Source organism: Bos indicus x Bos taurus, chromosome 22 (genome assembly GCF_003369695.1).
Source record: "Bos indicus x Bos taurus breed Angus x Brahman F1 hybrid chromosome 22, Bos_hybrid_MaternalHap_v2.0, whole genome shotgun sequence".
Classification (NCBI taxonomy): domain Eukaryota; kingdom Metazoa; phylum Chordata; class Mammalia; order Artiodactyla; family Bovidae; genus Bos; species Bos indicus x Bos taurus.
This window is the reverse complement of record NC_040097.1, coordinates 43,702,247-43,754,606: the sequence shown is the minus strand read 5'-3', so window position 1 is coordinate 43,754,606 and position 52,360 is coordinate 43,702,247. Positions and strand designations below refer to the sequence as shown.

The window sequence follows — 52,360 nt, the reverse complement described above, 5'->3', positions numbered from 1 at the left end:
GAAAATTATTACTAAGCAATTGCCAGGGGATTTTTAGGAGAAGAAACTTGGTCCTTGTGTGCTCATATTCTACCCTCCCCCAGGACGTGTCCCATCTGCTGTGAAATTCTTCACCCCCTTGGAATTGTCAGGCTAGAAGGAGGGGAATACATAAGTGAGTACGAATTGGCTTTTCTGGAGATGGCCTATGATGTGGGATATTTAACCCATCTGTGTTTTCATCCGCACCTGATCAAGCCCACCAAGGCATAACGGACTTTAAAAGTTAAGGGAGAAACAGTCTTGGACCACGTGGTGTTCTGGTATGGCCGTGCTGACCAGCAGGTGAAGACACGCCGATCCCCCTTCTCCCTCTGGGATCTAGCAGGTAAGGCTCTTCTCACCCCAATTAGGAAGGAGGCAGAATGGCAATTTAAATGTTTCATTGAGTGGAAATATCAGAAGTACATAGGGTACTGAGAACTTCATAGAATGAAAAGGAAAAGTAGAAGGTCTGAGAAGGTAAGCAAGATGGGGGGAAGTGAATCTAAGGCAACTGTATTGGAGTGCATGATTAAAATTTTAAAGAAGGGATTTGGAGGAGACTATGGGGTGAAGATGACACCTAACTGCCTCCACATACTCTGTGAGGTCGAATGGCCCCCTGTGGGAGTAGGATGGCCACCAGAGAACACCATGAACTTACAAATAGTGGAAGCAGTCTCTACAGTAGTCACAGGAGACCCAGGACACCCGGATCAAAATCCATATATTGACTCATGGCTAGGGTTAGCTCAAGACCCTCCTTTTACTTGGACAAGGTTCTGTATTCCAGAAGGAAAAGGGAAAAATATTAATGGCACAAAAATTGACTGATGATAAAAAAGGAAATTCTATAGGATTTGGACGGGGATGACCTGACTCCTCCCCCATACTGGATAATGAGGCACCTGCCTCCCAGTGCTCCATCAGGACCAGAGGCCACCTTAATGCCGAACCCAGGGCCAGGGGAAGTCCTGAAGCAGCCGCTGCTCCTCCGCCAGCTCTCCCGGAGTTCGTAGAGCCGCCGTTTCGGCAGGCTCCGATCCCAGCGATGGAGACCTCTGGTCAATGCCCCCAGAATTCCATCTCAGCCGGACCTCCTAGATTGTATCCACCTCTGTCAGTGAGTATTGATGGAGAGGGGGAAGAAAACACAGGAATTAGACAGAGGCTGCGCTCTGCCAAGGAACAGGCGGAAAGAACCCCACTACAGATGCCTCTCAGAGAGCCTCCGGTTCAGGATGCACGTGGGCACTACCATCAGCCCCCTGTAGCCTATTATTATTTTCCTCTACAGATATATTAAACTGGCGGAGACACAGGATCCTAACTGAGGTCAGAAAATGGTTAAAAGAAATGGCACCTGAGGGTACCACAAACCCACAGCGGTGGGCAGAACTCGCCACCCCCGATGAGAGGCTCAACTGGGACTGTAACACAGAGGAGGGGAGCGGCCACCTGGAGAGATATTGGGCAGCTATTTTACAAGGCCTCAAGAGGGGGCCCCGAAAACCTATGAGTATGGCAAAACTCTCCAAAGTGATTCAAAGGGAAAGCGAATCACCCTCTGAGTTCTACGAAAGACTGTGGGAGGCCTGTAGACTTTATACGCCAATAGATCCAGAGGCTGCTGGGTCTCAGATGGTGATAAATGCAGACTTTGTGTCTCAAGACTATCTCGAAAATGTCAGATGGGGGGACACCAAGTGACTCATGAATTTTTATACTCCCTGAATGCCCAGTACCTTTGTTGGGAAGAGACTTGCTAAATTGGGGGCACAAGTGACCTTTCCCCGCCAAAAAAGACCCACTCTTCGAGTGGGATCAACCACCTATTTACTCTTCCTCTGGGTAACCCCTCAAGATGAATGGAGGTTGCTCGATCCCCCAGAAGAGAAACCGAACAGGCTACACAGTCGAGAAAGGGAGCTAACTCAACAATTCCCTGATGTCTTGGAGGCAGACAACCACCCCCAGCACCCCCAGGCTTGCAAAACAAGTCCCACTAGTAATAGAACTCAAACCCAGTACAATTACATCAGCACCCTCCTTGGGCCTGCCAGACCTATATAAACTATTTACTCTTTACCTGACTGAAAAGGACAAGGTGGCTATGGGAGCGTTGTCCCAGACTATGGGGCCATGGGACAGACCCGTGGCTTGTCTCCCAAAATGGCTGGACAATATTGCCACTGGGTGGCTGGGATGCTTATGGGCAGTTGCGGCAGTTGCCTTACTGGTCCGGGAGGCAACCAAGCTGACTCTGGGCCAAGATTTGATCATAAAAGTCCCACATGAGGTCAACACTCTCCTGCGAGGGGACCCCCATAAATGGCTGTCAACATCCAGGACTACTCAATACCAGGGACTGTTATATGAAAAAGCCCATGTTACTATTGAGCCTTGTCAGGCCCTGAATCTGGCCACCCTCCTTTCTGTGGGAGAAGGTGGGCCCTCCCATGATTGCAAGGAAATATGCCAGCAGACCTGACTTGAGAGACCAGCCAATCCCGGACCCAGATTAGGTCCTGCACACCAGTGGCACCAGCCTGGTGAAACAAGGACAATGACTGTCGGGATATGCAGTAGTCATGGAAGAAACCATCGCTGAGGCTAGCTCTCTGCCATCACACTGGTCCGCTCGATGGGCTGAACTATGCTCTAATCCAGACCCTCAAGCTGTCAAAAGGTAAGAAGACAAACATTTACACAGATTCTAGGTATGCTTTTGCCACAATACATGTACACAGGGCTCTGTATAAGGAGAGAGGCCTTTTGACAGCTAGTGAAAAAGAGATTAAATAAGGAAGAAATTAAGGCCCTATTAGATGCTGCCTGGGAACCAGAAAGGGTTGCAGTCATACACTCCCAAGGACATCAAAAAGAGGATACCCCCTGGTCTCGGGGAAACAGACTGGCTGATAAGACAGCTAAACAAGCAGCTGAGGGCTTGGGGTGACAAGTGAAGCCCCTATTAAAGCTCTCATATTGGTGAAGCTGCCTGAGCTAACGCTGGACTCTCCAAAATACACTGAACCCCAAAACCAAAGTCAAAGCAGAAGGGGCTATCAAGACTGAAAAGGGATGGTGGGAATTGCCAAGTGGCAAATTATTGATACTGGAGGAGCTGGCACCCATTCTGCTAAGCTAAATACACCAAGCAACCCACCTAGGCCATGATAAACTGGAAGAGCTAATTCGAAAATACTTCTTGGTTCCCCGCCTCTCTTCCCTATGCAGGACAGAATCTCAGAACTGCACTGCCTGCTCACAGGTCAATGCTGCCTCTGGCACAAACAGAAATCTTTGGGGATTCAGCTAAAAGGCACACTGCCCTTTGAACACCTGGAAGTGGACTTCACTGAAATGAAACCTCACCAACACTACTGTTACCTGCTGGTCATGGTATATACATTCTCAGGATGGGTAGAAGCTTTTCCTACCTGGACTGAAAGAGCATCAAAAGTAGCCCGGTGCCTGCTTAGGAAAATAGTTCCCAGATTTCGATTTCCTACCAGCATTGGATCAGACAATGGCCTTACTTTTGTAGCTGATTTAGTACAAGTAAGCAAAACTTTAAACATCACATGGAAACTGCACACTGCATATAGGCCCAGAGTTCTGGGATGGTGGAATGAACCAACCAGACACTTAAAGAGACTCTCCAAATGGATCATAGAGACTGACTGCTCCTGGGTGGACTTGCTTCTGACGGCTCTGCTCAGACTCAGGATGACCCCACAGTCCCAAGGCTGTTCTCCTTAGGAAACTGTGTATGGGAGGCCCCCTCCCATAATAAAACAGGTGTCAACAAATTTGCCTCAGGTAAGGAGGGATGGGATTTCACAGCAGACGGAACTGGGTAAGGTAATAAATCAGGTAACTAAGTTTGTACAAGAAAGAGTGCCGTTCCCCCTTGGGGAACAGATTCATAAGTTTAAGCTTGGTGACTAAGTATGGGTCAAAGATTGAAAACATGATTTGCTAGCCCCTTGGTGGAAGGGCCCTTATATTATTCTAACTACCCCTACAGCACTTAAAGTTGCAGATATTGCCCCTTGGATCCATCATACCAGGGTGAAGAGAGCATAACATGCAGACCCAGAAAACGCTGAGTGGACTGCACAGAGGGACCCCACTGACCCTCAAGAGACTAAGACCATCCTTAAGAAGAAGGAAAAGAAAATCCCAGATGAGCCCCTTCAGGATGAAGCCACATGATCAACCCCTGCTGCTTGACCTCATTGACATGCCAACTTCCACAATACCTCCGACTGTTGTGTATGTGGGGCTATGCCTCGGTCTATGATGGGTGGACTTCCCTGGTGGCTGTCACCGCTCCGCCAAGGAGACTTTAAACCACTCGGCTCTTTTCTGGGACACAATCATAATCTCTCCCTGCTCTCTTGATGTAAGCCAGACCTACAGTCAATAGACTTGGGTCATGGGGTTACATATTATGTAAACACCAGTTTCATAAAAGTAATTTGAATTAATTTAATTCAAATTAAAATGGTTTTGGACATGCTTACAGCTGCTCAAGGAAGGACCTGTGCTATAATTAAGGTTGAATGTTGTGTATATATTCCTGATTTATCTGACAATGTATCAGCTGCTTTAGATGTCGTGAAAAAACCAGGTAAAAACAATGTCAAATAAAAACATTCCTTTCTGGACTTTGGTACTATCCTTGGGTGAAGGGTGATTGGCAGAAAATTAATTTACCATTATTATAGTTGCCTTGATAGTTCTGTTCTGTGGACCTTGCATTTTACAATGTATTATGAACTTTGTAACCCGAAAGTTGGTGTCGTTCTCCCAGATTGGTGGTTGGAGAGCCAGGGTGCAATATATCCCTATGAGTGATGCTCATACTATGAATTAAGAGCATCAAGAGTGGGGAATGAAGGAGGAAACAGACAGAACAGGCTCCATCTTCAAAGCAGGACTCCATCTTGGGCCGGACTGTGGACTTTGAGCTATATGCCCAGTATCTATGGAAATGACACACCAACTGGAAAACCAGACCCCACCCCCCCCGCCCCCGTGATGGAAGAGCCCCAGGGCTCGTATCTAGACTCTCCATCGCCTAAAAGAATACACTAATTATCTGTGTAACCAAATAAACCATAAATTCTATTATGCTTATTGGGGTATGACCACAGGCCTATTGATAATTGTCCACTGTTAACTACCTAGGCTTAAGGCATACGAATCATGGGTTTAAGGCATATGAATCACGGGTTAACTTTGATTGTATCTTTCTTTTCCTTTGATCAGACTAGTTTCAGAGAATTTGGGGAGGTGGGTTTGAACATGTACACTTAGGGTATAGAAAGTTTTCACAAAAACTGGTCGGGGTCCTTGGCTAAGAGGAGACTCTGCCTTGGGCTCGCTGGTGTAATAAACTGCACTTCACTATCTGCATCGTCCTTCTGAGTGAGTTTGCTTCCTGGAACATGAGGCTACAACAGGAGCATTCGAGACAGTGTGGAAGGATTTGACAAACTTTCAAGGATATTTTCCCAGTGTCCCAGTTGACTGCAAAAGAGACATCAAATTCTGGACCAATGCCTTGATGATAGACCTCTAACAGGGTGCAAAGGAGGATGTCCCCTGTTTTAGATTTCTGGCCTTGGAACTGTTGCAGTTATAAGGTCACCAACTTGGAAGACTATTGTTAAGGGTCTTGTAGTCTGTTTGGAATAGAAAGACAATTAAGATTGAGAACTAGTAGACTATGAGTACCCAGGTAAAGGAGGCTAGAGCAGAGTAGTAGGGGTCATGTCAGTCTTACAATCTTAGTGTTAATTTCTGCTTTACATTGATTCAGTTACAAATAATGGAACTACTTCATATATACTATTGAGTTTTCTTTTTTATATTCTTTTCCATTATGGTTTATCACAGAATATTGAAATAGTTCCCTGTGCTATACAGGAGCATCTTGCTATTCATCCATTTTATACATAATAGTTTGGACATGAGTTTGGGTGAACTCCGGGAGTTGGTGATGGACAGGGATCCTGGCGTGCTGCAATTCATGGGGTTGCAAAGAGTCGGACATGACTGAGCGACTGAACTGAATTGAACTGATGTGTATTTAGGATATACAAAGCTCCAGATGGTCAGGTTAGAAGCAGTGTGGGAATGTTTCTCTGGCGTTTGCTAGTCTTTGAGAATTTCCCAGGAGCAATCACTTCTGTTTCTTATATCCTTCCTGTGTCAAGATCTAAGGCTGTAACTTAGTCACTGTTCTCCTATGTGAGGAATGGAATTGCTGGGTCATACAGTACCACAATGTTTAACATTTTGAGAAACTTCCAAATTGTTTTCCATTTTGTATTACTACCCATGTATGAGGATTCTAATTTTTCCATCCTCATCAACACTTATTATCTCTCTTTTTAATTTTAGCCACCCTCTTTTTAATTTTAATCACAGCCACCCTGGTGGTTGTGAAGAGGTATCTCAGTGTGATTCAACTGATTTTTGACAAAGGTGCAAAGGCTATTCAAAGGAGAAAAGATAGTCTTTTCAATAAACAGTGCCAGAACAATAGGATCAGTTCACTTCAGTCGCTCAGTCATGTCTGACTCTTTGTGACCCCATGAACTGCAGCATGCCAGGCCTCCCTGTCCATCACCAACTCCCGTAGTCCACCCAAACTCATGTCCATTGAGTTGGTGATGCCATCCAACCATCTCATCCTCTGTCGTCCCCTTCTCCTCCTGCCCCAATCCCTCCCAGCATAAGGGTCTTTTCAAATGAGTCAGCTCTTTGCATCAGGTGGTCAAAGTATTGGAGTTTCAGCTTCAACATCAGTCCTAGCAATGAACACCCAGGACTGATCTCCTTTAGAATGGACTGGTTGGATCTCCTTGCAGTCCAAGGGACTCTCAAGAATCTTCTCCAACACCACAGTTCAAAAGCATCAATTCTTTGGTGCTCAGCTTTCTTTATAGTCCAACTCTCACATCCATATACGACCACTGGAAAAACTATAGCCGTGACTAGACAGACCTTTGTTGACAAACTAATGTCTCTGCTTTTTAATATGCTGTCTAGGTTGGTCATCACTTTCCTTCCAAGGAGTAAGCATCTTTTAATTTTGTCTTTTAACAACAGGATAACCATATGCAAAAGATGACAGTCTAATCAAACTGTCATCATATACAAAAATTAACTCGAGGGCCTCCCCAGTGGTCTAGTGGTTAAGAATCTGCTTGCCAATGCAGGGCACATGGATTTGATCCCTGGTCCAGGAAAATTCCATATGCCGTGGAGCAACTAAGCCTGTGAGACACAACTACTGAGCCAGCCCTCTAGAGACAGCAAGCCACAGCTACTGAGCTCATATGCCACAATTACTGACGTGTGCACACCTAAAGCCCATACTCTACAACAAGAGAAGCCATGGCAATGAGAAGCCTGAGCACCAAGGTGAAGAGTAGCCCCTGCTCTCTGCAACTAGAGAAAGCCTGTGCACAGTAATGAGGACCCAGTGCAGCCAAAAATAAATAATAAAAAAAAACAACTCAAAATGGATTACAGACTTGCATGTAAAGAATAAAACCATAAAGCTTCTGAAAGGAAATATAGAGGAAAAATTTTATTAACTAGATCAAGGAAAAATTTCTAAGATACTATATAAAAATGATCCATAAAATAAAAAATGATAATTTGGCCTTCATCAAAATTTTGAACTTTTGCTCTTACAAAAGACACTGTTAAGAGAATGAAAAGATGAGTCACAGATTAGGAGGAAATATTCACAAAACATATCTAATGAAGGATTTGTATCCATAATATATAAAGAACTCTTAATACTTTAAATGAGATAGCTAACAGTTCAATAAAAAACAGGAAAAGGATATTTGAACAGACAGTTCACCAGTGATGCAAGTAAGAACATGAAGAGATGTTCAACATCATTAGTCATTTGCTGTTGTTCAGTCGCTAAGTCTTGTCTGACTCTTTGCAACCCCATGGACTGCAGTACGCCAGGTTTCCCTGTCTTTCACTATCTCCCAGAGTTTGCTCAAAATCATGTCCCTTTTATTGGTGATGCTATCCAACCATCTCATGTTCTGTCACCCTCTTCTCTTCCTGCCCTCAATCTTTCCCAACATCAGGGTCTTTTCCAATGAGTCAGCTCTTCACATCAGGTGGCCAAAGAATTGGAGCTTCAGCATCAGTCCTTCCAATGAATATTCAGGACTGATTTCCTTTAGGATTCACGGGTTTGATCTCCTTGCTGCCTAAAGGACTCTCAAGAATTTTCTCCAGCACCAAAATTAGAAAGCATCAATTCTTTGGTGCTTGACCTTCTTTATGGTCCAACTCTCACATCCGAACATGACCACTGGAAAAACCATAGCTTTGACTATACGTGAAGAGATGTTCAATATCATTAGTTATTTGCGGTTGTTCAGTCGCTAAGTCTTGTCTGACTCTTTGCAACCCCCTGGACTGCAGTACGCCAGGTTTCCCTGTCTTTCACTATCTCCCAGAGTTTCACTATCTCCCAAAGCTTTGACCTTTGTTGGGCAAGTGATGTCTCTGCTTTTGAATATGCTGTCTAGGTTTCTCATAACTTTCTTTCCAAGGAGAAAAGTGTCTTTTAATTACACGGCTGCAGTCAGAGTCTGCAGTGATACTGGATCCTGAGAAAAGAAAATCTGTCATTTTCCACATTATTCCCTTCTATTTGCCATGAAGTGATGGGACCAGATGCCATGATCTTCGCTTGTTGAATGTTGAGTTTTTTTTTGTTTGTTTGTTTGTTTTTTTTAATTAAAAAAAATATCATTTATTTGGCTGTGTCAAGTCTTAGTTCAGCACACAGGATCTTTAATTGTGACATGTGGGATCTAGTTACCTGACTAGGGATCAAACCCAGGCCCCCTGCATTGGGAGCTCAGAATCTCAGCCACTGGCCCACCAGAGAAGTTCCTGAACTTGAATTTTCAATGCACATTGTTTTAAATCACATCCTGGGTGATCACATATAAAGCAATGGGAAATCACATATAAAAATGGACTAATTAAACATTATGGGCTAATCATTTAGAGAGCAGACCCCTGTAAGAGAAAATGCCACAAACTGCTACATGTATTCACAGGAGCTTATCTCAGTCTTGGAAGTATTGAGGAACAAGAAATGCAGGGTCATTACAGCCTCTCATGATGCAACTAGGGAAGTAAGTTTCCTGCATCTGTGGCTGCCATATTACATCTGCAATGGGTAGAGGTAGGAAACGTTCACTGTTAGAAGAACAAGATGTTTCCCACAGAAATCATGCAATTAGGAGAATCCTTGGACATGAAGAGGGTCACAGGATATGAGAAAATCACTGAGGGATCTTCGGAAGCCTGAAGAAGTAGCCTGATGGACCTCAAAGAGCCACAGGAACATGCAGGGAATTGTGTGAACTTGAAAACCAAAGAGGACCCAGGAAAAGGGCCTTGTCCACACTGCTGAGCAGAGTCCACACTGCTGCCCAGCAGGTAACTAACATCAAACATGTGTCTGACTGGGGCTGTTCCACACAGGCAGAGCCAGAAGTGAGAAAGCAGTGCTGGAGCTCAGGCCACCAGGCTGCCCTGCAGCTCTGTCTCCTGATGGTACAGAAGAGCTGAGAATCATGGTTTCCTCACTCCAGCGCCAGACTTCATGCATCTTCCTCTTCTCAAAAACTTTAACTCAGAATCACTAACAGAAGGACTGTGGATATAGTTTCCCACCTTACCCAAGATGACAACACAGTCCAGTAGAATCATCTAGACAGCAGCTTTCATCTCCACGTCAACAAGTCCTTCTTCTTAACTCAGTGTTTTGTGTCCAATTTCTAACCAAGGTCAAGGACAATGAGCAGAGGCCAAATTACAAACATTACCAGGCAAGACAGAAGGTCCTTTAAGACCTTCCACAATTACTAATTACTGTGAAGAATACAGATATGGTATCCATTGTCTACAAAGAAACATAGAAGACACATCTTTCAGTATAAAGGTTCTGCTGCTGCCGCTGCTAAGTCGCTTCAGTCGTGTCCGACTCTGTGTGACCCCATAGACGGCAGCCCACCAGGCTCCCCCGTCCCTGGGATTCTCCAGGCAAGAACACTGAAGTGGGCTGCCATTTCCTTCTCCAGTGCATGAAAGTGAAAAGTGAAAGTGAATTTGCTCAGTCGTGTCTGACTCCTAGCAACCCAATGGACTGCAGCCCACCAGGCTCCTCCATCCATGGGATTTTCCAGGCAAGAGTATTGGAGTGGGGTGCCATTGCCTTCTCCCGAATGTTGAGTTTTAAGCCAGCATTTTCACTCTCCTCTTCCACCCTCATCTAGAGTCTTTGGTTCTTCTTTGCTTCCTGCCATTGATATCATCTGCATATCTGAGGTTGTTGATATTTCTCCTGGCAATCTTGATTCCAGCTAGTGATTCATCCAACCCAGCATTTCACATGTTGTACTCTGCATATAAGTTAAATAAGCAGGGTGATAATATACAGCCTTGATGTATTCCTTTCCCAATTTGAACCAGTCCACTGTTGTATGTGTGGTTCTAACTGTTACTTCTTGACTTGCATATAGGTTTCTCAGGAGACAGGTAAGGTGATCTGGTATTCCCAACTTTTTAAGAATTTTCCAGTTTGTTGTGATCCACACAGTCAAAGGCTTTCATGTAGTCAATGAAGCAGAAATAGATATTTTTCTGGAATTCCCTTGCTTTCTCTCTTATCCAATGAATGTTGGCAATTTGATCTCCAGTTCTTCTGCCTTTTCTAAATCCAGTTTGAACATCTGGAAGTTCTTGGTTCATATACTGCTGAAGCCTGACTTGAAGGATTTTGAATATGACCTTGCTAGCATGTAAAACGAGTGCAATTGTACAGGAGTTTGAACATTCTTTGTATTGCCCTTCTTTGGATTTGAAATGAAAACTGACATTTTCCAGTCCTGTGGTGGCCACTGCTGACTCTTCCATATCTGCTGGCATATTGAGTGCCCCACTGATGACACAGCATTCTCACTTCTAGGTATTTACATTAGGAAGTAAGAACTTATATTCTTACAAAAGCCTATATATGAATGTTTAGAGTAGCCTTATTTATAATTATCAAAATGTGGAAACAATCCAAGTGGCCCTCAGTTGGTGAACAGATAAACTATGGTTCATCTGTACAACGGATCCCTACTCAGTAACTAAAAGAAACAAATTACTGATCCATCCAAGAACACAGTTGAATTGCAAATGCATTATGTCAACTTAAAGAATTAAGGCTGAAAAGGGTACATACTGCATAATTCCATTTATGTGACATTGTTGAAAAAGCAAAACCCACAGTGAAAGAAAACAAACAACGGAGGGAGTTTGGGATTGCAATATGCACACTATTTTATTTAAAATAGATAAGCAACAAGGACCCATCGTAAAGCACAGGGAACTCTTCTCAATATTCCATAATAATCTAAACGGGAAAATAATTTTTAAAAGAATAGATATATGTATATGTATAACTGAGTTACTTTGCTGTACTCCTGAAACTAACACAACATTGTACATCAACTATAGCCCAATATAAAATAAAATTAAAAAAAAAACAAAACAAGAAAAAAAAGTGGTTACGTAAGGTTCAAGGTATGGTGAGGAGCCAATATCAGAGGAAGTTTTGGGGAGTGGGTGAACTGTGGATATACAACTTTATGTGTCTGTCATTACGGAAATGAGTGAATTTTATCATTTCTGAATATACCTCTGAGACTTCCCTATTGGTCCAACGATTAAGACTCCACCCTTCCACTGTAGAGGGCATGGATTTGATTCTTGATCCTGGAACTAAGATACCACATACTGCATGGCAAGGCTAATAATAATAAAATAATTAAAAATTTAAAAATTTATCAATAAAACTGACTTTTAAAAATTACACTTAAGGGAGCTTTAACCTCTTGAGAAACCTGTATGTAGGTCAGGAAGCAACAGTTACAACTGGACATGGAACAACAGACTGGTTCCAAATAGGAAAAGGAGTCCATCAAGGCTGTATATTGTCACCCTGCTTATTTAACTTATATGCAGAGTACATCATGAGAAATGCTGGGCTGGAAGAAGCACAAGCTGGAATCAAGATTGCTGGGAGAAATATCAATAATCTCAGATATGCAGATGACACCACCCTTACAGCAGAAAGTAAAGAAGAACTAAAGAGCCTCTTGATGAAAGTAAAAGAGGAGAGTGAAAAAGTTGACTTAAAGCTCAACATTCAGAAAACTAAGATCATGGCATCTGGTCCCATCACTACATGGCAAATAGATGGGAAAACAGTGGAAACAGTGGCTGACTTTATTTTTTGGGACTCCAAAATCACTGCAGATGGTGACTGCAGCCATGAAATTAAAAGATGCTTACTCCTCTGAAGGAAAGTTATGACCAACCTAGACAGCAGAGACATTACTTTGCCAACAAAGGTCTGTCTAATCAAGGCTATGGTTTTTCCAATAGTCATGTATGAATGTGAGAGTTGGACTATAAAGAAAGCTGAGCATCGAAGAATTAATGCTTGTGAACTGTGGTGTTGGAGAAGACTCTTGAGAGTCCCTTGGACTGCAAGGAGATCCAACCAGTCCATCCTAAGGGACATCAGTCCTGAATATTCACTGGAAGGACTGATGCTGAAGCTGAAACTCCAATACTTTGGTCACCTGATGAGAAGAACTGACTCATTTGAAAAGACCCTGATGCTGGGAAAGATTGAAGGCGGGAGGAGAAGGGAATGACAGAGGATGAGATGGTTGGATGGCATCACTGACTCAATGGACATGAGTTTGGGTCAACTCCGGGAGTTGGTGATCGACATGGAGGCCTGGTGTGCTGCAGTTCATGGGGTCGCAGAGTCAGACACAACTGAGCGACTGAATGGAACTGAAGATGGGACTAAAAATATACAGACAACAACAACAAAGATGGAAGAATACGATTCTAAGCTAAAATATTCTAATATCCATTTTGGCACAGAAGGAGTATAAAAATCTTAATTTACTTTAGATATCATGTTAAGTATTTCTGTTTACAAATAAAGGACAGAAATAAAATACAAGAATCTCTTGCTTAACATTAGTAATCTGTGTCAGAAATCAGACGTTCTATGTGGAAGCACAGAGCAGAAGGGAGTGTGGTTCCCATTATTTTAACTGGGAAAAATTATAATGCATGATGTGTCTCCACCAAACCCAAACAATTTCCTAAAACATAAATAAAATATAGTGAAACACCTGTACATAAGCAACAGTCTATTGTATTAAGATTTTATATGATTAAAACCGCTATTTCCTTCAAACAGCATAGTACTACCATAAGGATAGACATACAGATGAATAGAATTGACTAAAGACTAGAAAGTCTAGAATTAAAGCCTCACATACAGGCTAACTGATTTTCAACAAGGGTGCCAAAACCACTCAATGGGGGAAAGGACAGTCTTTTCAATAAATGATGCTGGGACAACTGAATAAGTTACATGCGAAACAAGGAAGTTTGACCCTTACCTTACGCCATACACAAAAACTAATTCAAATAGATCAAAGATCTAAACATATGAGCTAAAACTATAAAACCGTTAGGAAAAACACAGTGAAAAAGCTTCACATCATTGTATTTGTTAATGATTTCTTGGATATAACACAAAAGCACAGGCAATAAAAGAAAAAAAAAATGATAAATCAGACTTCATTGAAATTTAAAACATTTGTGTATCAAAGGATACTATCCAGAGAGTGCAAAGACAAACCACTGAATGGGAGAAAATATTTACAAATCATATATCTGATAAGAGATTCATATTCGGAGAACATAAAGAACTCCTACAACTCAACAACAAACAATCATCCCAGTCCAAAAATGAGGAAAGAATGTGAATAGATATTTCTCCAGAGAAGATGTATGAACCATCAATAAGCACATGAAAAGATGTTTAACATCTCTAGTCATTAGAGAAATGCAAATTAAAACCACAATGAGATACCACTTCATACCAAGTAGGATGAAAATTATAATAAAACAAAACAAAACAGAAAATAACAAGTGTTGGCAAGGATGTGGAGAAATCAGAACACTTGGCATTGCTGCTTGGAATGTAAAATGGTGCAGCTGCTGTGGAAACAGTTTGGTGGGTTCTCAAGAAGATAAACATAGGATTACCATATGATCTAGCAATTTCACTAATAGGTATACAGCCAAAAGAATTGAAAGCAGAGACTCAAATGGATATTTAAAAACCAGTGTTCACAGCAGCATTATTCCCAATAGTCCAAAGGTGGAAACAATACAAATGCCCATCAACTGATAAATGGATAATATAGTAACCTTAGAAATAGAATACAATGAAACAGTAACCTTAGAAAAGAATACAACTTCGACATGGATGAACCTTGGAAACCTTATGCTAAGAGAAATAAGTCAGATACAAAAGGACAAATATTGTATGATTTCACTTAGATAAGATATTTGCTGCTGCTGCTGCATCACTTTAGTCGTGTCCGACTCTGTGTGACCCCATAGACGGCAGCCCACCAGGCTCCCCCGTCCCTGGGATTCTCCAGGCAAGAACACTGGAGTGGGTTGCCATTTCCTTCTCCAATGCATGAAAGTGAAAAGTGAAAGTGAAGTCGCTCAGTCGTGTCCGACTCTTAGCGACCCCATGGACTGCGGCCTACCAGGCCCCTCCGATCATGGGATTTTCCAGGCAAGGTACTTAGAATAGGCCAATTAACAGACAGAAAGTAGAACAGAGGTTACCAGGGGCTGGGGGACACAGAGGAAATAAGGAGTTATTGTTTAATAGATACAGAGTTTGAGATGATTAAAAAGTTCTAGAAATGGAAGCATTGATGGTTGCACAATGTACTTGATGCCACTGAGTGAACACTTAAAAATCATTGAAAGAATAAGCTTTGTTATGTATATTTTACTACACACAAAAAGCAAAATGAAAAACTCTGCTTCCTAACCACCAAACGCTACTGCTGGTAGCAAACAGCTTCAACAATCTCGTGTGCAATAACTTGATACACTGATTTCTCTCTCCGCACCAAAGATATCTTGAGATACACATTCTTTTTGTGGGTGTGGAGGCACAATTTACAAAGAACACTTAATTCTGATATTGTATCAATAGTGGTTTGAATATAGCTTAAGCTATTTCCTACACTGAGTTTTGTTTAAAACAGTGTGATGAATTTTAGGGATGTAAATTTAAAATTTTCTTATCTAAATATTGGCCAGAAAATATTGTGTTGAGAGATAAGAAATCTCTGTGATGTTCTGGTATTGAAAACCAAGAGGATTCTCTTGAGAAACGTCTCACAAAAGTAAGAATTACAGATCTTCCAAACCAGAAGAAGCAAAACCAAGAAAAAAGAAAATGAAACCATTAAAATAAAAATGGTTGAAAAAACCTTGAAAAAAAAATAGAAGGCTTGGAAGGAGAAAAAAATACATAGAAAAAGCATAGTAAAGATAAAACACAAAATTAGATGGTAGAAATAAGTTCAAATTGATCAATAATCATGATAAATGTAAACAGATCAATGTTTACCTATTATGAGGCAGAGGCTTTCATATTGGATTTTTTTATGAAGCTTTTCGATTTTTACAAAAGACACTCCAAAAACATGATGACAGAAAGACTAAAGATAAAAGAATAGACAGAAGGAAAATACTGGTCAAAAGAAAGCTATTATGCATCTAATAACTTAGTCTCAATACATATCGCAAAAAAATCAATAGACTCAGAAAGAGAAATTGGCAAATCAATCATAATGGCAGATTTTCCTCCTCAATATTTTTTAATGAAAAATTTCAAATGTACCACAAGCTAGAAGAATCTTAGAGCATACATCCAAATACTTACCGTCTAGTTCTACCAATAACACTTTTACTCTGCATTTGCTTCTTCACATATCAACCTCTGCACCTTTCTATCCATTTATTACACCATCTTATTTTGTATGCACTTCAAAGTAAATTCAGTCACTTTTCAAAGACTTCATTAAGTAAGGTTGATTATCTGATTGCAATTTTTTCATTTGTAATGAATTTTATATCCAATGAAACACACAAATCTTAAGTGCATGTTTGCTGAATTTTGACAAATGTATATATCTGTGTAAGCTAAACTCCAGGTAAGACACAGAACATTACCATCAATCCATAAAATTTTCTCATCTCCCTTCATAGTCAATCGTAACATATTTTTCTAGAAATGAATGGATCAAGTAGACAGGAAAAAAAAGAGTAATGATCTAGAAAATGTGAACAATGCAATTAATAGGCTTGAGCTAACAGACATAGAAAGAACTTCCTTCCATTAACAAGGAAATCACATTCTTTGCAAGCACATTTATGAAAATGAACCATGTACTAGGCCTCAAATGGATCTTCCACAAATTCCAAAGTCTGAGTTTCACAGAGACCATATTCTCTGATCACAAAGACAACGGACATATCTTGCCATGGCTTAGGAATATCTTGCCTGGGCATGGACCTAACCACAGAAGGGAAAGCAGGGTTCATGGGGAGATATGATTCCCATCACATGAACTGCTGGATTATGCTGGAACCTATTCCTGCTTATGCCAGTTTTTACTGGGTCTCTGTCATTTGCAACCCAAGAGTCCTGAAGAAAACACGTACTTCCTAGGAGAGACACAGTACAGCTATGAAAGCATTTTATAATTGAATGAACAATTCTTTACACTTCTAGCTTGCTTCAAGTATAAAGCACATTATTTAATCATTCATGAAACCACTGAGATTCCAAAAGTTGAAGTGACTCATTCAAGACTCCAGCTCCAGTGAGCCCCTGCACATGGCTCTGAAAATCTCTGAGTGAACTTCTGTCATGCTTATTCTACTCCATCTGCTTCCTAGGAGAGACAAGATAGAGAGTTCTTTCAGGGCAGGGACTGGGTCTTCCTCATCTTTGTGTCCCCACTGCCTAGCAAAGATCCTGTCAAATAAAAGGTGCCACTGATACCTATTGGCTGAGTGGCTGAAGTAATGAATGATTTCTCTAGTCAAAGAGCAAGATTTAATGTGAGAGTTTGAGGGAGGAAAGAGAAAGAGAGGGCCTTTACTTTGACTCTTTCAGAGACATTAGACATTCTAGCTCCCCTAATCATTGCTTTAAATATGTTGCCTCAGTTAATCTTCACAATAACCCTATGAGATTGTGTTATCGGCTGAACTGTATCCCTCCTCCCTGCACCCAAATTCAGACTATTGTAAAGAAAAGAGAGGGATTCAAGAAAACCATGGAAAGACAGGCATAACTTTTGCCATAGGCTCTTAAAAGTACTGGGGCTTCCCTTGTGGCTCAGCTGGTAAAGACTCCATCTGCAATGTGGGAGACCTGGGTTCCATCCCTAGGTTGGGAAGATCCCCTGGGGAAGGGAAAGGCTACCCACACCAGTATTTTAGCCTGGAGAATTCCAGGGACTGTATAGTCCATGGGGTTGCAAAGAGTCAAACACGACTGAGCAACTTTCACTCACTTAACTTAAAAGTATTAAGAACCTCTCTCTCTCTCTGAGGACACATTGGCTTATCCTCTTGGGTTTTGTCATGAAACTGTGAACACGACCATATACAGCCTAAAGGTTGCATCCTTACAGCCTATGATCCAAGGGATGAAAAACTGAGACTTGAATCCAGATGGTCTGATGTCAGTAAACAAATGATATGGAAATAAAAAGGAAACCCCGGGTGGTTGAGAAGAATTTAACTCGCTCTACAGAATTATCTATAGGGCACAGTAATTAAGAATGTGGGTGCGACATAAATCCCAGCTGTTTCACTTGCTAGAGGTGTGACTTTGGGGAAGTAATTTAACTTCTCTGTCCTCATCTGTAATACAGGCATACCTCACTGTCCTCATCTGTAAGATAGTACCTATTTGTATTAGTTTCCTAGGGCTGCCATTATAAAATACTACAAGCTGGGTGGCTTAAACAACAGAAATGCATCTTCTCACAGTTCTGGAGGCTAGAAGTCCATGATCAAGGTGTCAGCAAGTCTGGTTTCTTCTGAAGCCCCTCAGAAGATAGCTGCTTTCTTTCTGTGTTCCCATGGTCATCATCTAGTCTCTGTCCTCAATTCCTCTTTTCATAGGGACACTTGTGATACTGGATTAGAGCCCACTCATATCACCTCACTTTACCCTAACCACCTCTTTAAAGGCCATATTTCCAAATAGCCACCTTCTGAGATACTGGAAGTTAGGACCTGAACATATGAATTTGGGGGCAGGGAGGAGGGATACAATTCAGCCAATAACATGATCCCATAGGGTTATTGTGAAGATTAAATGAGGCAATATTTTTAAAGCAAAAATCAGGAGAGCTAAAATGTTTTAAGTGCTCAATAACTGTTCATTGTAACTGAATATTTACTTTAGGCATACGGGTATCTAGCAAGTCACAAATCTTCCTTTGCTAGGGTACTGGCTGGAAACGACCCTATCTTAGCAAGAACTCTCAGTTCTTGCCTGGAAAGAGAATAGTAAGTGGACTTCTGTGATTCCCCCCTCCCCTCCACCTCCCCGCTGGAGTGCCTAACTTGCCTCAGCAGGATAGGCAAAAAAAAAAAAGGCAATAATTCATGGCAGGATAAGGAGAAAAGATGGAGCTTCTGGCTCCAGTAACTTATGTTCAGAACAGTACCCATACCAGGAGAACCCACAGAAGACTTCAAGGTGCCCTATGAGGATGACTTCCCTCCCTGCTCCTCCCGGCACCTTCTATCTCCTCATGAAGCTGTATGCTTCAGGATGGCAGCGACCACATCTGTTTTACCTGATCTTCTCCCCAGGGCACAGCACAGTGCTGTGCTGGCACGTTGCAGGAGCCTCTCACATATTTATTGGGTAGGTAAAAAAAAGTAATGAATCAGGTTGATCAGTTTAATTGTACTGATCAGTAAGGACTCACCTTTTCGTATAAGTCAATCCTCCTCTTGGCCTCTGTTCTCCATCTGTCAAGTGGGAGAAGGTATGGAATGAGGCTCTCTCCACAACCCCTTCCAGTTCAATGCTTCCGGGATCTTAGGGTTCTCAGGAGACAGTCTGGATGCCTCTTCAAAGAACTAACGGAAGGGGAAACCAAACTGACTGAGCAAACTGTCTCAGGTGAAATGATTTCATGTGGGTCTGTGGTCCTCAAATTGTGGAGGACTGCACATAATTTTTTTTGTTTAATTTGGAAACAACATGGCCTATCTATTATTTTGCCAAATTTGGACATTGAAGGAAAAAAAATCCCATTAACTATCAACACCAGTTCTTTAAAAAAGATATATATATATTTAATACCAAGAAAGCAAGAAGTACATCGTCTCAGCAAAAAAAAAACAAAAAAAAAAACCCAAAACCAAAAACACAAACAACCAAAAACCCCACAAAAACCCACTCCCTCTCCCCATGGGAAAAAAGACAGGTGGCAACCTCACATGATTATTAGTATTTTCTTTGTAGATAGTCCTTAATTTCATCAGACTGATCCCTGTGTATAGTCCAGTCCTTGGGTCGTACTAACATTATTTTCACTACCCCTCAATACCTGTCAAGTGGGGCTTAATCTGCCCACTTTACAGATGGGGAAACAGAGGTTCAAAGAGCAAGTGCAAGATCAGGGAGACAGTAAGTAGTAGCGAGTTTTCTGGATGCCAACTTAGACCACCTTGGCAGAACCTAAACCAAAAGCTATTTCACAGCGGGGAAGAAATGACCTGCACTGGCCCCCCTGGTACGCCCCCTCGTGTTCTCAGTGAGTCTGGACTTGGATGCTTTGTCCTTTAACATACTACACGCTCATGATGTATCCACTTCATGCCAGGCACCGGGAAAGTGAAGGAAGACAAACCACACGTCCCCAGCCTCCTTGTCTCCTGTTCCCATACTCACCCTGGGTCCTGCTCTCCAGGCCTAACTCCTAATGCACTGGCGGCCAACGAATCCCCACCGCGGAAGTGGCTGTTAACAGTTTTGCTAGGGGGTTCCCTCTCCCAGAGGTGTTGGCGGTTTCCTAGGAGCCTCTGGGAACTTTCAACGCCTCCAAGACCCAAAGGACTGGGAGTGTAACGGTGCAACTCGAGGCACTGGGATAGGCTTTACCTGAGTTAACTTGGGAGCCAGGGGTCAGTTCAAACTCTTATCAACTAATACCCTGCTCGGACCCTCCCCCGTTCCCATGGGCTTTGCGTGGGCCCCGCAAACCCACAGCTCGGGCTGGGAAAACGGGGTCCCCCAAATTAGAAGGCCTTACTGTGGAGGAGGCTTACTGCTAGGGCTTGGGGACCCCCCGGACCGTGCCTACCCAGCTCCCTGACTGGACTGCCAGAACACGGAGCTCCCCTTTCCTGTTCCGCTCCGCTCCGCCCCGCACGCCGGCTGCAGGAACGCGCCTCCGTCGGGCCGCGCCGGTGCACGAGAGCTCGCGCCTCGGCGCGGGAGCGCGCCCCGGGGAGAACCCGAGCAAGATGGAGGCCGCGCAGAGGCCGCCGCCTGGGCCCGGCAAGCCGCCTCTGGGAGCGCAGAGCCGCGGCGCCTAGGCCGTGCCAGTCCCGGACCCACCGCTCCGGACCGGGCCCAGGTTGGTCTCCCCGCACCCCCTCCCCCGGCCGCAGCCTCCGCGCGCGTCCGGCCTGGGCGCGGGGTAGCCGCCCCCCACCCCCCACTCCCGGCCCTACTGGGGCCCGGCCGCTCCCCCGCGCCCCGGCGACGGCCCCCTGCCCCTTGCCCACTAACTCGCGGCCCGGGCTGCCCGCCGGCCCCGGTCCGTCGTCCCCTTGGCCTGGAAAACCTCTCTCCCTAGCCCTGGCGCGCCAAACCTAGGCTCCCCTCAGCCTCCATCCAGCCCTGTCTTCTGAGGGACCCTCCCAACCCCCCGCCCCGTGTTCAGACCCTGCAGTCCCGGTCCCCCGATGTTCCTCTAGCCTCATCCTGGTTCTTGCACTTCGCCCTCCCTGTCCCAGCCCCCATATCACCTTCCCAGTCCCCTAGTACTTGCCCCGTATATCCCTTTCTTATCCTCTCATGGAAGCGCCCACCTCCCTCTCCACAGACCCCTTTTAGACACCCAATACCAGACCTCCTTTTACCCCTAATACCAACCCCCAAATTCCCTTCCGACCTCCCTGTAAAACCCCTCAGCCAATTCTTCAGTACCGGACCACAGCCTCCATTCCATCTCCCCACGATCCCCTCTTACTCCGCCAATACTAGTCCCCAAGCCCCCTCCCCAACTCCACCATAACCACTTTCTAGCACTCCCCCCAGCTCCCATATTCTCATTCCAGCCCCCTCATCCCAGCCCCCCAACTTTCACATGGCCTCTTCCTAGGTCCCCGAATTGGAGATCTTTGCCAGTCTGCCCCTACCCCGACACCTCCCCAGTACTCTCCTGACCCCCTCCTAGCTCCTTCAAACCAGCCCCCGGGTCCACTCAGCTCCGCCTCAAGCCCCGCCCTCGCGGGTACCTTGGCTCAGGGCCGCTTCTCGCGTGCGTCCCCAGCTCCCGCCCGGCAGCCCGGCGGTCGGTCCCGGGCCGGCGGCCCCCGCCAGCCGCCGCCGCCGCCGGCTCCGCCCCCGGGCACCATGCTGCCCTCGCAGGAGGCCTCCAAGCTCTACCACGAGCACTACATGCGGAACTCGCGGGCCATCGGCGTGCTATGGGCCATCTTCACCATCTGCTTCGCCATCATCAACGTGGTGGTCTTCATACAGCCCTACTGGGTGGGCGACAGCGTGAGCACCCCAAAACCTGGCTACTTCGGCCTCTTCCACTACTGTGTGGGCAGCGGGCTGGCGGGCCGTGAGCTCACCTGCCGCGGCTCGTTCACCGACTTCAGCACCATCCCGTCCGGCGCCTTCAAGGCGGCCGCCTTCTTCGTGCTGCTCTCCATGGTGCTGATCCTCGGCTGCATCACCTGCTTTGCGCTTTTCTTCTTCTGCAACACGGCCACGGTCTACAAGATCTGCGCCTGGATGCAGCTCTTGGCAGGTAGGGGAGGGGCGGGGGCGGGACCCCTGGAACAGACGCCGAGGACGGGGCTCTTTTCTTCCGAGACCCCTTTTTGAAGGAGTCAGAGAGAGATTCTGCTCCTCTGTCTAAAGACACACCTCCTTCACTGACTCTCAGTAGCCACAGGGGAGGGGATTCTATGAGAGAGACACATTGGGGCAGAGGGCAGAGGCTTAGAGCTGAGTCTATAGGTTTGTGTGCTTGGAAGTGGGAAGATTGCGTTTATTGATGTGTTAAGCATTTTGTCTGAGTTTCTGAGGGTCTCTGAGAGTCTCTTTTGGCTGTCTTAGGGGAAATAATTGTCTGAAAGAGGAGTTACTCTATATGTGAGCGATTTCTGTTGCACTGAAAAAAAGCATGAGATGGGGAATCAAGAGCTCTGACTTTGACCTTTAACTTGCTTATATTATCAACTTCGATGTTTCACTTTACTTCTCTGAGGCTCTGTTTTCTCATCTGTAAAACAGTGGAGAAGATTCCAAATATGCATGAAAAAGTATTTTGTAAACTATGAAGTGCTGCGAAAAGATGAGGGGGGTTGGAGAAGGCTGTCTATTGTGTCTATCTAGTGTTTGAAATGTGGGTGGTTGACAACACCTGGAAACATGGGTCTCTGGGGGGCAAGTCTCCAGCACCCCCTACCCCAAAGGCAGAAAGGGTTCTGGTGCCATGCCTAGTGAGAATGAGTCTCTGGGGACTCTCTGAAATGTTTGGCTCAGACAGACACCTTGCCCTAAAGACCAGAGAAGGGCCTTTTTGGGAGTAGGAACTGCTGAGACAGTTTTCCAGGATCCATTAGAGACTCCCTCCCCCCATCCCTGCCTACCTTTCAATCGAAGACAGATTTTGAAGATTCAGCAGCTTGGGTATTTGCCTCATTGCAGGCAGGGAAGAGAGTTTGGCTGGGGAAAATGGGGCCAGGATATGGCAGGGATATGGAGAAGGAAGACAGATGAAGATTTGGTGAAGGAAAAAGCTTAGAGCATTCCAGGGTTGAGAAAGAAAAGGGAAAATGTGATGCTTATGCAGCTAAGATGGTTTTTAAAAATAAGTATCTCAGGATATTCAACAAGTGTCAGCCCCTTCAAAAGAGACCTCCTGTAGGTGTTCTGTCACTTGCTGATGATTCCACTGCTTAAAACACTGTAAGGAATTGTCTTTGGATTGTGAGGCATATGCTCTTGAACATTGTCATGGAGGGAAAACTACCATCTTTTCAAGGAGGTCTCTGGTTTTTGGAAATGGCCAAGTGTAGAAAACACAGGAGGTGATCAAATTGAGAATGGTCACTGGAGATGAAGGTCAAGGTGTGAAAGCAAAATCAGGAGACTGGTTTGCTTGCTCAGGAGGACTGTTACAAATGCTTGGAGGAATTATGGGCTCATTGGAAGAACTAATCAAGCTCTCAAAAGGACTGCCTTGCAGAAGTCAGCATTTATTCAGTATGGACATTCTGGTGGGCTTGTTTCAAGTCCATCTCACTACAATCAACTTAGACAGAGGTCTTTTAAGATTCTGGGGAAAATGAGAAAGGAGAATTGTAGGATGTGTGTGGGGGTATCTGTCAATTCCCAGAAAGTGATTTCCATTCTACTCTTATAAGGTGAGCCAGAAAGAATATAAACTCAGCTGGAACTCCCATTTCCTGAACCTTAATTTGTAGTCTGCAGATGGGTTGTTGACCTATTGCTCTTCCAATTCTCTGTAATCCATGTGGGTTTAATCTTGGGGATTTGATGAACTATCCAACAACCCCATGTAAATATAGAATTTCAGGGATCTGAGAAATCAGCTTCTTTGAACCCTGCCTTCTTCCACTCCTGTCTTAGAGGAAACTGAGCCTGGAGAAGTGAAGGTCACACAGCCGGTAATAGAGTAAACTAGGCTTGACTCCTGGCCCAGTGCTCTTTCCCTTGTCTTACTGCCCCACTCCAAAGGTGGTTATCAGAGTTGAGCAGTTCATTCTATCTGACTTAGAGATTTCTGAGCTCTGGGCAAGTGATTGATTCACTCTGCTTAATAAAGGGCAGGGGCTGGAGCACTGGACTACTAGTCATGGCATTGTGCTGGGATGTGTGTGTGTATCTTAGCTAATTCTGCCTGTGACTCACCATGCAATGTTAAGCAACCATTTTTAGCTTAAATCTCAGTTTCCTCATCTGTACAATGGGGGACTAATCAGTGAGATTAGTGGATTTAAAATATGTCTTTCAGCCATGTGGGGTTCCTAGAATACCTCTTTCACTAAGATCATTCTACTTAGAAAGGGAGAAATCAGTCATCCTCAGAGAAACTGCAGAGAAGAAGAGGACCTTGTTTGTATCACATAAGAAGTAGAGAGCCTTCTCTGGCAGTCCAGTGGTTAAGACTCTGTGCTTCTACTGCAAGCAACATGGGTTCAATCCCTGGTTGGGGAACTAAGATCCTGCATGCCATGCAGCAAAAAAAAAAAAAAAAATTAGAATGCCTGTTGTATAGTTTTTGTTCAAGTGAACATTTACTCAGGTTGTTTGTTTGTTTTTGTTTTTGGCTGCATTATGAAGCATGTTGGGTATTAGTTCCCCTCCTAAAGATAAAACCCCTACCCCCTGCATTGAGAACATAGAGTCTTAACCACTAGACTGCCAGGGAAGTCCCTTTACTTAAATATTTTAGAGTCTTCTGAGTGCAGAGCACTGGACCATTGGGAAAATACAAAGAGATATTTATTCCCTTCTGTATTTCTCACCTGCTCAGTGAACATCCTTCTGCTAGGTGCTGCAACACTGAGATCAACTCTGACCTCAAGGCTCCTAGGTCGAATAGCACAATCTCTGCTCACAGGAAGCTTACCGTCTAGCTGAATCACTATATTGGTCAGCACTCTCTCAGTGAAGTGACAGAAAGCCAACTCAAGCTGACTTAAGTAAATTAAAATCAGGTAAAGGGGGTAGATATGCAGATGACACCACCCTTATGGCAGAAAGCAAAGAACAAAAGAGCCTCTTGATGAAAGTGAAAGAGGAGGGTGAAAAAGTTGGCTTAAAACTCAATTCAGAAATCTAAGATCATCCCATCGCTTCATGGCAAATAGATGGGGAAACAATGGAAACAGTGACAGACTTTATTTTCTTGGGCTCCAGAGTCACTGCAGATGGTAACTGCAGCCATGAAATTAAAAGACACTTGTTCCTTGGAAGAAAAACTATGACCAACCTAGACAGCATATTAAAAAGCAGAGATATTACTTTGTCAACAAAGATCTGTCTAGTCAAAGCTATAGTTTTTCCAGTAGTCATGTATGGATGTGAGACTTGGACTATAAAGAAAGCTAAGCGCCAAAGGATTGATGGTTTCGAACTGTGGTGCTGGAGAAGGCTCTTGAGAGTCCCTTGGACTGCAAGGAGATCCAACCAGTCAATTCTAAAGGAGATCAGTCCTGAATATTCATTGGAAGGACTGATGCTGCAGCTGAAACTCCAATACTTTGGCTACTTGATGCAAAGAACTGACTCATTTGAAAAGACCCTGATGCTGGGAAAGATTGAAGGTGGGAGGAGAAGGGGACAACAGAGGATGAGATGGTTGGATGGCATCACCGACTCAACGGACATGAGTTTGAGTAAGCTCCGGGAGTTGGTGATGGACAGGGAAGCCTGGCATGCTGCAGTCCATGGGGTCACAAAGAGTTGGACATGACTGAGCAACTGAACTGAACTGAACTGGAAGAGGGTAGTGGTTTTGGCTCACATACATTAATAGTCAGGAGCACTGGCTTCAGGCATGGATGGATCCAGATGCTCAAATAATGTCATTAAAAAATAAGTCTGTCTCCATTTTCTGATTCCTCTATGTTGGCTTGTTGTTAAGTTCACTTCTCTTCTGAAGGTGATAAGTATGGCTACCAGCAGCTCTGAATTTACATTGCTTCAACTTAGCACTGCCTGTGGACAAAAGAACACTTGTTATTCAGTGATTGCAGAAAAAGTTCCAGGGCTCATTCTGATTGGCTCAGCTTTGGTCAAGTGTCCACCTCTTCATGAATCAGTGAGACTTTATCTAAGGTCTCGGCCACATGCCCATTCCTGGGACACATGAACTGATAGGGGAGAAAGAAATTCCCACACAGGGAAATCAGTGTGACCACTGGAGGAGAGGTACTGTAGGTTAGACAATTGCAGACAGAAACCTCCCCCTGGACAGTCTGAGCACTAATATGTGCTCAACCTTAGGTGCTGTGGAAACCCAGAGCAGTTGAGGAGGCTGCTGGCTTATTGGGAGGTGAAGCTTGAATAGGGCTGGGTGTGGCTAGATGTGAGGTTTGAGAGAGCATTCTGAACGGAGGGGAAGATCATGGTGGAGAAACAGAGAGGAGAAAGCCACATCTGGCTTGAGTGTGGGCTTCACTTAGGGGAACAGCAGGGAACGAGGCCAGGAAGGAATGATGGAGCTCCAGTTTGTGAGGCTCTGAGCACTGGGTCAGAAATTTTAGATTTTAATCAGCAGGTAGTTCAAAGCTATGACCACTGTTATTATTCAGGAAAAAACAGTTAACAATTTCTGAGCCTTTATTATATGCTTGACCACATGCTAAACATTTACTTGCACACTATTATTGACTCCTCACAACCTCCCTATGGAGTAGGTACCCTAATGAATATTTCATAGGTGCGAACACTGAGCCTCAGAAAGGAGAGTCATTTGTCCAAGGTCATACAGTGGGTAAGCGGTCGAGCCAGAATTGTAACCCTGTCTGTCTAACTTGAAAGCCCAAGGATTTATGAAGGATTTATAAAGAAACATTCAGGATGGGAATAAAGACAGGATGAATTTGCCAGAAGAGCTGAATGCTAAGTGGAAAGACTGGGAGACTCAGGTGGCTCTTTGTGGAGTGAGGCGTCAGCTTTTCAGGGCTTGTCAGAATCTCTCTGCTGTGCTTTATCTGGTCTTTCCCATTTACGAGGTGCTAGCCATTTTCACATTCATTATGTCATTTGCTCTTCATCTGTTAAAATGACTTGTCTAAAGGTCAGACATCTAGAGAAGGAAGGAGCTGAAACTTCATATGAGTCTAAATGGATCTAGAACCTGTTTTTACCTCTGAACTGGAACCCAAGATGTGAATACACAGATTACAACAGTAAGGTCAATGTACTGAGTGCTTACCTGTGGGCTGAGTGAGGTTAGCCAAGGGGAGGTTGCTGGCTGGAAGCCTGCTTCCAGCAGGGCAGCAGGCAGGGCAGTGTGGAGAAGTGGTGGAGGACTTAGAATTCCTGCTCTGCCACCTCCCAGTTGTGTTCCTTGGATAAATGGGGTTTCTTCTCCGATTCTCAGTTCCCTTTTCTGTAAGATGGAGATGTTTATTGTACCTACTTCAGAGGTGATGGAAAGAAAGAAATGAAGCCATGGGGCTGAAATGCTGATTGTGGTTCCTGGCGTACAGTGATCAACCAATGAATGGTCACTCTTCTTTCTGTGACGTAGTCTGAGTGAAGAGCTGCTTGTGAGGAGTCCTTGCTGCTCAGGTGAAAGACTCTGGACTTGCTGAGATGATCAGAGGCCTTGAGAAGCCAAGGACTGTTAGCTAGGAAGGGTCCTACTCATCAGCTGGCTCCATACCCTCACTGTAGTGATGAAAAAACTGAGTTCCAGAGAGAAGAGACAGGTTCATGGTCACAAAGTGAGACTCTTCTGTCTACAGAAGGGAGATGATTCTGACCACAATTACTCAGTGTTGAGAGCCTACTATGTGCAAGGTACTGACTGGTGCTAGAATCACCATGGAGAAGAGAGCATGTGAGATGGAGTGGGAGCTGGGGAGACTGATGGTGACACCAGGGGTTGGGTAGTGATCAGAGGTGAGCATCTTCCAGCCTAAGATGTGTGTCCTGAATCATCAGGGGTCTCTACTACAAACAGCAATGTCACTACAGCTTAGAATATGTATCCACATTCTTCCCCACTTGCTTGGATTGTGTTTCACATCTGGTTTGGGGCTTTCTTCATCCAGAGAGTCTTTGTTGTATGCAGTGAGACTGCTGTGCACATTTGGGGACTTTCTTTCCTCCTACCCTTTTTCCCTCCCTCCTTTTCTTTCTCCACCAACTCTCCTTCCTTTCTTGCTTTCACCTTCCTTCCCTCCCTCCCTTCTTTCATTTTTTGCTTTGTTCCCTCTCTCCCTACACCCTTCCTTTCTTTCTCACACCAGTCCTCTTACTGACAGCCTCCTCTGTGTGTTAGGCTCAGGGAAGCCTGAGTGAGTCCTCTTTCCCAGGTATTTCCCATGTGGTCCAGTGGTTGAGATTCCGAACTTCCCCTGCAGGGGGCGCGGGTTCCATCTCTGGTCAGGAAAGTTCTGCATACTGCGTGGTTTGTGCTGTGCTGTGCTGTGCTGTGCTGTGCTTAGTCCCTCAGTCGTGTCGGACTCTTTGTGACCCCATGGACTGTAGCCCGCTAGGCTCCTCTGTCCATGGGGATTCTCCAGGCAAGAATACTAGGGTGAGTTGCAATGCCCTCCTCCAGGGGATCTTCCCAACCCAGGGATCGAACCCAGGTCTCCAGCACTGCAGGCAGATTCTTTACCATCTGAGACACCAAGGAAGCCCAAGAATACTAAAGTGGGTAGCCTATCCCTTCTTCAGGGGATCTTCCCAACCTAGGAATTGAACCGGGGTCTCCTGCATTGCAGGCGGATTCTTTACCATCCAAGCTACCAGGGAAGCCCATGGTATTGCCAAGGGGGAAAAAAAAGGAGTCCTTGCTCATAGTCCAATGGGAGATTTGGGAAAGAAATCACATCATCACACTGTAGGATGACGCATGAAATGACTGAATCTCGCAAGGGTATCTTGGGGGCACGCACTTCTGACACATTAAGGACAGCCAGGGAAGTCTTCCAGAAAAGTTCAGCGTTTGAGATGAGTCTTAAAGGATGCGGAGGAAGGAGAAGCGGAACCAGGCACAAGAGACAGTATGATTTAAGGTGTGGAGGAGGGGAAAGCCTGGTGCACTTCAGGCGCCACAATCACATGGTGTGAGGGGAGGTGAGCGCGGAGACTGGGAAGATGGACAAGGGCTGCCCGTGGATGCCTTGTACACCACGCTGAGGAGTTTAGACTTTATAAGCAGCAGGCAGTTGCTGACTTTTTAAAAAATGTTTCAAATTCTTTGACTTTTGTTTTCCTTTTGGAAAAGTTAATACATTGCACATGAAACAAAATTCAAAAGATAAAATGACATACAATCAGATATGTGTCCTCCCTGCTCTCATCCCTCAGGGATCCTCCCAGAGGTCTCTTCCCAGGGGCAAACACTTTTACCATTTCTTGAGTATCCTTTCTGAGAAACTGCATAAATATACAAGCAAATGCCAACAATGTATTTTTTTTTTTTTCCATCAACGGTATACTAGTTATCTATTGCTGCAGAGAAAATTACTCCCAAACCCAGTGGCTTACGCATTTCTTATCTCTGTTTCTGTGAGTCACAGGAATTTGGGAGCAGCTTAGATGGGTAGTTCTGGCTCGAGGTCTCTCATGAAGTTGCACCCAAGACCTCAGTGAGGACTGGGGTCAGCTGAAGCTTGATTTGGGTTGGAGAAGACCTCAGAATGAGTGATCTGAGAGAGAGAAAGAAGAAGATACATTGCTCATCCCCCTCTTTTGGTAACAACTTTATTGGGATATAAATCATGTGCCACAAAATTCACATGTATAAAGTGTACAATTCAGTGGTTTTTAGTATATTTACAGAGTTGTGTAACCATTACCACAATTGATTTTAAGATATTTACATCACCTCAAGAAGAAGGCTTATACCCTTAGGTTGTCACCCCCTAAGCCTACCATCCCCATCCTCTCCCTCCTCTAAGCAACCTTTAACCTACTGTCTTACCTAGTAAGACCGTTCTGGGCATTTTGTATAAATTGTTGTTGTTTAGTCACTAAGACATCTCTGATTCTTTTGCAGTCTCGTGGACTGTAGCCTGCCAGGCTTCTCTGTCCGTGGGGTTTCCCAGGCAAGAACAGGAGTGGCTCGCCATTTCCGTCTCCACTTGTGTGAATAGAATCATATAATTTGTGGTCTTTGTGACTGACCTCTTTCACTTAGCACAATGTTTTCAAGGTTCATTCATGATGTAGCATATGTCCATATTTCTCCCTTTTTATGGCGGAATAATATTCCCTTGTACGGATATACCACATTGTGCTTATCCATTTATCAGCTGTCGGACATTTGGGTTGTTTCTATCTTTTGGCTATTTGGAATACTGTTGCTGTGAATATTTGTGTACAAGTTTTTGTGTGGATACATGTTTTCGGTTCCCTTGGATATAACATGTTTTCAGTTCCCTTGGATATATATGTGGGAGTGGAATTGCTGGCTCAAGTGGCAACTTCAGCATTTTGAAGAGCTGCTAGATTGTTTTCCAAAGTGGCAGTATCATTTTACATTCCCACCAGCAAGTGTGTGAGGGTTCTTATTCATATCCTCATCAACACTTGTGTTATTATCTTTTTTTTTTAATCTGACTTTTTGATTATAGCCATCCTAGTGGGTATGAACTGGTAATTCACTGTGGGTTTGGTTTGCATTTCTCTAACGATTAAACATCTTCACATGCTTGTTTGCCATTTGCATATCTTCTTTGGAGAAACATTTATTCAAGTCCTTTGCCCATTTTTTTTCCTGTCAGTTTTATTGAGATATAATTGACACATAGCACTGTATAAGTTTCAGACATACAGCATAATCTGGTTTACATATGAATAATTATCACAATAAGTTTAGCAAACATCCATCAGCTTCAGTTCAGTTCAGTTTGCTCAGTCGTGTCCGACTCTTTGAGACCCCAGGGACTGTAGCACGCCAGGCCTCCCTCCATGTCTGTCACCAACTCCCGGAGTTCACTCAAACTCATGTCCATCGAGTCGGTGATGCCATCCAGCCATCTCATCCTCTGTCGTCCCCTTCTCCTCCTGCCCCCAGTCCCTCCCAGCATCAGGGTCTTTTCCAATGAGTCAACTCTTCGCATGAGGTGGCCAAAGTATTGGAATTTCAGCTTTAGCATCAGTCCTTCCAATGAACACCCAGGACTGGTCTCCTTTAGGATGGACTGGTTGGATCTCCTTGCAGTCCAAGGGACTCTCAAGAGTCTTCTCCAACACCACAGTTCAAAAGCATCAATTCTTCAGCACTCAGCTTTCTTCACAGTCCAACTCTCACATCCACACATGACCACTGGAAAAACCATAGCCTTGACTAGACGGACCTTTGTTGGCAAAGTAATATCTCTGCTTTTCAATATACTATCTAGGTTGGTCATAACTTTCCTTCCAAGGAGTAAGCGTCTTTTAATTTCATTTTTTGCTGCAATCACCATCTGCAGTGATTATGTAGATACAAAATTAAAGAAATAGAAAAATATTTTTTGTGTGATAAGAACTCTTATGATTTACTGTTTTTTGTTTGTTTTTAGGGTTTATTCTCAACAACTTTCATATATAATATACAGCAGTGGCAATTGTATTTCTAATACTGTACATTACATTCGTAGTACTTATTTATCTTATCCCTGGAAGTCTGTACCTTTTGACCACCTTCATCCTATTCTGTCTCACCCCACCCCCACCTCTGATAACCACAAGTCATCTGATTTCTTTTTCTGATTTTTTTTAAGTATAATTTACCTACTGTGCTATGTTAGTTCCTATCATACAACTTAGTGATTTGTATTTCTATATATTTCAGAATGATCCCCGTGATAACTCTGGTTACTCTGTTACTGTACAAAGATATTACATAGTTACTGACTATATTCCCCACACTGTACCTCACATACCCATAACTTGTTTATTTTGCAGCTGGGAGTTTGTACCTCTTAATCTCTCATTCACCTGTTTCTTTCCTCTACATCCCCTTCCCCTTTACCCATTTTCAAATTGGGTTATTTTTCTTTTGACTATTGAGTTGTAAGAGTTGTTTTTATTCTTGGTGTAAGTCCCTTATCAGATATATGATTTGCATATATTTTCTAGTATTCTGTGGCTATCTTTTCACCTTGATAGTGTTCTTTGTAGCACTAAAGTTTTAAATTTGTATAAAGTCCAGCTATCATTCTGTTGTTGTTGTTGCTTGTGCTTTAGGTGTCATATCTAAGAATCCGTTTCCAAATCCAAGGTTACAAAAATTTACCTGTATGTTTTTTTCTAAGAGTTTTATAGTTTTCATGCTTACACTTAGGGCTCTGATCCATTTGAGTTAATTTTTGTGTATGGCGTAAGGTAAGGGTTCAGCTTCGTTCTTTTACTTGTGGCTGTCCAGTTGTCCCAGCAGTGTTTATTGAAAACAGTGTTCTTTCTGAGTTGAATGGTCTTGGCGCCCTCACCTAAAATCAGCTGACTGTGGGTTAATTTCTGGACTCTCACTTCTGCTCTGTTGATCTCTGTGTCCACCCTTATGCCAGTAACAGACTGTCCCGATGACTGTTGCTTTCTAGTGAGTTTTCCAATCAGCAAGTGTAAGTCCTCCAACTGCATTCCTTTTTCAAGATTGTTTTGGGCATCATACTGCCTTTTTCTAAAAAGACTGAAGTATAGTTGATTTACACAATATTTAATATTGTGTTAGTTTCATGTACACAACAAAGTGATTCAGTTATATATTTTTCAGATTATATTTCATTATAAGTTATTATAAGATACTGAGTATAGTTCCCTGTGTTATATAGTAAATCCTTGTTGTGTATCTATTTTATGTATAGAATTTTGTGTCTGTGCATCCCTTATTCTTCATTTATTCCTTTCCCCTCTGGTAGCAATAAGCTGGTTTTCTAGTCGTGAGTCTGTTTCTGTTTTGTATGAGATTCTCTGAGTCCGTCCATGTTGCCGCAGGTGACAGTATTTCATTATTTTTATGACTGAATAATATTCCACTGTGTGTGTGTGTGTGTATATATATATATATATATATCACTTTTTTTGGGTCTTTTCTGGACATATGCCCAGGGGTGGGATAGCTGGATCATATGTTGCCTCTATTTTTAGTATTTTAGGGAACCTGCATACTGTTCTCCATTGTGGCTGCAATAATTTGCATCCCCACCAACAGTGTAGGAGGGTTCTCTGTGCTCCACATCCTCTCCAGCATTTGTTATTTGTAGACTTTTCGAGGATAGCCATTCTGACTAGTGTGCGGTGATAACCTCATTGTGGTTTTTATTTGCATTTCTCTAATAATGAGCGATGTTGAGCATCTTTTCAGGTGCCTATTGGCCATCTGTATGTCTTCTTCAGAGAAATGTCTTCTGCCTTGCTCATTTAAAAATTGGATTATTTGGTTCTTTTGAGTTGTATGAGCTATTTATGTATTTTGGTTATTAACCCCTTGTCAGTTGCACAGTTTGTAAATATTTTCTCCCATTCTGTAGGGTGTCTTTTCATTTTGTTGATGGTTTTCTTCGGTATGCGAAAGTTTTTAAATTTGATTAGGTTCCATTTGCTTATTTTTGCTTTTATTTCTTTTGCCTTGGGAGACTGATTCAAGAAAATATTGCTGTGCTTTATTTCAGAGAATGTTTTGCCTATGTTCTCTTTTAGGAGTTTTATGGTGTCATGTCTTATATTTAGGTCTTTAAGCCACTTTGAGTTTATTTTTGTATATGGTGTGAGGGAATGTTCTAATTTAATTGATTTACATGTGGCTGTCCAGCTTTCCCAACACCCCTTGCTGAAGAGACTATCTTTTTCGCATTGTACCTTCTTGCCTCCTTTGTCGTAGCAACTGCCTTTTATGTTCTAATCTCAGACATCACAGACCACTTCTGCCACACTCTATTTTTAGAAGTGAGTTACTAAATCCAGCCCACATTCAAGGGGAGGAGAATCCAGCTCCTCCTCTTGAAAAGAAGTACATTTTAAAAGTTGTGGACATATTTAAAAACCACCACAAATGGTAGGATACTAAACAGTTGGTTTGTCTTGCTTTTTAAACTCAACAACACATTTGGAAATTGTAGCAAATCAGTGTATAGAGAGTTACTTTTTCTTTAAGAGCTGCATAATATACTTTTTTTTCCCAAAATTTCTTTGGTGTGGACCATTTTTAAAGTCTTTAATGAATTAGTTACAATATTGGTTCTGTTTTATGTTTTTGGTTTTTTGGCCACGAGGCATGTGGAGATTCTTAGTTCTCCCCGACCAAGGATTGAACTGACACCCCCTGCACTGGAAGGCAAAGTCTTAACCATTGGGATGCCAGGGAATTCCTATAATATTCCTATATTATTCCTATAAAATTCCTATAATATACTTTTGTATGGATGCGTCATCATTTAGAAATCAATATTTAAATTGTTTACAACATCTTGCCATAACAATATTTCAATGGATAATGTTGTATATAAATAATTAAGACACATATGTAAGTATTAGGATAAAATAAAGACCTAGAGTGGAATTGCTGGATTAAATGGTCTCTGTGTTTACAATTTTGACAGATTCAGTCATAGGCTCCTCCACAAAAGTTACACAAAGATATACTCATAGCAACAGTGTATGAGGGTACCTGTTTCCCCACATTCTTGCCAACTGAATGTGTTATCAAATATTTTGACAACCCAATGGGCAAAAAGTACTCTATTATGGTAGTAATTTGTCTTTCTTTTAGGAATGAGGTTGAGTGCCTTTTATATATACAGGCAAACCTCCTTTTACTGCAGTTCACTTTATTACACCTCACAGATATTGCCCCCCTCCTTTTTTTAATAACAATTTGAAGCTTTGTGGCAACCCTGTGTTGAGCAAGTTGATTGGTGCCATTTACCCGATAGCATTTGCTCCCTTTGTGTCTCTTTGTCACATTTTGGTAATTCTCACAATATTTCAAACTTTTTCATTATTTTATTTCTTATGGTTGATCTGTGATCAGTGATCTTTGTAATTGTTTTGGCATTTATTTTAGCTATAAAGGATTTTAAAATTAAGTTTGTACTTTTTTTAAGACATAATGCTATCGTGCACTTAATAGACTACAGTATAGTGTCAACATAACTTTTATATGTGCTGGGAAACCCAAAATAAGTTTGTGTAACTCGCTTTATTGTGATATTTGCTTTATTGTGGTGGTCTGGAACTAAACCCACAATATTTCCAAGGTGTTCCTATCTTTTTTCTATAAACTGTCAGTTCATAAATATTTTTCTACCAAGCTAATGGTATTTTCCTCCTTTGATTTGTAAGAACTCTTTATAAGTTAAAAGTTAGCTCTTGGTGATATGAGTTGCAAATATTATCCATCAGTTTATTTTTTGATTTTGTCTATGGGTGTTTTCTCCACGGTGAAATTCTATTTTTCTCAGCTTAAGCAAATTACCAGTTCCTTCTGGTATGGCTCCTGAGTGTAGTATAATACCTAGAAAGGTCTTGGAGTGTTTTGAGTGGGGGTGGGAAGCAGAGATCTGCTTGTTGGTAGAGAGGATGGGCTGGAGGTGTAACGAGGTTGAGGGCTGAACTATTCTTATTCTGACAGTCTTTTATTTTTGTTTTATTCTTTTCATTTCCATTTCATCTTATCCATCATTATGAACCTTTAATCCCAGAGCTGTTTAATGGCATAATGAGAGCCTTGGATCAGGAGTCTGCCTGGCACAGAGTGTCTATTGAATAAACAGATGATGAGCTCTGATTTAAGTCCTAGCTCCACCACCCTCTCCTTTGGAGGCAGCATATTCAGTGGTCAGCTAACCTGAATTTGAATCCTGAGTGTGGCATTACCAACTAAAGTGTCCTTTGGAAGGTTATACAATTTCTGACTCTAAGTTTCCTCCACTATAAAATGGAGACTATAATAGTAACTAGCTCATATCCAATGGTTAAGACTTTGTCTTCCAATGCAGGGGGTGTGGGTTGGATCCCTGATGGAGAAGAAAAGATCCTACATGCCTTGTGATGAAAAAACCAAAACATAAAACAGAAGCAATATTATAATTACTTCAATAAAGACTTTTAAAATAGAACACATCAAAAAAAATCTTAAAAAAAAGAGAAGGGTCTCTCATCTTCTGGGACTGGAGGGAAGTTAAGATTAGAGTGAATCTAGGTAAAATTGTGGTCAATTAAAAACACAAAAAGAAAGATTGAAAACTGAGAACTGGGAGATACACCTAGAAAAGCAGGGAGCTTAGAAAGTTTGGCCTTGGAATTTGGGGTCTTATTCCTAGGTTCTGAGCAATTACATGGAGGCATGGGAATGATCAGGGCCAGAGGTGGGTTTAGCAAGATGACTTGGGCAGCTGCCGCAGGGATCGGACTGGATGGAGACTTGATGGAAGATCAGGAGCCTGGTGGAGGGCATGGCAGTGGTCCAGGTGAAAGGCGCTGGAGGAGGGGAAGGAGGAGATCTTATTTAGGAGCCCAGCAGCTGTGTGTCTGGTGGGGCGAGGTGAAGACAGACAGGCTTTGCAGATGATTCCAGGTCCCCTCATTGAACGATTGTGTCTTGGAATGACATGCCCAAAGGACCCAGTAGGAGATCTGCTCAGTCTGGGAAAGGCTGAATTTGTCAGAGGGAGGGTCTGACAGCTGTTGGCTTTTCAGGCCTTGGCCTGAGGAGAGAGGTCTCAGCTGGAGATGCAGATGTGAGTCTGTGTGTGGGTGAAATGGCCCGGGGGCGAGGGGAGAGCCTGTGGAAGCAAAAGAGGAGACAGCCCAGAAACACCAACCTTTCAGATGCAAGGAGGAGGAGGAGCCAGAAAAGGCGGCTTGGAGAGAAGAGCCAGAGCAGCTGCTCAAATTAGCAACAGAGAAGCTGAAGAGAACAGCCCCGAGAAAGGACGGCTTCCTGGAGGAGCCAGAGGGGACAGGGAAGGGATGGGGCCACCTGGATGGGCCTGGGCCAGACTGGAGGAGTGAGGCAGGAAGCAGGGAGAGCAGCAGGGGGCTTCTGCCCGAGTCCTTGAGCTGAGTGTGGCAGAGCTGAGCCAGGGCAGTGGGAGATGCAGCGGGTGGCGGATTCCAGGGTTGTCCAGAGGCCACGCGAGGGCTCTGTACAGGCTGGACCCAGGGGTGGTGTGGTAGATACTGTTCCCAAATATTATCATTACTGCACAAAGTGACGGGTACCCCCATTTCTCTGTAACAGCATCTGTGACACCAGGTACAATTATTTGTGTTCCTAACAGTCCCCTGACTAAACTGTATCAGGAACCACAGGAACCACAGATCAGGAACCACAACCCAGGGACTGAATGGCTTGGAGGAAGTGTCCCAGGGAAAGGGAGCAGTCAGTGCCAAGACCTCCGGGGGAGTCGGGGTAGGGCTGAACAAGAAAAGGTAGTTAGGTTAGTGTTAGGATGACGGTTGGAAAGGAGGTGCAGTATGGCAGGAGTGTAGGGATCGAGAGGCCGAGTGGCTTGGAGGCAAGTAGGGGGAGCCTGAGGGCCACACAGTCTGGGATGAGGCCTCAGGGATTATCCTGAGCGTAAAGGGCAACTTGGGAAGGTGTTGAGCAGGTGAGTGAGTGGCACGGTCTGCTTTGGAAAGCTTCCTCTGAATGCTGAGTGCAGAGCAGACGAAGAGAGGGCAGGGATGAGAGCAGAGAATCCAGTTAGGAGCCACTGCGGTCACTCGGGAGGGAGACCACGCGGCCTCGACAGATGGCTGCAGTGGAGACAGAGAAAAGAGGTCAGCCCGAGATACGTTTTGGAGGTCAAGCTAGTCAGCCCTGCAAGTGGATGGGATGTGGGGGTGAGGGAAAGGGAGGAGTCAGGGTGCCTCCATCATCTGGGTGCTGGGGGGGGCCATGGGGAGCCCCGGCACAGGATTCCCACCCTTGAGCTCCCCAGCTGACAGAAGCGCTAAGATTGGACCTATTCTTCAGATCCAGCGGGTCGGGGTGACTGTTAAGAGACCCCGTCTCCCCTGTGCCATAAGCCCCTGCCCTGGGGGGGCATGACGGAGCTGGTGTGAAGGACATGAGGACAGTCTCTGTCTCAGGGTGGAGGAGGGTTCCATCGGGCCTGGGGAAGCACTCCCTTGGAAAGCTGTGGTCACAGTGCCAACACAGACCCTTTTCCAGGCTCCTCTCAGCCCCAAAGTCGGCCTGGTTCTTTCCAGAAAAACCTTCCTAAAGGTGAGGAAGGGACTCACAGAGGATACAGGACACGAGCAGCCATCCGTGTATCCTGCGCTATGCTGCCCCTCCGTATCTCTCACCTACAGCTTTTTCAAATGATCATTGTTCTTTGTATGAACACTGGAGAATATAGATAAGCAAGATTACACATGTCATCTCACCCTCCCAGAAGCAGTCATCTTAACTGTTGGTCTGCATCGTACAGAGTACTGATTATGAGCAGGCTCTGGAGCCAGACTAGCTGAGTCCAAATCCTGGTTCTGTAACTTATCAGCTCTGTGGCCTTAGATAAGTTGGATTACCTCTTTGTGCCTTTATGTCCTCAACTGTAAAAAGAAGATAATAACAGCACTTATTCCGCAGAGTGTTGTGGGGATTAAATGAAGTAATGTGTGTAAGATACTTAGCATAGGACCTGGTGTGGTAAATTTATATGACTATTGCTATAACTATGTAAGTATCCCCAAAATGAAATTATATTGTATGTTATTTTTCACATTCTTTTGAAACCTAACGTATCATGAGTAATTTCTGTATCATTAAATCTTACTCAATATAATAGGGGAATAGTATTCCATGGTATGAAAGAATATTCCTGTGATGTTGGACAATTAGCTGCTTATTTCTTTCCTTCTTTGTTTTATTGTATCTCCCCCTCTGCCTTCCTTCTCATCGCTTCCTTCTTTTCTTGCAAATGACGTGATAGACATCCACACAGCTAAACCTTAGAGCACATGCTTGAGCATTTTCTTAGGATACATTCCTAGAAATTGGCAAGCTCAGTCAATAGGGGTCTAGAGATTTTTGGTTTTGTTTTTTTGTATGTGATTAATTCATTATTTCTGTGAGTTTCATTTGGCTTGTGCGTTTTGATTGCTTGTTGCTTTAATTATTTCATTGAGTGAAAAATCTCTGGCAATAGTCACTTATTAGTGGTCAACTCCCACCTACCTTATGGTTTCAGTAGGTCACTTATCCACGTGGTCCTGAATTCAAAAGGGGCCACAGGTTGGCAGTGCGAGGTCTCTGTCCTGTCCTGTCCTCAGCCCCTAAGTTCCCTCCTTAGAAGTGACCAGGGTTATCATGAATGTTATGTTATGTTATGAATGTTATGAATGTTATATAAGGGGATTCAGTTCTTCCTGGTGTTATGACTCTAAGATGCATCCAAATTTTTGCATGTAGCTACAACAACAAAATACCATAGACTGGGTGGCTTGCGCTTATTTTCTCTTAGTTCTGGAAACTAGAATTCCAAGACCTAGGTTCTGTTGAGAGTCCTCTTCTAGGCCTGCAGACGGCTACCTCCTTCCTTCTTGCCGTGTCCTCACATGGCAGGTGAGGAGAGAGAGCAAACTCTCTGGTATCTCTTTTTAAAGATTTATTTATTTTTATTTACCTGTTTTGGGCTGTGCTGGCTCTTGGTTGCTGTGAGCTTTCTCTGGCTGCGGTGAGCGGTGGCTACTCTGTTGGGATGCGTGGGCACTCACTGCGGTAGCTTCTCTGTTTGTGGAGCACAGGCTGTAGACACGCAGGCTTCAGTAGCTGTGGCACACGGGCTTAGCTGCCCAGTGACACGTGGGATCCTCCCAGACCAGGGATCAAACCTGTGCTCCCTGCCGTGGCAGGTGGATTCTCCACCACTGGACCACTAGGGAAGCCCCGGTGTCTCTTCTTATAAGGACACTAATCCCATCATGGGGCCCTACCCTTATGACCTCAACCAACCCTGATTACCTCCCCAAGGCCTCTTCCACAAATACTCTCACACTGGAGGTTAGGGCTTCAAAATATCACTTTTGTGGGGACCCAGTTCAGTCCATAGCAAACCTCTTTGGAGTCTGCTCAGGAAAAGAAAGCCCTGGGGGACATCCAATCTGACCTCCTAGTAATGGGTAGCAGCTGTGATATATCAGGCATGGAGGGGCCAGCTGAGCATAAACAAAGGCCTCCATCTAGGAGTGACTGGCCCTGTGGATGTCCCTTGAGGATAGTGTAATGATATCATAATGAAACTCTGCTAAAATAGCTAAGCATAAAATGCATAATTAAAAAGCTTTATATAAAGGCACATTTACAGCACACACACAATTTAAAGAAAACAAATATTGTTTATTTTCTTTTACTAATTCATCACTTTTTTAGTCTCATTCTGGGTTTATTCCCCAAACCCAAGTTATCATTTTTCCTTTCAACTTTCCTTTAGTTTTTTAAAGTATTCTTAAAGGCTTACACCTTTAAGAGGATTTCATGGCCAGACATAGGTGGAAAAGGACTGAACATAATAATATCGTTTTTATCATCAAAGTAATTCGTGCACACGTTAAACACTTCCAACAGTACGGGAGGGCAGAGAATAGTGTCTCCCTCCTTTGCTCCACCACACCGGGGTGTGTTTCAGAGGTGCCCATCATTAAGTTGCTTCTGTATCCTTCCAGAAATATTTATATAGACTTGCAAGCTTATGTGTGTATATATGTGTATTCTCTGAAAAACCAGGATTTTTAATTATGTTTTTTAATTTTATGCTGCTAAGTCGCTTCAGTCGTGTCCGACTCTGTGAGATCCCATAGACGGCAACCACCAGGCTCCCCCGTCCCTGGGATTCTCCAGGCAAGAACACTGGAGTGGGCTGCCATTTCTTGGAGAAGGCAATGGCACCCCACTTCAGTACTTTTGCCTGGAAAATCTCATGGATGGAGGAGCCTGGTAGGCTGCAGTCCATGGGGTCGCTGAAAGTTGGATATGACTGAGCGTCTTCACTTTCACTTTTCACTTTCATGCATTGGAGAAGGAAATGGCAACCCACTCCAGTGTTCTTGCCTGGAGAATCCCAGGGATGGGGGAGCCTGGTGGGCTGCCGTCTATGGGGTTGCACAGAGTCAGACATGACTGAAGTGACTTAGCAGCAATACATGAATACATTCACTCCATGAAGAGCTGAAGTATTACAGACAGGTTAAAGTTCCCATCCTCTCCTTGCCCAAAGGCCACCATGGTTATAAACTTAATTTCTGTATTTCCAAGATATTTTTGTGTGCATTACATACACATCCACGAGGAAAATACATCATGTCATTTTCTGTGTTCCCGTTCCTCCCTTCCTTCCTCTCTCTCTTTTCTGGTAAAATACACATTACATAAAATTTACCATTTTACCAATTCCTAGGTATCCAGTTCTGTGGCATTAAGTACGTCCGCACCGTTGTGCAGTCATCCATACCGTCTATCCGCACAGCTCCCTCTTCACCTGCAGAACTGAGACTCTGTCCCCATTAAACGCTAACTCCCCACACCCTCCCCTGTCATCTCTGATGCCCAGCGTTCTGCGTGTAGGAATCTGACTGCTTTCGGTTCCTCTTGTAAGTGGAATCATACAATATTTGACCTTTTGTGACTGACTCATTTAATTTAGCATAGTGTCCTCAAGATCCCTCCTGTCAGAATTTCCTTCCTTTTCAGGGTACTCTGAGGTGGCTCAGAGCATCTGACAGGTAAAAGTGTCCAGCTTGGACCTGAGAACAACGTGTGGTTTCACTCTACCATGGGGTCGCAGAGAGTCGGACGTGATTTCGTGACTGAGCACACACATACTTTTGATTATAGTTTCCTTCTGTCTATGGCAAATGATCCTGGTTTCCTTTCTTTGATACTGATATAAAGCTTACTTTGTAAGTGAATGCCTCAGTTAAAAAGTTAGTCTACGGAATTCCCTGGTGGTCCAGTGGTTAGGACTTTGTGCTTTCAACACCGAGGCCCTGGGTTCAATTCCTAGTCCGGGAACTAAGATCCCACAAACCGTGTAGTGTGGCCAGAGAAAAAAAAAAAAAAAGTGAGTCTGCTCAAAGAGAAACATGAAGTGAAGACCTGTCTGGGTTTGAATACAGAGCCCACCACTTCCTAGCTGTGTGACATGGGTATGATACTTAGTTCCTCTGTGCCTCAATTTCCTCATCTGTAAATGAGGCTGATCATTTTTCCCTCCTCTAGATTTCTTATTGGATTAAATGAGATCATGCATGTTAGGAGCTTAGTACCCTAGCACATAGTTAAGCACTCAATACTATTTGTTAGCATTATCATATTATTAATAACTTTAACTTCATTCATCTTAAATTTCTCACACCTCCTGGCTGCTTGGGAAGTCAGTGGACGCTAGGGTGACTGGACAGTTGCGCCCCATCTGAGAGCGCCTCCCCCTAGACCAGGGGTTCTCAACCAGGGACAGCTTTGCCCCCAAGGCAACATCTGACAGTGTCGTAAGACACCGTGGGTGGTGGGTCGAGGCCAAGGCTGATGCTGTATGTCCCACAATGCACCCACCTGCCCCACCCTGCACCTTGCACCTGTGTCTACCCAACTCAGCCAGCTCATCACTTCAAAAAGACACTTGAACTTGTACTCCAAAGACCTCAGTCTCGGTTTCTCATCCATCAAATGGGGATGTTGAAGGCTGCCTTGCCTCTAGTTCTTACACTGACTGTTGAGCCTCTTGATCACTTACCTGGCCTACACTGTCCCTAGAGGTCTCTTCCTGTCTTTCCCAGGTCTTAGGAAACCTGTCCGATTGACTTTTTTTTTATTTTATTTTATTTTTATTTTTATTTTTTGACTTTTCTCCATTTGCATTATTTTTGGGTGTTTCTTGTTCCCAGAGCAGTCTCTGGGGCCCCATCGCCACCACCTAGAACACTGCAGAGCAGAGGAGGCAGAGAGAGTGAGTGAGAGATGGAGAGGTCCTAGCCCCTGCCTTCTCTGAGTGTCCCTGTAATCCTGGGTCTCTTTCCAGTCACTCCCTGACACGTATAAGTATTCTATTTGTATATTGATTTGATTCCTCTCCACACACCTCTCCTCCTGAGGACAAGAAACCATGCCTGCCAGTGTCCCCAGCAGCCTGCACAGTGCCTGACACATAGCAGATATTCATGAAGAGTCAGAGAGGGGGAAGGGTGAGGGGATAGGTAAAGAGAAGGAAGAGAAGTGAGAAAAGACAGAAGAGGGGGGGTGTTGAATGAATGTCAGATGCTGAGATCTAAGGAGAAAAGAGGGTCAGGACCGAGGCTTGAGCACTGTATGGACTAGCTGGAGAGAGGGGGAGGCATGTGAAGAGAGAGGCAAAAAAGGATGAAAAGGGTGGAGAAGAGAAAGGAATGGAGACGCACGACTAGAGAGGCACGTAAGTGATGAGGCACGGAGACCAAGAGAACGTGCAGGCGCAGAGCCCTGGGGAAGAAAAACTCACTCAACGCTGAGCTTGCGGAGGGAGGAGGACCACCCGCAGGATACTGCCGTGTTTCTATGGAGACGGGGATGCTCTGGGCGGGAGAGGAAACACTGTACACGAGAGAGGAGGCAGAGGGATGGGGTGGGTTTTCCTCCTCCCTAGGCTCTTTCCTCACCCCTGCCTCAAGCTGGAGATTCAGGACCAAGAATGGGGAGGTGGGAGTGCACTCCCCCGACCCCTCAGAGCGCCCTGGGGATGCCATCTGCCACTTCTTCATCCTTGGCAACTGACCTTCCTCCTCTCTCCAGGGTCCTGGAGGGTCTTGGAAAGTGCTAGGGGAATATGGGGAGATGAATGGGTCAAGCCCTCTCCAGAGGCTCCTTCTCTTGTCCTGCCCCATAAATGATAGAGCACCTCTGGGCTCAGTTCTGGGTCTTCTCATCAGTTTCTATAATGTCTAGCCCCAGGAATTTCCATGTCTACAGCTCCCACATTTATATCTCCAGCCCTGAGTGCTCCCTGAGTTTTCTTCCCTATTTGGGTTTCTCAAGGGCATCTTCAAACTATGGAACTCTTTCAACTCACCAAGCTCATTCTTGCCTCAAGGCTTTTTGCATTTGCCATCCCCTTTGCCGCAAACTCGTTTCCCAGCCGTTAAATAGAGGCGGCCTCCCCTTGAACATTGTATGGACTAGCTGTATGGAGAATTGTCTTGAAGAAGGCGAGCACAGGAGAGGGGAATGAAGGCCTGCTCCTGTGTGTGTGTGTGTAAGATCAGAGTGCTGTTGAGGCGCCCTGTGTCAGTGTGAGGAACACATCCTTGGGGATGTGCGGAAGGACTGTCCTATTGGAAGGTGGGGGATGAGACCAGAAGAGGCAGAACTCAGGCAGGGAGGAGTCTGTGCTGTGGTGAACGCTTTCTCACATATGGTAGTTGAAGGAAGGAGATGGCAAAGCCAGGGGTCCCTACCCACCCTGGGGACTAGCTGTGTCTTGTAGGCAGTGGGTAGAACTGACTACCACCCCCACCTTGTCATCACTGTCATCTTAAACTCAGGTCTAGCACCCTGTGGGCCTGGCATGGGGTCAAGGGCCCCCTTGCTCCAACCTGAGCCTTTGGGAGCCTTTGCATCTCAGACACAGTGATGCAGTCTCTGTCGGACTGTCAGACACTAAAAGGGCAATGTCACTCCAGCAAACACAGTCAAAAACTCTCACTGCCAGGAGGGGGAGATCCCAGCCTGGAGGTGGCCTACTGAGCCTGGAAAATGGCACTCAATAAAAATTTGTTGAGTAAATGACAGAAATAGAAAATAAAGAATGACGAGGATGAGGGAGTGATGTGCCAAGATACTAAAGGGAGATGAAGGAGGTGACCCTGGTTTGCTATTTTCCCCTGTCTCCAGGAGGGCTTCCTGGAGGGGTTGTTGATCTGATGGGGCAGGCAAAGGCCTTGCGTTTCTGCTCACCAGGCATGAGGCCCTCCTAGAGTCTAGTTTCTAGGTCGGTGAGAGATTAATAAGCTCCTGGGTTGATGGGTGGAGTCGGGGTGCGGGGTCCCAGCCTACGGGGGGCTTTTGGTGGTCCTCAGGCTCTGGGAAGTAATCAACCCCTTCTCTCTTGCTTCCTGACCTGGCGGTGGGCTCGGCCCGGCGCCCCCTCAGCTCTGTGCCTCGTGTTGGGCTGCATGATCTTCCCCGACGGCTGGGACGCCGAGACGATCCGAGACATGTGCGGGGCCAAGACTGGGAAGTACTCCCTGGGGGACTGTTCGGTGCGCTGGGCGTACATCCTGGCCATCATCGGCATCCTCAACGCCCTCATCCTCTCCTTCCTTGCCTTCGTGCTGGGGAACCGGCAAACTGACCTGCTGCAGGAAGAGCTCAAGCAGGAGAACAAAGGCGAGTGGGCGTGCTTGGCGGCGGCTGCCGGGTGGGGCGGGACACCTTCCGAGTCAAGGGAAGCCCAAGTAGGAGCCCTTACAGAGAGGCCGACTGCCTTGGAGACAGTTTGAGGTTATCCCTCAATCTAAACATTTGCAGGGGCCTGACCCAGCAAACCCTACCATGAGTATAAACCCAGGAGAAATGTGCATAAATGCTCTTGGCAGCAGTTTCAAAATCGCAAGCAACTAAAAGCAGCTTGGAGGATGGATAAATACATGGTGATGTAGTCACATCACGGGATTGTTTACACGTGTGGAAATGAATGAATGCCAGTTTTAACAATGAATGGCTACATCCTAGAAACACAGTATTGAGGCACGGGGACTCAAATTCCAGAAGATGACAGAGTGATAATTTTTTAAAGCTAAAAACTAAGTAACACTACACTAAATACAGTTTAATATTGTATTTAAAAACAAACAAACCAAAAAACCCAAATGATCAATACAGAAGGTAGGATGGTGGTTCTCTGTGGTCGGAATGGAAGCAGAGAGGCAAGGATGTGAGGTGGGGGACAGGTGGATGGGTACACATTATTGGTGAGTTAAGTTCCTGCATGGTGAGCCTACAGATGTTTGGTACAGTATGCTTTATACCTAGTACAGTACACATAAACCTCCATATGTATCAGGTAACATTAATATAAAGAAGAAATTGACACCACCAAGGCCAGAGGCTTAACCACTGTTATCAGATGCTTACCTATGTATCTACGTACATCCCTTTATGAAATCCATGGTCGTGTCATGTTGATACAGGAGAGGCATCATGGAAACAGATCCCTCCTCAGATTGCCCTTGGTGCTCAGTTCTAGAGCACATCTTTAAGACCTTTATCATTTTATGGAATGCTTAGTGTTACGTAAGATGACAGAATTGTAGGTTCTTAACCATTCTCCTTGTAGGGGCTGTTAGGGAGGCTCCCTGTTTTTTCTTTCTTTTTTCTGTTACTGGGAAGGTCATTACAAGAATGACCGTCCTGGTCTTTGTTTTCTGTTTTCTCAGCGTCTTTCCCTGAAGTAGAATTGCACACTCAAAATTGTAATGATAATTCCAGATTGTTTTCTAAAGGAAGATCCAGCCTCTGACCCAGGGGCCCACACTGCCCCTGGAGAAGGCGGGGACACTCTGCCTGTCTGGGTGCCTGTTTTCTGCCTTGAGAAATCGGATTTCACCGTTTTCTTAGTCTCAACCTTCCTTGAACTGCTGGCAGATGCTGGATCTATGCTCAGCACTTACCTTTAATTACGTTCATCTGAGTCTCTCGTCTATAAAATGGGCATAATGATAGTGATGGTTATTAGCTCATTTGCCAGGAGGTAGTCTAGTATTGTGGTGTGAATACACCTGGGCCATGATGGCAAATTGTTTGTGTTCGAAGTAGGATGAGCTAAGAAATGACTTTACCTCTTTGAGCCTGTTTCCTGCAGTACCTAAATGAAAACGGTGGACAAAAGAGAGTAAGACTCAGGTCCTTTTTATCCCCTGAGGATACTCAGAGACCTGATCTGTGGAGGTGTCCGTCCTCTTCTCAGTATAATGGGACCTGGATACAAGCAGGCACACCAGATGACCACAGGAACACTTGCCCTGGTGCTAGGCTTTGACTCCCCAGACTCTACCCAACTCATCCCACCTGCCCAGAAGAACCCCTCAGAATTGTCTTCATGAGATGAGACCAGGGATGAGGGGAGGCCCTCCAGGTTCAGAACAACCTTTTCATTTCATCCTTCTGAGAAGCTTCCTTCTACAAGTCAGACGTTTCTCATTTTAGAGGAATCTGAGTGATACTGACTCATGTCCCAATCCCTGTTCTCCATGAGGTTTCCTGCTCTGAGGAGAGTGATCCCCTCCCCATGATAGGGAAGACTCAGCCTCCAGTCTAACATGTCTTAGAGGTGACTATTAGAGTAAGAGAAAGAAGAAAGAGCAGATTTTGTCTAATCATCAGCACTTCCCCAGCTGTGGTTTGTGTAAAAATTTCAGAATGCCAAAAAATATTGAGGATGTTGTAGCCTATTTCACGTAATGTAGGTTATGTAAATTTAATGTGTTTTAAATGAAGGTTACCATATATTAAGCATTTAGTAAATTAGAAAAAAATTAAATTGGTTGCTAATACTTTCACAGTATATAAGTCAAATCATTATGCTGTACACCTCCAACTTATACAGTGCTGTATGCCAGCTATATCTCAATAAAACTAAAAAGAAAAAAAAAAAAAAAAAAAACGACGGTGTTGAGAAAGGTTCCACCTTACAGGGCTGTCCGGCAATGAAGCAAAATTATGCCTATGAAGGGGCAGGTGGTGAAAGCTCAGTGAGAGCTGTCACTTGTCACAGCTTCCCATTAGGCAGGCACTGTGACCATTTTATAAGTGGGATGGCCGAGGTCTGGAGAGGTCCAGTAACTTACCTGAGGTCACCTAACTGGTGGAGCCAGGATTTGAGCCCAGGTCCAAGTCCGAAGGCCAAGTTCTTCCCTGCTGGCAGGCCCCCTTTCAGAGCCCTCCTGAGCCTCTGAGCCTCTGAGGCTCCTGTCTCTGGAGTCACAGACGCCTGGTGCTTTCTATGGTCTTCGTGTGAGGTCAGAGCCTGCCCTCTGGTGGCTGCTTCCAGAAGTGCAGTACAAAGACAGACATGTGGCCTTTTGGAGGGGGTTTGGCCATGTGGGTCCCACTCAGCGTCCTCTCCTCCTTCCCCAAAGCGCCCTAAAAATGACATAAGGGAGCCCGTTTGCCTTCCTTCAGCATTTGGGGATTTCCTTCCCTCACTGGGCACTCAAGGTGAGTGAGCTTCACAGCTCAGTTCTGAGCCAAAGCCCTCTGGAACAAAATTAAGCTCTGCCGTGCTGGCATTTTCACCGTGTACTATGTGCAGAGCCTGGCGTGCTGCAGTTCATGTGGTCACAAAGAGTCGGATACGACTGAGCGACTGAATTGAACTGAGAGTCCTCGGCAGGCATCATTTATGTCTTTTGACCCCTCAGAATCACTCTGAAGAAGTAGGCTATTATGTCCGTTGTACAGATGAGGAAATTGGGGCTCAGGTTGAATGAGCTGGCTCAAGGCCTCCCAGCTCATCAGGCCTGGTGGCATTTCAGAACCTGTGCAGCTCACCCCTCCACCCAGCTCTGCCCTGAGGAGAGGCTGAGGGAGCCCCAGTGCCGGGCGGCCTCTGACTTTCTCCAATTCTCTGTTTCTCTTAGATTTTGTGGGCTCTACAGTAAGCTCTGTGTTGCGGCCAGGGGGTGATGTCTCCGGATGGGGAGTCCTCCCGTGTCCTGTTGCTCACACACAGGGACCCTGAAGGCCGGAATCACAGCCCAGGAGTTGATCTGCCCTCAGCTTGTCCTGTCTCCTGCCCTCTCATCCCTCCATTCACGCTCCGAGGGAAGACCCCGATCTTGGACTGACCTCACCTGCTATCTGCCTGCGAACTCTGGGCTTTGAAGAGAGGTTGGGCCTGACATGCAGCCTGGGGGAGGGGAGAGGCCCTGCAGACCCTGGGGGTCTGCACTTCCTTCAGCTGACCTAAGGGAGCTGGCCCCCAGCCCCTGGCCACCTCCTCCTCTCCAGCCTGGCTGGGGCCCTGCTGAGTCTCTGGGGAAAGAGGAGCTGTGGCTCCCCACCAGGCTCCCCGAGTCTGGGGGGCTGCGGCCTGGCTCCATCCTCGCCTCCTCTGGTCCCCACCTCCTGCAGAAACTATTCAAGATACTGCTCCAGGGCAGACTGGACTCTTTCCTACCTTTTTTCTTTTTTGCCAACAACGGTTCCATCATCTCCTTACAGAGCTCCAGGCACCACCGGCCTCCCCGAGGCCCCTCTGCTCCAGCCTGCTTCTAGCTCTCCTGAAGGAATCCGAGCTGCACCAAGGGAGAAAGCACAGGGCCTCCAAGTCTGCTGCTGACTGGGGCCCTGTCAGCGCGGACTCTGAGCCAAGACGGGCCGCTCTGGAGGCTGCGCTGACTCCTGTCTTGGTGGCACGTGGCTGCTGCAGGCTGGGGCTGAAAGTGGCTCAGCCTGGGGCTGGCCGTCTCCTCCCTGCGTGGACGGCTCACCAGGGACTGGACCTTGACCCTGGCCTGTTTTGTACAGCATAGACTTCTTGGCCCTGTTGTCAGGGTTAGGGGTTGGGGGAGGGGCCCATGAGTGGGGAATTAGGGGACGCCTCACCCCTCTGCCCCATCTCATGTTGTCCCCCCTACCCTTCTGCCAAGGGCAGAGACTGTCTTGCCTCTTTGATACTTTTCTGCATAACTTGAACTTGCAGGTCACCTCTGAACAGGGTACCCCCTGTCCCCATCCCCAGGCCTTGTAACCCTGTCCCCACCTCTTCTTTCTCCCTGCCCACCTCTCACCTTGTGGTTTGCCCACGGTCTCAAACTCAGTGGGCACGCTTGGAGCCGAGGCATGAGTGAATGTGTGTGTGTGTGTGTGTGTGCGCGTGCGCGTGTGTGTTGGGGGCAGATGAAGGGTCTTCTTTCTCTCCCCTGCCCCTGGGAGCACAGGATAGAGACTGCAGGTGTGTCTGACCTCCCGTCACTGCCTGGGGGTCCTGGTGGTAGAGCCATCTGGCCTGGGGTGTGGATGGCCCCCTCCAGCCCCGTTGGGTGGCTGCTTAGCTTCATCTTGTGTGCCTACTTCTGTCTTCAGGTACCTGCTGCCTGGCCCACTGTGGAGGGGCAGCGGGAGGCCCCTGCAGGCTTAGTGGGGAAGGACGTGGTCACCATGTCATGTCGGCCTCAGCTGAAGGAGAGAGGAAAGCAGCGAGTGCCATGTGTTCACAACCTGTGTTCATTTTCCCTGGACCTGGACCTCAGAGTTAGGGCTGCCAAGAGACCCTAGAAATCCTCTGCCCGAGTCCCCCAGCTGGACCCTAACTGGAATCAGATGCTCGGTTCTGGGAGGATTCCTGAAACCTGGAACGTGCTCAGTCCTGATCCCTGCCCTCTCTATTCCCTCCTCCTGGGCAAACACCCCCCCTCCCCCCTCCCCCATGCTCGGGCCCCTGCACTGTGCCCCTCCTCCTGCTCCCCCAGGGTCCCGCGCTGAGTGAGAGGGTGGGGGGAGTTTGGGGGGGGGCGGGCAGAAGTGAGTTCCTTCAAGATCCTAACCAAAGCCCGATGTTGGAAGCCATCAGGAGGAGGGAACAGGAACAAGTGATTAGAAATGGGAAGACAGACACAGGGGAAAGAGGAGGCGGCACAAAGATTGGGAGAAGAGGGAGGGATGGAGCTATGAGAAGGAGATTGAACGAGGTATTACAAAATACAGAAAGAGTGACCAGAGACAAGGCAGGCACAGGAATGGTAAGGAGGCAGAGGAGGAGGTGAGTTGCAGGGGGCCAGGTGCTGGGGAAGAAAGGAAGGGGAGGGCAATGGGGAATGGGGAGCCGCTGCCACCCGCGGGAGCCACAAACCCCTGTGCGCTGCTGGCAGGAAGCTTGGGACCTAGCTCCTAAGAGGCAGAGGTGGGGCCCAGGCAGCCATGCCCCACCCTGTTGGGAAGGAATTGCATCTAGGTGATTGCCCAGCAGGTTAGCGCCACTGGAGTGGGTTAGTGGTAGAGAAGGGGGTGGTTTCCTTTGGAGTGGTTGGACGGTTTCCCTGTCACCGTCCGCCCAGCCCCCTGCTGCCCTGACTGAGGGGCAGTGGGCAATGCACCCAGGAGCCTGGGGTTAGGAGGAGAGTGTTGGTGGGACTGAAGGAACACCAGGGTACCTTAGGGAAGGGAAGGAGGCTGGAGTGGGTACCAAACCAAAGTCCTGCCCCAGAGGCTTCAGCAGAGGTGGGAGCAGAGCAGGAAGGAGGTGCTTCAGCAAGGCCCCTGGTGAGGCTAAAGCGGCAGCGAGCCAGGACCCAGATGGCTCTCCGGGGCCAGGAAGCCACCACAGCGAGGACGTTTGTGTTTCACCTCACTCATACCTGGCAACTTGGCTTAAGCCTTTGGGAGGAGGCGGAAGCAGAGGAGATCGCCTGTTCCCAGCTGAAAGAGGCTGAGCTGGGGGTGAGCGGTCCACTGAGGCACTCCTCCCCTCGCCATGCCTGGACCAGAAAGGGATTCCTCTGCCTGATGCAGGACTCTCAGGAGAGGCCAAGGCAGCTCCAACCTCAAGGGGGTTCAGAGCACTGCTTGCTCAAGTCCTTCCAGGTCTCAGGATGTGAGCACTTTCCTCTTTGGGGATCAGTACCATGGGTAGGTTCAAGATCTTTTTCAGGCCTGTTATAGCCAAGAAGTTGGGAGCTTTTAGAGAAGGCTGTGTGGGGAAAAATTCCTGCCTGGCTGCCTGTTGAGGTTCCTGCTTGGGCACAGGGGACTCACCCTTCTGCAGCTCCCAGTGTGAACTGAGGGAAACCAAAAAACCCTCTCTTTGGAGAAGCTGGGATCTTCCTGGCACGAGAAACTTCCGCAGGCCCCTGCCTGGCTCAGGGCTAGCCTTCAGGTGGGACTGGAGTTTCCTGAGAAGGGAACAGGGAGCCACAGTCCTCCCCTGAGCTCTGACCAGCAGAGGGCCCGTGCTGTGTGTCATTAGGATAGCTTGGTGTTGTCTACAACCATTAGTAAGTTCTGTCTGAATGTGTCCTCGCTGTTCATCGTCCAATTTGGTAACATTGATTTTGGTCCTGACCCCTTCTGCTGCTGCTGAATTTGAGCTTCAGTGCAGGTGGAATGATGTTCAAATAAAGACACACTTTATATCACCCATGCTAGCTTCTCCTTCTCTGAGTTGGCCCCCAGGGGATTAAGAGGGGTGAGATTCAACCTGACCCTTTGTACCAGGTATAGCCGTGTATTAACAGACTTTACATGAAGGTAGCTGGACCACGACTGACACAGAACTCAGCACCGTCTTCAACCCTGGCTTTCATCTTCAAGGACACCTCATGGCCTTGTTTGGACTTGTCACTTTGGTCCACATTTCATTTTAAGGAGACTTCCTGAGATCCCACAGGACTGAGTCACACCACACACCTAAC

The 52,360-nt window shown here is 45.5% G+C and overlaps 1 protein-coding gene and 1 long non-coding RNA gene across 2 annotated transcripts; one reads left to right on the top strand and one right to left on the bottom strand.

Annotated features, from left to right (window-relative positions):
* Nucleotides 1-16,324: 16,324 nt before the first annotated feature.
* LOC113880438 lies at nt 16,325-20,465 on the bottom strand. The gene is made up of 3 exons (XR_003507746.1): nt 19,982-20,465; nt 19,011-19,164; nt 16,325-16,949 (listed from the first exon to the last, which is right to left on the bottom strand). It is a non-coding gene; the product is annotated as an uncharacterized LOC113880438 (long non-coding RNA).
* Nucleotides 20,466-20,545: 80 nt separating this feature from the next.
* LHFPL4 (LHFPL tetraspan subfamily member 4) lies at nt 20,546-52,088 on the top strand. The gene is made up of 4 exons (XM_027522621.1): nt 20,546-20,669; nt 21,591-22,079; nt 45,102-45,338; nt 48,590-52,088. The coding sequence occupies exons 2-4, from the start codon at nt 21,674-21,676 to the stop codon at nt 48,688-48,690; spliced, it is 744 nt and encodes a 247-aa protein (XP_027378422.1). The 5' UTR covers nt 20,546-20,669; nt 21,591-21,673; the 3' UTR covers nt 48,691-52,088.
* Nucleotides 52,089-52,360: the final 272 nt, after the last annotated feature.

Excerpts from the sequence above, each read along its gene's own strand:
- LHFPL4 (XM_027522621.1), top strand. The coding sequence starts at position 21,674 with ATGCTGCCCTCGCAGGAGGCCTCCAAGCTCTACCACGAGCACTACATG. Across the intron at positions 22,080-45,101 it reads CTGGATGCAGCTCTTGGCAG|CTCTGTGCCTCGTGTTGGGC; the intron begins GTAGGGGAGGGG and ends GCGCCCCCTCAG. Across the intron at positions 45,339-48,589 it reads GCTCAAGCAGGAGAACAAAG|ATTTTGTGGGCTCTACAGTA; the intron begins GCGAGTGGGCGT and ends TGTTTCTCTTAG.